Source organism: Triticum aestivum, chromosome 3A (assembly GCF_018294505.1).
Source record: "Triticum aestivum cultivar Chinese Spring chromosome 3A, IWGSC CS RefSeq v2.1, whole genome shotgun sequence".
Taxonomy (NCBI): Eukaryota; Viridiplantae; Streptophyta; class Magnoliopsida; order Poales; family Poaceae; genus Triticum; species Triticum aestivum.
The window spans coordinates 407,673,618-407,745,496 of NC_057800.1; the positions used below are offsets into that span (position 1 = coordinate 407,673,618).

The window sequence follows — 71,879 nt, forward strand, 5'->3', positions numbered from 1 at the left end:
TGGGTATTCCAGGACTTGCCTGTTTTCTTTTGGACCGCCACCCAGGCTCAAAGGGATCATGAGACTATTCATACTAGAAACTTCCGTGTGCAGCCACAAGCTATTATGGGCTCTAGCATAGTTGACTAAGTCGTGTGAACTCTTACAGTGGTAGACTAGCAGATGTAGGGGATGTAGGTGGTACGGTCTACCCGATTGTAAGGTGCTAGCGCTTCTGAAAGACTATGTCTCGGTCATCCGTCTTCTCAAACACCCTGTAGTGTGAGAAACCAAACGGAGGCGATCGAGTCTTGTGGGGAAAAGTGCGCAAACCTCTGCAGAGTGTAATAAACTAATCATGGTTAGCCGTGTCCCCGGTTATGGACATCTTGAGTATCTAGTACCTGGATTATCATGTGAATCTCAACATGTTACTCTAAATTAATTTTGTTGGGTTATGTTCTAATGACGATACTTAATTGGGATTGAGAATGTTGTCAACCATTCTCGATGTTTAACAACCACCTTGATAGTTAAATAAATTTTATTCCTTTGAAGTAGGGAAAAATTTGCTTTATGCAAAAATGTAACCATAGAGCTTTCCACCAGCCAAATATGCATATAGTATAGTTGTTTCATCCCATTACTCTCTATGTGTTACCTTGCCAGCATATTCCATGTGCTGACCCGTTTTCGGGCTGCAACGTTAATGTTGCAGACTTTTCAGACGACGATTAAGGAGTTTTAGGTCGTGGTTCTATACTCAGTGATGCCGTTGGAGTTGATGGACTCACTTATCTTCCAAGCCTTCTGCTGTTATCGTTATTAGATGGCCTTAAGCCATATTTATTGTAATAAGTTCTCTTTTGAGACACTCGATGTAATAAGTGTGTGATTTCTACTCTGCTATAAATCCTCCGAGTACTGTGTGGTGTCAGCATTACTGATCCAGGGATGACACCGGAGCACAGAGATCAGACTGTTTGAGGTCTGGTCGCTACATCGGGGAGGGCACCCTACAACCGTGCTCTTCCAAGGGGAAGGAGCCCATCTGCGACAACATGGAGCGCATCCAGGGTCCGTGCTCTTCCCATGGGAATAAGCCCATCTGTGACAAGTGAGGAAACCCATGATTTGTTTTTCCATGCCTCTTCACAGGGGGAAACCCATGATTTTTTTTGTCGAGTCCCTTTTGTAGTGTAGTGAGAATATGTCCAGTTTTAATTGCTATATTTGGTTGTTTGCAGTATGCCTTGTTTATTTCAGTTGTTCACAATGTGATGCTCTATATGTGCAATTATTTATTGTGCAGTACGTTTCATCAATCTAGTTTTAAACATACCGATAGGAATGCATATATGTGCTTGCTGTTAAGGTTGTTATAGCTAGAACATGCCTCTTTTAAAGTTTTTTGATTGTTCGGTTGTTTGTAGTTAGCATATGTCCAGTTTCAAATGCTATCTTTGGTTGTTCGTAGTATGCCTTGTTTATTTCAGTTATTCACAATGTGATGTTCTATATGTGCAAGTATGAACTGTGCAGTTCAATTTCATCAGTACTAGTTTCAACAATGCCACTATGAATGACTACATTTGGTTGCTGCATCTTGTAGTTAACACGCCTTTCCATTTTTATTTAACAATAACCAGTGTACTTAGACCGGCACAATACCAGTTTGAATGACTATGTTTGCTTGTTGTTAAATGTTAGGCATGTTGCAGTTAACACACATTTCCACTTGTTTTGCTTTACTAGCATGCTTAAACCTGCACACCGAAGCTATCTTTTGGAGATTATTTTGTCTGCCATGGATAATTTTGGTTGATGTTTAGCCTGTCGTGCTTAACATGCCTCTCGATGTACCTACACAGGACAATTATGGGAACGACTATTGTTTTCCATCATGGTTAGTTTCATCCCATGGCTTATATATACTCACTGTTCAAGATATCGGTAGCTGGTACCATATAGGTCGGGGGCTGATAAGGGACTAATTGGTGAATCGGGCTTTTAACTGAATATATATGTAACCCATTTATTGTTAGGTTAACTAGGGCCATATGTAATATATCTGAGGCTACATAGCAACATGCACTGTACTTAATGTCTAAATATGCAATCCTAGGCTATGTAGCAACAAGAACAACAACCCTGTTTGGATACTCAACTTAGCTAGAGGTTAGAGTTTGTTTCTTGCTCATGACTAACCCTGAACTAACTCCATCCAAAGAGGTGTTTGGATAACAGGGTTAGATTGGCAATAAATGCACTAGGAGAACTAGCTCCAATTAGCACCTCTTGGGTTGGATGGTTTTTTGGGTGGGTTAGATGCAACTAGCTCAAACTAGCCCTCATGTTTGGATATACTTTAGGGCTATTTGAGCCCAAACTAGCTCAAACTAACTCTAACCCATGGATACAGCAGCAGTTAATTAGCCGATAATTTGTAAGAATGCAATAAACTCCTTCCGGCCCATAATATAAGATGTTAATTCATCTAATATGTGAGTATATTGGATGTTATAAGATATTATAAAAGAGTGTTGTATTACATCATTGTGCAATTGTTGTTTAGCTTCTAATGTTAACTTGGTGCTTTTAGGTACATATGTCATTGGTAAAGATCCGTGCTTCAACCCTTTATGCATATGGGGCAATGAGATATCGATGAACCAGCATCAAGTGAGGAAGCTGATAAAGATTGTTAGTAAAATTGGTCAAAAGATGGCAATTAAACTATTTGTTTACACTTTATCCAAGACAATAGCAAACTGCAAGATGGTAAGTAAGAACTTTGCAGCCTTCTTTTTACTTCCCATAATGAGTTATGTTAGATGACAATGTCTGAATATTTTTCTTTGCAGTGGTTGCCAAAGCAGTTTACTCAAGATTACCTCTCAAACTACATGATTGGTGGGCATGCAAAGGTTAAAGTATTTCTACCAGAACACGATGATTATCCAGATGTTTTCATGAAGACCGTGAAGGATGGGTGGTCGGCCATCACAAGGGGTTGGACTAGAGTCGTGCGTGCCTTCTGCGTGGAGAAGGGCACAATATGGGCATTCCGCTTCACCTTGTTCAGCAATCAGAATGTATTTCGCCTCTTTCTTTACTGTCTTTAATAGTACAAGTATACAATTGTGGTTCATCATTATTTATTTGGTTCTTATGTAATTCTTGAACATATGTACCTATGAATCGAATAATGCATTGGTTGTTTGAACCTGATATGAATGAAGTTATAGCAAATATTCAAAATCAAATTCAAATTCAGTACAATTTGAAATAGCAGCAATTAAATTACGATGAAATTACACTCTCCAGGTCGTTATGACACACACGGTTGGTAAAACACAAAACGTTTGCGATATACACCATAATCCGACACGGTTCACAAAGAGGAAACATGTGCAAGCATGCACACAATTGCCGTTTACAAAGCGTGTGCGATGTCAGACAATATCACAAATGGTGCGGGCAAACTAAACATTTGTGATAGTTGCCTTATCGTACACGATTCGCAACCATGAACTGTTTCTAATGAAGTATGCATCATAAACGTTGCACCACAGAATAGCGTGTGTGATACTTGTCGTGTACGACGATGTTACGGCGGCCCGACATTTCGTAATCATGTCCGACACTTGTACGATGATTAGTTAATCTTCTTAATTAGTTTGCATATGTTTTGGGAAAATCAAATGTGTGTGATTGTATGCTTTTTTGATTTAAAAGGAAACTTTATTCATTTGAAGTAACCAGTGCATCATTTGTGAGGATCATTACAATTTCACTTGGAGATTCCTCAAACCAGTCGGAAGTCGAAGAAAATCTAGCTAATCTAGCAAGTTCATGAGCTACTTTATTTGCCTCTCTATTACAATGTTCGAATCTAGTTGTGACAAAATCCTCGAAAACTGCTGCCGCTGCCCCCGCTGATTGTCCTCCTTCCTGCATGGTCTCAACCACCTCCATGTTGTCTGAGTTGATGATTAGGCGGTTACACCCCGCCCTTTGCGCCATTGTTAGGCCAAACTTGAGAGCTAAAGCTTCAGCCATCAAAACATCCGCACAATAGTCAATCTTTCCATTTCCTCCTGCAATGAACCTACATTTGTGGTCTCTTAAAATTGCCCCCATTGTACCATTCAACATATCATGATCAAAAGACGCGTCAACATTAAGTTTCACAAAACCCCTAGGAGGACAGTACCAACCCCCCTTTTTCATCGTCGCCTTTGGAGATGATGCATTTACAAAGTTGGATATGAGATCTATGATCCCATTGCTATCTGATTTGTTTTCTGAGTTAATTCCTTATGCACTAACTTTCGTCTTCCCATCATAGGTACCAAGCTGAAATAGCTATCATTTCACGTACATTTAGGTACCCCATAATACTCAAGTCTTGGTCTGGAAGAAGTAGAAGGTATTCCAATATTGCCTCCCCAGCAAGATCAACCTCACAAGCTTTATCAATAATCACATCCATCCCTAGTCTCTTCCAAACCTCCTTTGCTTTACTACAGAGGAAAAGAATGTGTTTCGTATCTTCAAAACCCCGAGAGCAAGTCGGGCAAGAGGGTGAGACCTTCATGTGTCTATTAGCGAGTGTTACCCGGCATGGGAGACTGGCATGTAATGTATGCCATATAAAAAATTTACTTTTGCTGGGCAGGATAACTTCCATATCTGACACCAAATAGGGTTTGGTATGCTTCGCCCCATCCCATTAGAATATTTGAGTCTACTCACATACTGATAATTCCATTCCACCGAGTAAGCAGACCTTACCGAGAACATACCATTTTTGTGTAACTCCAGGCAATGAACTCTGTCATATCATATTGCAAAAGTGGGATTGAAAGAATTCGTTGTGCGTCAATGGGCCACATAGTTTATCTAATCAGTTCCTCGTCCCAATTGTTGGAAGCAGGGTCAATCAGGTGTAACGCCCCGAGACCGATGCTCCAGATGCCTTCCAGTAATTTCGTTGCCGCCGTGTGTTTATTTTGCTTGCTCCTTTTATTTTTGCATAGCATCATGTCATCATGCCATTTCATTTTTTTAAATATACTAAATAAAATGCACAGATCTTTGATCTATTTAAATTGAGGGAACTTACATGGTGATTTCTCTATATAACATATCCTCCCAACATATTAGGGAGCTATAGTAAATATTCTAACACACTTGCAAAATAATTCCATGTATTTTATACTTCAAGTTTGGTCCCCAAACTTTGCCCATAATTTCTTTCATCGCTTTCTCGATCTCCACAAAAATTCCGAACATTTTTTGACTCTCCAAACATGTTTTCCTAATTCAAACTTATTTGAACCACATTCAAATGTGTTCGAATGCAATCCTTCCAAGCGGTGCCAAATGTATTTTTTTGGATCAAGCTCCTTTTTGTGAGTCCGAGAAAATAATCCCTTTCCCAACCTCTTTAACCTTTTCTGCACTCCTTTTCTTTCTTTGCATTTTTTCCTATTTTGGAAAATAAGTGAGAGGGAGAGAGAGAGGCTCTTGCCAGCCTCTTAGACCAACCTAGGCCATCCCTGCCAAGGCCCATGTCCTCCCAGGACCATCTAACCCCTAACCCTAGCCCGACTCCTCCCTCGATACCTCTCCCCTTCCCTCGTTCCCTTCCGTCCAACGCCGCCAGGAGCCTCGCTCCCCATCTCCCTCTGTGCCCGATCCCCTCCTGCACCGTGCCCCGATCGATGGCGCCTCCCGAGCATGCCCGGCCTCCACCAGCAGCCTCTCCATCGAGCCCGCTCTCCTCCTACCCCACGACCAAGCCGCCGGCCTGGAGCTTCTCCGCAGCCAGCGCCCTTCTCCAGCGCCCCAAGTCTCGTAGGCGCCTGCTCCTGTATCGAGCAGGGGAGCAAGGAGGACGAAGCCCAGCTCTGCTGCCTAGGCAATTCGTCCGCGCCGCGCCTCCCCTTCCTCTACTCCCTTTTCGTCCTCCTCCCCGTCGCTGCCATTGCCACAAGCAAAGGCTTGGCTCGCCACTCCAGCGACCTATTCCTCCGACGACCTCGACTTCTAGCCTGCTGCTCTACCTCGCCTCTCACCCGACCGCCCCCGCGTCGTCTGCGCAGCCGCCTGCATCGCGCCCGAGCACCCGCTTCCTTCGTCCATGGCATCGCTGCTGTTCCTGGCCTCGCCCATAGCCCCGCCACGTTCCGGTGCCGCCGGATGACCTCGTCTTCCTCCTACCCTACTGCTGCCTTCAAGCACAATCGATGCATCTATATGTGGAACCTGCAAGTACCCCGACGTTCATCACCATGCACAACTACAATGACAAGGGTTCCACTACCGTCGACCCGGGGACGCCAAGTTCCTCTACTACCCGTGTGAGGCTACATCCGGAGATGCGTCAAGCTCAACTTCCTTCATGGGAACAACTACCTCTCGCGGGCGTGTATCGTCGCCTTGTACCATTTCGGTTCTTCAAGGCCACCAAGTTCCGCTACGAGATGTACACGTACCATCGCCGAAGACCCGTGTAACACAAGCGTCAAGTTCTACTACCGTCGCAAAAATGAGACGGCGGGAGTCCGAAGACCCCAAGTACCATGACAATTGACACAGAGTACCACTACCATCGCCGATATAGCGAGTACCTCTACCGTCGTCGTGTACCACTACTTCCACTACCCTCGACAGAACGACTACTTCCCACGACGACCCCGTGAACAATTACTTCCCCTTCGACATGTGTACTTCTACCGCCGAACTCGATCCGCTCCTAAAATGCATGCTTCAAAGGTATAACGCCGAGACGACCACCCGTGGACCATACGCATGTGATGTGTGTGTATGAGATGGTTGCATGTATCTGTTGCTTGCCGCGCATGATGTATCGCTTGCGCGTTACCCGTTCCCAAGCCATCAACACGTGGGAACCCGGTTACCAGGAGCACCCCACCTTTTCATTGCATGACACTCTCCCGTTACTTCTTCTTTTGCACCGACATCTCAATCGAGTTTCCAGAACCGATATGTTGCCGTGGCTTCATTTTCGGATTCCTTGTCGTGGCACCCCTTTCTTTCCGCCATGACGACAAAATGTTCCTTATCATCTTCATGTCATCTTTTCATAAAATTGCATGAAACTTGCAAATGTCATCCGCATCATGATAACAACCTTTAAAATGTGTTGCATTAAATTGCTAATGCACATGAGGATTTACCGGAATTGTTGTTTGATGTTTCCGACCTCCTAACTGTGTATTTTACTCATGTTTCACCTCCTGCCATGTTAAGAACATTTAATTTTGTTGGGTACATAACCGGGAGTGAACTAAATAATCGAATGTGGTGTTTCATCAATATGCAACTTGTTACATATTGAGCTCTACTTAACTTGTAGTTTTGTTTGTGCACTTTGCCATGCCTCTTTAACCGGACATGCATCATACTTGCTTGCGCATCATGCCATGGTTATGCTTGTGTGTTTACCATGTTGTTTGCTCCTTTCTGGTGTTGCTTCTTCTTGTTAGTTCCGGTAACGTCGCGTTTGTGAGGATTCGTTCGACTACGTCCATTTGTCTTTTTCATGGACTCGTTCTTCTTCCTTGTGGGATCTCAGGCAAGATGACCATACCCTCGAAATCACTTCTATCTTTGATTGCTAGTTGTTCGTTCTATCGCTATGTCGCTCTACCTACCACTTGTTATATCATGCCTCCCATATTGGCATGTCAAGCCTCTAACCCACCTTTCCTAGCAAACTGTTGTTTGGCTAAGTTACCGCTTTGCTCAGCCCCTCTTATAGCGTTGTTAGTTGCAGGTGAAGCTGAAGTTTGTTCCATGTTGGAACACGAATATGTTGGGATACCACATTATCTCTTATTTTAATTAATGCATCTATATACTTCGTAAAGGGTGGAAGACTCGGCCTTATGCCTGGTGTTTTGTTCCACTCTTGCCTCCCTAGTTTCATCATACCGGTGTTATGTTCCTTGATTTTGCGTTCCTTACGCGGTTGGGTGTTATGGGAACCCCTTGACAGTTCGCTTTGAAAATAAAACTCCTCCTGCAAGGCCCAACCTTGGTTTTACCATTTGCCTAACAACCTATCACCTTCCCTTGGGTTCTGCAGACCCGAGGGTCATATTTATTTCACCCCCCCCCATGGGCCAGTTCTTCTCTAAGTGTTGATCCGAACCAAGCCGCCTGCGGGGCCACCTAGGGGAAACTCGAGGGTTGGTTTTACTTGTAGCATGTCTCATCCGGTGTTGCCCTGAGAATGAGATACGTGCGACTCCTATCGGGATTGTCGGCACATTGGGCGGCTTTGCTGGTCTTGATTTACCATTGTCGAAATATCTTGTAACCGGGATTCTGAGAATGATCGGGTGTTTCCGGGAGAAGGAATATCCTTCGTTGACCGTGAGAGCTTGTGATGGGCTAAGTTGGGACACCCCTACATGGTATAAACTTTCGAGAGCCGTGCCCGCGGTTATGTGGCAGATGGGAATTTGTTAATGTCCGGTTGTAGAGAACTTGACACTTGACTTATTTAAATGCATCAACTGCGTGTGTAGCTGTTATGGTCTCTTTCCGGCGGAGTCCGGAAAGTGAACACGGTCTTGTGTTATGCTTGAACGTAAGTAGTTTCAGGATCACTTCTTGATCACTTCTAGATTCTCGCCCGTTGCGTTGCTTCTATTCTCGCTCTTATTTGCGTATGTTAGCCACCATATATGCTTTGTGCTTGCTGCAGCTCCACCTCATTATCTTACCCTACCATAAACTTAAATAGTCTTGATCTTGTGGGTGTGAGATTACCGAGTCCTCGTGACTCACGGATACTTCCAAACAGTTGCAGGTGCCTATGATACCACTGCAGTTGACGCAACCGAGCTCAAGTGGGAGCTCGATGAAGACCTTTGTCATTACTATGTGTCGTTTCCTGTTGATCAGTAGTGGTGCCCAGTTGGGACGATCGGGGATCTAGCATTTAGGGTTGTCTTCTTTTATTTTGGTTCCGTAGTCAGACCTTGATTGTACTCTGGATGATGTATGTTTAACTTGTTATTTGTGTGAAGTGGCGATTGTTAGCCAACTCTTTATCGCTTTCTTATTCAGTACATGGGATTGTGTGAAGATTACCCCTCTTGCGACAAAACCACCATGCGATTATGCCTCTAAGTCGTGCCTCGACACATGGGAGATATAGCCGAATTGTGGGTGTTACAAGTTGGTAATCAGAGCCATCCCCGACTTAGGAGACCCCTGCTTGATCGAATCGCTGACGTTGTCGAGTCTAGAACAAAATGTTTTGAGTCTTAGGATTATATATATCGGAGAGTAGGATTCTTTTTACTCCTCGGTCCCTTCGTCGCTCTGGTGAGGCCTCCTGGCATAGAAGTTTTGACTTTCCTTTCCTCAAATTTCACGAAAAAAATTTAGGATCACGCGGGTATCTTGGAATCGTTCCGATAGTCTTGTGATGAGAACATTGTTCTTGGTTCCTCCTGACATTTAGGGGTTGTGGCAGTGTCCCGGGGAGTTGAGCTCCAAGGTGTTGTCATAACAATTTTATTGTTGCAGTTCTGGAATACCTGAGCTCCCGACATCGAAAATCTCTTTTATGCGTTTGTTGGTGAGATAACCTCGATGCCACCCAGTACTAGGGCGGGAGTTTGGGAGTATTGCCATAACTCGTATAATGGATGCTTTTCGAAGGTTGAGGTACATGATTTTCGAAGGTTTCTTGGTGATGTGTTGAAGGATGGATACAGCTGGATGTAGGGATTGTTAGTTTGGGTGAGATATTATGCTTCCCCTGTATCCCCAACACTAGATTGCATAACCATAAAGTTTTGGGAGTTTATAAGTGGTAATTCAACTATCTCGTAGGATATCTTTCCAACAGACACATGATACGACATGGGATCTATCATATGTTTGTTTCCGGCTTATTTTGCAAGCCAAATCCTTTGCTTGTTTTGAGTTGTGGTATTCAAGTTGCTTCGAAGTCAAGTGTTGATTCCATACCTTTCCTAAACAGTGTTCTCATATTTCTATGTGAATGCTAATCCTTCTTGATCATCAAGGTTGTCTTTTCAATTCTATCCCAACGTTGTTCGTTTCATCCGTTCCCAAGTTTGCCTTTGTTTTCCCCGCCCTCCCACCCTTTTTTTCAAGGACTTGGATTTCTTAATCAACTATCCTTTTCATTCATGTGAAGTCTCTTCAGTCTTTTCTTTCAATGTTCTTATCCGGTGATTCTCAGGAAGATGCTCAGTAAGCTTCAAGTTCATCATTCATCATTCTTGTAATCTTCTCCGGTGGATTCAATTCAAGCTTTCAGTGTTGATCATATCCTTTCCTCGTTTCAAATGCTTTCTCATGCCATTGCACCCCCCTGATCATTCACCTCTCGCTATTCATTTGTTCCGGAGTGCTGAAGATATCTCAAAAGATTCAAGTCTCCATTCTCAATTCGCTCAAGTTCTTTTGAGGATGTTATCTCATTCAAGCCATTTAAATCAATCGGTGCAATCTCCTTTCAAGTAATCATTCAATGGTGTATCTTTTGAGTGGGGCCTAACCCACATGTCTTTTCCCATGATCTTACCTGACTCTTCTAATTTTCCCGGAGTTACTCTCAAATTCTTCTCCAAGTTTGATGTAAGAATGAATTATCATCAGTCATGTGTCTTTCTCTAAGATCTCTCAAATTCTTTTCATCGTTGGCTCAACCTCTTCGCTTTTGATTCTCCCGGAGTGTCTAAACAATTCTTGGTGGTGTTTCTCGTCGTCATTCTCGGATCTTGAAGACCAAATAAGAGTTTCTCTTAAATCTTGCTCCGTTCTCTTGAAGATGTGTAGTTCAAGATTGATGCCATCCTCTCATAATTGTTTTCGATTGTGAGAATTCTTTTCAACCATTCGGAGCAATTCATGAGTCTTTTCAGTTTGATTCTCCGGAGGCCATCATTTCAGAAGATTTATTCGTTCTCAACATTCAGCTCTCATTCCCCAATTCTACCGGCGGGTGCATCGTTCAAATATCCTCTAATCAGTTCATGATCTCCTCGTTCTCAGGTATCTAAATCCCCTCAAGTATCTTCGTTCATTTTCTAATTCTTCCAGTGTTTCTTTATCTTTTCTTCGTTCATTTTCAATTCTTACAGTGGTTCATTCAAGATTTCTCTTCCTTCGTTATCATACCAATTCTTTCATTGTTTCCAAATCCCGCCGGTGGTTCCATCAATACCTTCTCAAGTTTGCGCAAAATCTCTCTTAATCCTTTTTATGAGAATAAGTAGTATGCCAAATCCGTTGCTTGTCATTAATTTAAATTGGTGAAGGATACGCATAACGTAATTCTTATTATTGTTTTATCCAAGTGTTCTAGTTTCTTCTTTCCAGAGTTCTTCATCATGTCACATTTCTCGATTTGAGATGCTTCATCTCTTCTTTTCCAGAGTTCCAAGTTTATTTTCCGCTTTATCTCGTCGTGAAGCTCCATCCAATCATTGCAAGGCTTCAATCTTATTCTTTTCATCCTTCACTTCTTTTTGATCATTCTTTCATTACCGGAGTTCTTCATGGAGGTTGTACATGGTAGTTCGTCAAGGATTCCTTTCATTCTTCAATTGTTCTTCAAGATTTCTCTCGAAGTTAAGTTCCGCCAAGCTATACTCTAAAATAAACATGGTGTTCGACACATGTCTTGTTTTGAGGAGTTCAAGCATTCTTCATCTTGCACTCCGAAGTGCAATTCTTTCTCTCTTATCTTTTGAGGTGGTGTTATGTCACTCTTGACAATTTCGCTTCGTGTTCTATGATTCACAAGTTGTCCGGAATGACATATTTTAAACCCATCATTTTCAATTCGTTCATGAGATCCTTTGCAACCCATCAATCTCTTCATTGGAGTTATCTTGGGTAATATTTCACCTAAAGCTTTCCCTAAGGATTGTTGCTATTTATGATGCTTATAAATGACCCAAGTTCTTCATTTATCATCCCGGTGAAATAAGTTTTCATCTCTTCGTTGATCTCAATCAATCTTTGTTTCCGTTAGTGGCAGAATTTCACCTCAAGTTTTGGGGTGTTTTCCATAAGCCCACAACAAGTTTATTCTTTTCATTGTTCATTTCCCAACAACTCCATCCAATACTCTATGGAAGGATGCTTTCAAATTCATTTGAGGTAGAAGATGTTGCTTTTCTTCTTCGTTACTTTCAGTCGGTTCTATCTTTTGTTCTGGAGGCATTGTGATGTTGCACGCTTCGACCCATCATCCCATTTTTGTCAAAGATCTTGTTCTTTCCTTTGCTTATTCATTCAATCGGAGTGTCGTGCTCTCTTTTCAAGTTATTCCCATTTTGTCAAGTTTTACCGCCCTTCTCAACCGGAGTGCTGTCTGAAATCTTTCTTACCCATTGTGCCATTCTTTCAATAGTTCTGGAGGCAGTGTGTTGTTGATTTCGTCAAGTATCATCCAATCTTCCCAAGTTCATGTTCAATTCCTTCCATTTACAGTCGGAGTGTTGTTCAAATTATATCATTCTTATTCCTTCTCTATCTTGTTTTAACTAGAGTGTTGTCACAATTGATCTTTATCGTTCCTTGTACATCTCGTTTCAACCGGAGTGCTTGCATGTACTTCTTGTCCATTGTAACCCTTTTCTTATGTCTTCCAACCTACAAGGTTCCCATAATGTTCCTTGTTCCTCTTTTCCAACGGAGTGTTTTTCAACTTTGTTCATCTTCGTTGCATTCTTTCTTTCAATTTGTTCAATCTCTCAAGGTTCTTTGGTTTCACTCATTTATCAAAGAAGCAACTTAGTTTACCTCTCCTCTTCCTTTTCTGCTTCTCTCCGGTGCCATCCTAGATCTCGGGACGATATCCTCTTGTAGTGGTGGAGTGTTGTAACGCCCTGAGACCGACGCTCCAGATGCCTTCCAGTAATTTCGTTGCCGACGTGTGTTTATTTTGCTTGCTCCTTTTATTTTTGCATTGCGTCATGTCATCATGCCATTTCATTTTTTTAATCTACTAAATAAAATGCATAGATCTTTGATCTATTTAAATTGAGGGAACTCACATGGTGATTTTTCTATATGACATATCCTTCCAATATATGAGGGAGCTATAGTAAATATTCTAACACACTTGCAAAATAATTCCATGTATTTTCTACTTCAAGTTTGGTCCCCAAACTTTGCCCATAATTTCTTTCGATCTCCACAAAAATTCTAAACATTTTTGGACTCTCCAAAAATGTTTTCCTAATTCAAACTTATTTGAATCACATTCAAATGTGTTCGAATGCAATCCTTCCAAGCGGTGCCAAATGTATTTTTTGGATCAAGCTCCTTTTTGTGAGTCCGAGAAAATAATCCCTTGCCCAACGTCTTTAACCTTTTCTGCACTCCTTTTCTTTCTTTGCATTTTTCCCAGTTTTGGAAAATAAGTGAGAGGGAGAGAGAGGCTCTAGCCGGCCTCTTAGACCCACCTAGGCCATCCCTGCCAATGCCCATGTCCTCCCAGGCCCATCCAACCCCTAATCCTAACCCTAGCCCGACTCCTCCCTCGATACCTCTCCCCTTCCCCCGTTCCCTTCCATCCAGCGCCGCCAGGAGCCTCGCTCCCCATCTCCCTCCGCGCCCGATCTCCTCCTGCACCGTGCCCCGATCGATGGCGCCTCCTGAGCATGCCCGATCTCCACCAGCAGCCTCTCCATCGACCCCGCTCTCCTCCTACCCTACGACCAAGCCGCCGCCCTGGAGCTTCTCCGCCGCCGGCGCCCTTCTCCAGCGCCCCAAGTCTCGTCGGCGCCTGCTCCTGTATCGAGCAGGGGAGCAAGGAGGACGAAGCCCAGCTCTGCCGCCTAGGCAATTCGTCTGTGCCGCGCCTCCCCTTCCTCTGCTCCCTTTTCGACCTCCTCCTCGTCGTTGCCATTGCCACAAGCAGAGGCTTGCCTCGCCTCCTCCGACAACCTCAACTTCCAGCCCGCTGCTCTGCCTCGCCTCTCACCCGGCCGCCCCCGCGTCGTCTGCGCAGCCGCCTGCATCACGCCCGAGCTCCCGCTTCCTTCGTCCATGGCGTCGCTGCCGTTCCTGGCCTCGCCCACAGCTCCTCCATGTTCTGGTGTCGCCGACTGACCTCGTCTTCCTCCTACCCTGCTGTTGTCATCGAGCACCATTGATGCATCTATGTGTGGAACCTGCAAGTACCCCGACGTTCATCACCATGCACAACTACAGCGACAAGGGTACCACTACCGTCGACCTAGGGACGCCAAGTTCCTCTACTACCCGTGTGTGGCTACATCCGGAGATGCGTCAAGTTCAACTTCCTTCATGGGAACGACTACCTCTCGCGGGCGTGTATCGTCGCCTTGTACCATTTTGGTTCTTCAAGGCCACCAAGTTCCGCTACGAGATGTACCCGTACCATCGCCGAAGACCCGTGTAATACAAGCGTCAAGTTCTACTACCGTCACAAAAACAAGATGGCGGAAGTCCGAAGACCCAAGTACCATGACAATTGACACAGAGTACCACTACCCTCATCATGTACAACTACCGTCGACCCCAAGTTACTCGGATTCGTCAAGTTCCTATCCGAAACAAACCGTGTACGACTACCGTCGCTGATATAGTGAGTACCTCTACCATCGTCATGTACCACTTCTTCCACTACCCTCGCGAGAACGACTACTTCCCACGACGACCCCGTGAACAACTACTTCCCCTTCGACACGTGTACTTATACCGTTGAACTCGATCCGCTCCTAAAATGCACGCTTCAAAGGTATAATGCCGAGACGACCACCCGTGGACCGTATGCATGTGATGTGTGTGTATGAGATGGTTGCATGTATCTGTTGCTTGCCGCGCATGATGTATCGCTTGCGGGTTACCCGTTTCCGAGCCATCGACACGTGGGAACCCGGTTACCAGGAGCACCCCACCTTTTCATCACATGACACTCTCCCGTCACTTCTTATTTTGCACTGGCATCTTAATCGAGTTTCCGGAACCGATATGTTGTCGTGGCTTCATTTTCGGATTCCATGTCGTGGCACCCCTTTCTTTCCGCCATGGCGACAAAATGCTCCTTATCATCTTCATGTCAACTTTTCATAAAATTGCATGAAACTTGCAAATGTCATCCGCATCATGATAACAACCTTTAAAATGTTTAAAATTATTGTTGCATTAAATTGCTAATGCACATGAGGATTTACAGGAATTGTTGTTTGATGTTTCCGACCTCATTTAAAATGCCTAACTGTGTATTTTACTCATGTTTCACCTCTTGCCATGTTAAGAACATTTAATTTTGTTGGGTACATAACCGGGAATGAACTAAATAATCGAATGTGGTGTTTCGTCAATATGCAACTTGTTGCATATTGAGCTCCACTTAACTTGTAGTTTTGTTTGTGCACTTTGCCATGCCTCTTCAACCGAACATGCATCATACTTGCTTGTGCATCATGCCATGGTTATCCTTGTGTGTTTACCATGTTGTTTGCTCCTTTCTGGTGTTTCTTTTTCTTGTTAGTTCAGGTAACGTCGCATTTGTGAGGATTCGTTCGACTACGTCCGTTTGTCTTCTTCATGGACTCGTTCTTCTTCCTTGTGGGATCTCAGGCAAGACGACCATACCCTCGAAATCACTTCTATCTTTGCTTGCTAGTTGTTCGTTCTATCGCTATGTCGCTCTACCTACCACTTGTTATATCATGCCTCCCATATTGGCATGTCAAGCCTATAACCCACCTTTCCTAGCAAACTGTTGTTTGGCTAAGTTACCGCTTTGCTCAGCCCCTCTTATAGATTTGTTAGTTGCAGGTGAAGCTCAAGTTTGTTCCATGTTGGAACATGGATATGTTGGGATATCACATTATCTCTTATTTTAATTAATGCATGTATATACTTCGTAAAGGGTGGAAGGCTCGGCCTTATGCCTGGTGTTTTGTTCCACTCTTGCCGCCCTAGTTTCCGTCATATCGGTGTTGTGTTCCTTGATTTTGCGTTCCTTACGCGGTTGGGTGTTATGGGAACCCCTTGACAGTTTGCTTTGAATAAAAATCCTCCAGCAAGGCCCAACCTTGGTTTTACCATTTGCCTAACAACATATCACCTTCCCTTGGGTTCTGCAGACCCGAGAGTCATCTTTATTTTAACCCCCCCCCCCCCTGGACAGTGCTTATCTAAGTGTTGGTCCGAACCGAGCCGCCTGTGGGGCCACCTCGGGGAAACTCGAGGGCTGGTTTTACTCGTAGCCTGTCTCATCCGGTGTTGCCTGAGAATGAGATACGTGCGACTCCTATCGGGATTATCGGCACATCGGGCGGCTTTGCTGGCCTTATTTTACCATTGTTGAAATGTCTTGTAACTGGGATTCCGAGACTGATCGGGTCTTTTCGGGAGAAGGAATATCCTTCGTTGACTGTTAGAGCTTGTGATGCGCTAAGTTGGGGCACCCCTACAGGGTATAAACTTTGAGAGCCGTGCCCGCGGTTATGTGGCAGATGGGAATTTGTTAATGTCCGGTTGTAGAGAACTTGACACTTGACTTAATTAAAATGGATCAACCGCGTGTGTAGCCGTGATGGTCTCTTTCCGGCGGAGTCCGGGAAGTGAACACGGTCTTGTGTTATGCTTGAACGTAAGTAGTTTCAGGATCACTTCTTGATCACTTCTAGATTCTCGCCCGTTGCGTTCCTTCTTTTCTCGCTCTTATTTGCGTATGTTAGCCACCATATATGCTTAGTGCTTGCTGCAACTCCACCTCATTATCTTACCCTACCCATAAGCTTAAATAGTCTTGATCTCACGGGTGTGAGATTGCCGAGTCCTCGTGACTCACGGATACTTCCAAACAGTTGCAGGTGCCGATGATACCAGTGCAGTTGACGCAACCGAGCTCGAGTGGGAGCTTGATGAACATCTTTGCCGTTACTATGTGTCATTTCCTGTTGATCAGTAGTGGTGCCTGAAGAAAATATGCCCTACAGGCAATAATAAAGTTATTATTTATTTCCTTATATCATGATAAATGTTTATTATTCATGCTAGAATTGTATTAACTGGAAACATAATACTCGTGTGAATACATAGACAAACAAAGTGTCACTAGTATGTCTCTACTTGACTAGCTCGTTAATCAAAGATGGTTATGTTTCCTAACCATAGACATGAGTTTTCATTTGACTAACGGGATCACATCATTAGGAGAATGATGTGATTGACATGAGCCATTCCATTAGCTTAGCACCCGATCGTTTAGGTGTTGCTATTCCTTTCTTCATGACTTATACATGTTCCTATGACTATGAGATTATGCAACTCCCGTTTACCGGAGGAACACTTTGTGTGCTACCAAACGTCACAACGTAACTGGATGATTATAAAGGTGCTCTACAGGTGTCTCCAAAGGTACATGTTGGGTTGGCGTATTTCGAGATTAGGATTTGTCACTCCGATTGTCAGAGAGGTATCTCTGGGCCCTCTCGGTAATGCACATCACTTAAGCCTTGCAAGCAATGCAACTAATAAGTTAGTTGCAAGATGATGTATTACAGAACAAGTAAAGAGACTTGCCGGTAATGAGATTGAACTAGGTATTGAGATACCGATGATCAAATCTCGGGCAAGTAACATACCGATGACAAAGGGAACAAACGTATGTTGTTATGCGGTCTGACCGATAAAGATCTTCGTAGAATATGTAGGAGCCAATATGAGCATCCAGGTTCCGATATTGGTTATTGACCGGAGACGTGTCTCGGTCATGTCTACATTGTTCTCGAACCCGTAGGGTCCGCACGCTTAACGTTACAATGACAGTTTCATTATGAGTTTATATATTTTGATGTACCAAAGGTTGTTCGAAGTCCCGGATGTGATCACGGACTTGACGAGGAGTCTCGAAATGGTCGAGACATAAAGATCAATATATTGGACGACTATATCTGGACACCGGAAAGGTTCCGGGTGAGATTGGGACAATACCGGGTCACCGGGAGGTTATCGGAACCCCCCGGGAGGTATATGGGCCTTATTGGGCCTTAGTGGAAAGGAGGGGAAAGGAGCAAGGGAGGGGCGCCCCCCCCCCCCCCAAGCCCAATCCGAATTGGGAAGGGGGCCGCCCCCCCCCCTTTCCTTCCTCCCTCCTTCCTCTTCCTTCCCTCTCCTACTCCTAATAGGAAAAAGGGGAGTCCTACTCCCTGTGGGAGTTGGACTCCCCCCTAGGGCGCGCCACCCTCCTTGGCCGGCCCCCTCCTCCACTCCTTTATATACGGGGGCAGGGGGGCACCCCATAGACACAATAGTTGATCATTGATCTCTTAGCCGTGTGCGGTGCCCCCCTCCACCATAGTCCTCGATAATATTGTAGCGGTGCTTAGGCAAAGCCCTGCGACGGTAAAACATCAAGATCGTCACCACGCCGTCGTGCTGACGGAACTCATCCCCGACACTTTGCTGGATCGGAGTCCGGGGATCGTCATCGAGCTGAACGTGTGCTAGAACTCGGAGGTGCCGTAGTTTCGGTGCTTGATCGGTCGGACCGTGAAGACGTACGACTACATCAACCGCGTTGTGCTAATGCTTCCGCTTCCGGTCTATGAGGGTATGTAGACAACACTCTCCCCTCTCGTTGCTATGCATCACCATGATATTTGCGTGTGCGTAGGAATTTTTTTGAAATTACTACGTTACCCAATAGTGGCATCCGAGCCCAGGTTTTATGCGTTGATGTTATATGCACGAGTACAACACAAGTGAGTTGTGGGCGATATAAGTCATACTACTTACCAGCATGTCATACTTTGGTTCGGCGGTATTGTTGGATGAAGCGGCCCGGACCGACATTACACGTACGCTTACGCGAGACTGGTTCTACCGACGTGCTTTGCACACAGGTGGCTGGCGGGTGTCAGTTTCTCCAACTTTAGTTGAACCGAGTGTGGCTATACCTGGTCCTTGTGAAGGTTAAAACATCACCAACTTGACAAACTATCATTGTGGTTTTGATGCGTAGGTAAGAACGGTTTTTGCTAAGCCCGTAGCAGCCACGTAAAACTTGCAACAACAAAGTAGAGGACGTCTAACTTGTTTTTGCAGGGCATGTTGTGATGTGATATGGTCAAGACATGATGCTAAATTTTATTGTATGAGATGATCATGTTTTGTAACCAAGTTATCGGCAACTGGCAGGATCCATATGGTTGTCGCTTTATTGTATGCAATGCAATCGCGCTGTAATGCTTTACTTTATTACTAAACGGTAGCGATAGTCGTGGAAGCATAAGATTGGCGAGACGACAACGATGCTACGATGTAGATCAAGGTGTCGCGCCGGTGACGATGGTGATCATGATGATGCTTCGGAGATGGAGATCACAAGCACAATATGATGATGGCCATATCATATCACTTATATTAATTGCATGTGATGTTTATCTTTTATGCATCTTATCTTGCTTTGATTGACGGTAGCATTATAAGATGATCTCTCACTAAATTTCAAGATAAAAGTGTTCTCCCTGAGTATGCACCGTTGCCAAAGTTCGTCGTGCCCAGACACCACGTGATGATCGGGTGTGATAAGCTCTACGTCCATCTACAACGGGTGCAAGCCAGTTTTGCACACGCAGAATACTCAGGTTAAACTTGACGAGCCTAGCATATGCAGATATGGCCTCGGAACACTGAGACCGAAAGGTCGAGCATGAATCATATAGTAGATATGATCAACATAGTGATGTTAACCATTGAAAACTACTCCATTTCAGGTGATGATCGGTTATGGTTTAGTTGATTTGGACCACGTGATCACTTAGAAGATTAGAGGGATGTCTTTCTAAGTGGGAGTTCTTAAGTAATATGATTAATTGAACTTAAATTTATCATGAACTTAGTACCTGATAGTATCTTGCTTGTTTATGTTTGATTATAGATAGATGGCCCGTGTTGTTGTTCCATTGAATTTTAATGCGTTCCTTGAGAAAGCAAAATTGAAAGATGATGGTAGCAATTATACGGACTGGGTCCGTAACTTGAGGATTATCCTCATTGCTGCACAGAAGAATTACGTCCTGGAAGCACCGCTGGGTGACAGGCCTGCTGCTGGAGCAACACCAAATGTTATGAACGTCTGGCAGAGCAAAGCTGATGACTACTCGATAGTTCAGTGTGCCATGCTTTACGGCTTAGAATCGGGACTTCAACGACGTTTTGAACGTCATGGAGCATATGAGATGTTCCAGGAGTTGAAGTTAATATTTCAAGCAAATGCCCGGATTGAGAGATATGAAGTCTCCAATAAGTTCTATAGCTACAAGATGGAGGAGAACAGTTCTGTCAGTGAGCATATACTCAAAATGTCTGGGTATAATAATCACTTAATTCAACTAGGAGTTAATCTTCCGGATGATTGCGTCATTGACAGAATTCTCCAATCACTTCCACCTAGCTACAAGAGCTTCATGATGAACTATAATATGCAAGGGGTGGATAAGACAATTCTCGAGCTCTTCGCAATGCTAAAAGCTGCGGAGGTAGAAATCAAGAAGGAGCATCAAGTGTTGATGGTCAACAAGACCACTAGTTTCAAGAAAAAGGGCAAGGGGAAGAAGAAGGGGAACTTCAAGAAGAACGGCAAGCAAGTTGCTGCTCAAGAGAAGAAACCCAAGTCTGGACCTAAGCCTGAAACTGAGTGCTTCTACTACAAGCAGACTGGTCACTGGAAGCGGAACTGCCCCAAGTATTTGGCGGATAAGAAGGATGGCAAAGTGAACAAATGTATATGTGATATACATGTTATTGATGTGTACCTTACTAGAGCTCGCAGTAGCACCTGGGTATTTGATACTGGTTCTGTTGCTAATATTTGCAACTCGAAACAGGGACTACGGATTAAGCGAACACCGGCGAAGGACGAGGTGACGATGCGCGTGGGAAATGGTTCCAAAGTCGATCTGATCGCAGTCGGCACGCTACCTCTACATCTACCATCGGGATTAGTATTAGACCTAAATAATTGTTATTTGGTGCCAGCGTTAAGCATGAACATTATATCTGGATCTTGTTTGATGCGAGATGGTTATTCATTTAAATCAGAGAATAATGGTTGTTCTATTTATATGAGTAATATCTTTTATGGTCATGCACCCTTGAAGAGTGGTCTATTTTTGATGAATCTCGATAGTAGTGATACACATATTCATAATTTTGAAGCCAAAAGATGCAGAGTTGATAATGATAGTGCAACTTATTTGTGGCACTGCCGTTTAGGTCATATCGGTGTAAAGCGCATGAAGAAACTCCATACTGATGGACTTTTGGAACCACTTGATTATGAATCACTTGGTACTTGCGGACCGTGTCTCATGGGCAAGATGACTAAAACACCGTTCTCCGGTACTATGGAGAGAGCAACAGATTTGTTGGAAATCATACATACAGATGTATGTGGTCCAATGAATGTTGAAGCTCGTGGCGGATATCGTTATTTTCTCACCTTCAGAGATGATTTAAGCAGATATGGGTATATCTACTTAATGAAATATAAGTCTGAAACATTTGAAAAGTTCAAAGAATTCCAGAGTGAAGTTGAAAATCATCGTAACAAGAAAATAAAGTTTCTATGATCTGATCGTGGAGGAGAATATTTGAGTTACGAGTTTGGTTTACACTTGAAACAATGCGGAATAGTTTCGCAACTCACGCCACCCGGAACACCACAGCGTAATGGTGTGTCCGAACATCGTAATCGTACTTTACTTGATATGGTGCGATCTATGATGTCTCTTAGAGATTTACCGCTATCATTTTGGGGTTATGCTTTAGAGACGACCGCATTCACGTTAAATAGGGCACCATCAAAATCCATTGAGATGACGCCTTATGAACTATGGTTTGGCAAGAAACCAAAGTTGTCGTTTCTGAAAGTTTGGGGCTGCGATGCTTACATGAAAAAGCTTCAACCTGATAAGCTCGAACCCAAATCAGAGAAATGTGTCTTCATAGGATACCCGAAGGAGACTGTTGGGTACACCTTCTATCACAAGATCCGAAGGCAAGACATTTGTTGCTAAGAATGGATCCTTTCTAGAGAAGGAGTTTCTCTCGAAAGAAGTGAGTGGGAGGAAAGTAGAACTTGATGAGGTAACTGTACCTGCTCCCTTATTGGAAAATAGTACATCACAGAAACCGGTTTCTATGACACCTACACCAATTAGTGAGGAAGCTAATGATAATGATCATGAAACTTCAGAACAAGTTACTACTGAACCTCGTAGATCAAGCAGAGTAAGATCCGCACCAGAGTGGTACGGTAATCCTGTTCTAGAAGTCATGCTACTAGATCATGATAAACCTACGAACTATGAAGAAGCGATGATGAGCCCAGATTCTGCAAAATGGCTTGAAGCCATGAAATCCGAGATGGGATCCATGTATGAGAACAAAGTATGGACTTTGGATGACTTTCCCAATGATCGGCAAGCAATTGAGAATAAATGGATCTTCAAGAAGAAGACTGACACTGACGGTATTGTTACTATCTACAAAGCTCAACTTGTCGCAGAAGGTTTTCGACAAGTTCAAGGGATTGACTACGATGAGACCTTCTCACCCGTAGCGATGCTTAAGTCTGTCCGAATCATGTTAGCAATTGCCACATTTTATGATTATGAAATTTGGCAGATGGATGTAAAAACTGCATTCCTGAATGGATTTCTGGAAGAAGAGTTGTATATGATGCAGCCGGAAGGTTTTGTCGATCCAAAGGGAGCTAACAAAGTGTGCAAGCTCCAGCGATCCATTTATGGACTGGTGCAAGCATCTCGGAGTTGGAATAAATGCTTTGATAGTGTGATCAAAGCATTTGGTTATATACAGACTTTTGGAGAAGCCTGTATTTACAAGAAAGTGAGTGGGAGCTCTGTAGCATTTCTGATATTATATGTGGATGACATATTACTAATCGGAAATGATATAGAATTTCTGGATAGCATAAAGGGATACTTGAATAAGAGTTTTGCAATGAAAGACCTCGGTGAAGCTGCTTACATACTGGGCATTAAGATCTATAGAGATAGATCAAGACGCTTAATTGGACTTTCACAAAGCACATACCTTGACAAAATTTTGAAGAAGTTCAAAATGGATCAAGCAAAGAAAGGATTCTTGCCTGTGTTGCAAGGTGTGAAGTTGAGTAAGACTCAACGCCCGACCACTGCAGAAGATAGAGAGAAAATGAAAGATGTTCCCTATGCTTCAACCATAGGCTCTATCATGTATGCAATGCTGTGTACCAGACCTGATGTGTGCCTTGCTATAAGTCTAGCAGGGAGGTACCAAAGTAATCCAGGAGTGGATCACTGGACAGCGGTTAAGAATATCCTGAAATACCTGAAAAGGACTAAGGATATGTTTCTCGTATATGGAGGTGACAAAGAGCTCATCGTAAATGGTTACATTGATGCAAGCTTTGACACTGATCCGGACGATTCTAAATCGCAAACCGGATACGTATTTACATTAAATGGTGGAGCTGTCAGTTGGTGCGGTTCTAAACAAAGCGTCGTGGCGGGATTTACATGTGAAGTGGAGTACATAGCTGCTTCGGAAGCAGCAAACGAAAGAGTCTGGATGAAGGAGTTCATATCCGATCTAGGTGTCATACCTAGTGCATCGGGTCCAATGAAAATCTTTTGTGACAATACTGGTGCAATTGCCTTAGCAAAGGAATCCAGATTTCACAAGAGAACCAAGCACATCAAGAGACGCTTCAATTCCATCCAGGATCTAGTCCAGGTGGGAGACATAGAGATTTGCAAGATACATACGGATCTGAATATAGCAGACCCATTGACTAAGCCTCTTCCACGAGCAAAACATGATCAGCACCAAGGCTCCATGGGTGTTAGAATCATTACTGTGTAATCTAGATTATTGACTCTAGTGCAAGTGGGAGACTGAAGGAAATATGCCCTAGAGGCAATAATAAAGTTATTATTTATTTCCTTATATCATGATAAATGTTTATTATTCATACTAGAATTGTATTAACCGGAAACATAATACTTGTGTGAATACATAGACAAACAAAGTGTCACTAGTACGCCTCTACTTGACTAGCTCGTTAATCAAAGATGGTTATGTTTCCTAACCATAGACATGAGTTGTCATTTGACTAACGGGATCACATCATTAGGAGAATGATGTGATTGACATGACCCATTCCATTAGCTTAGCACCCGATCGTTTAGTTTGTTGCTATTGCTTTCTTCATGACTTATACATGTTCCTATGACTATGAGATTATGCAACTCCCGTTTACCGGAGGAACACTTTGTGTGCTACCAAACGTCACAACGTAATTGGGTGATTATAAAGGTGCTCTACAGGTGTCTCCAAAGGTACATGTTGGGTTGGCGTATTTCGAGATTAGGATTTGTCACTCCGATTGTCGGAGAGGTATCTCTGGGCCCTCTCGGTAATGCACATCACTTAAGCCTTGCAAGCAATGCAAGTAATAAGTTAGTTGCAAGATGATGTATCACAGAACGAGTAAAGAGACTTGCCGGTAACCAGATTGAACTAGGTATTGAGATACCAACGATCAAATCTCGGGCAAGTAACATACCGATGACAAAGGGAACAAACGTATGTTGTTATGCGGTCTGACCGATAAAGATCTTCATAGAATATGTAGGAGCCAATATGAGCATCCAGGTTCCGCTATTGGTTATTGACCGGAGACGTGTCTCGGTCATGTCTACATTGTTCTCGAACCCATAGGGTCCGCACGCTTAACATTACGATGACAGTTTCATTATGAGTTTATATATTTTGATGTACCCAAGGTTGTTCGGAGTCCCGGATGTGATCACGGACTTGACGAGGAGTCTCGAAATGGTTGAGACATAAAGATCGATATATTGGACGACTATATTTGGACACCGGAAAGGTTCCGGGTGAGATTAGGACAATACCGGATCACCGGGAGGTTATCGAAACCCCCCGGGAGGTATATGGGCCTTATTGGGCCTTAGTGGAAAGGAGGGGAAAGGAGCAAGGGAGGGGCCCCCCCCAAGCCCAATCCGAATTGGGAAGGGGGCCGCCCCCCCCCCTTTCCTTCCTCCCTCCTTCCTCTTCCTTCCCTCTCCTACTCCTAATAGGAAAAAGGGGAGTCCTACTCCCTGTGGAAGTTGGACTCCCCCCTAGGGCGCGCCACCCTCCTTGGCCGGTCCCCTCCTCCACTCCTTTATATACGGGGGCAGGGGGGCACCCCATAGACACAACAGTTGATCATTGATCTCTTAGCCGTGTGCGGTGCCCCCCTCCACCATAGTCCTCGATAATATTGTAGCGGTGCTTAGGCAAAGCCCTGCGACGGTAAAACATCAAGATCGTCACCACGCCGTCGTGCTGACGGAACCCACCCCCGACACTTTGCTGGATCGGAGTCCGGGGATCGTCATCGAGCTGAACGTGCTATAGAACTCGGAGGTGCCGTAGTTTCGGTGCTTGATCGGTCGGGCCGTGAAGACGTACGACTACATCAACCGCGTTGTGCTAACGCTTCCGCTTCCGGTCTACGAGGGTACGTAGACAACACTCTCCCCTCTCGTTGCTATGCATCACCATGATCTTGCGTGTGCGTAGAATTTTTTTTGAAATTACGACATTACCCAACAGTGCCCAGTTGGGACGATCGGGGATCTAGCATTTGGGGTTGTCTTCTTTTATTTTGGTTCTGTAGTCGGACCTTGATTGTACTCTGGATGATGTATGTTTAACTTGTTATTTGTGTGAAGTGGTGATTGTTAGCCAACTCTTTATCCCTTTCTTATTTAGTACATGGGATTGTGTGAAGATTACCCCTCTTGCAACAAAACTATCATGCGGTTATGCCTCTAAGTCGTGCCTCGACATGTGGAAGATATAGCCGCATCGTGGGTGTTACATCAGGTCACTCACTTTTGATAGCAAATGTCTCCCCCTAGGGATCACAATCTTCCTAGTGACACAATTTGGGATCCAAGCATCTTCTCAGATATTGTGTGTGATTGTATGCTTATCATACATGTTCTATAATAGTGAACCGTTCATGATGGGCCGCGCATCATAAACGTAGCACCACAGAATACCGACTGCAATGGCAATGTGAGCACAAACGAGTAGGAGTACTTTATATGCATCTTGGCTCCCTATCCCCGATGGTTTCTGGGTCATGTGGGAAGGACCCCCCTATCGCTCGCACTCACTTGACGATGGTTTAAAATGCCGTCGTGGAAAGGGGTTAAAAACCATTTGTATAGCACTGACGCGTACCAGTGATGCATTCAGTCTGGAGCCAAAGTCACCTTTGGCACCGGTGGTGGCACCTGCTGGCCCGTCTGTCAGTGTCGCCGGAGGCGACAGGCCCCGGGTTGGGGAAATGGCACGGGTCCTTCGACCGGTACGTGACTTCGGTGGTTCCCATGTGTGTGGCATGCCTACACCTCATGCAGACCCTTCTGGTTGCTGGCACTTCGTCATGAGGCCCTGCCCACCACCTTCCATGTTCCTCTGTTGTCATGCTTTCATCGCGCGGCCTACTCCCCCAAGGTGGTTGCAGGATCGTTTGCTTCTGATGCTTCTTTATAGGGCATCGCGCCCGGGAGTGTAGGGACACAATCTGGTGGACGAGTTGCCTTCAATTCGGGCATATCGCTCATTTCCGTCATGTAGAGCCCTACGACGACTAGACTATGGCACCTTGGGGAGCTACTCCACCTCCTACCCCCACCACATGCATCCACCGATGATGCTACATTGAATGACGTGCCTTTGCAGCATGTGTGCATGGTGAGGGCCGAGTTGCTTCGCATTGAGCTTCGCGACTGCCTTACCCGTGCTAGGAGTGTTTTTGTGAGAGCGGAGGCCGCTCTTGGCAAGCTCTAGGTTGTGCTCGTTGTGCCTTTGCTTCAGGTTGTTTTTGTTTCTACGGATGAAGGGGAAGTATTCCACTATGGAGGTTTCTCCCCACGTGCTAGATCTTACTCGTTGTCGTTGCCTGTGGTGACTTCTGTTTATGAGAGTGCAGTCATCGTGAAGGTCGTAGCTCAAGTGCTACAGATTATGCCTGAGCTGCGGGTGCTATGTGAGAAGCCTACTTGCCTCTATTAATGGTGATTCCTAAGGAGATGGGCTCTCTAAGGGCCCTCACAGTGCCCACGATGCACCCACCATCGTCGTTGGATCCTAGCCAGCTATCGGTGTCTGCGAATGATGGGGCAATTGAGGCATGTGTGTTGGCACCTAATTCTGATGCTCTCTTTACGAAAGAGCTTTGTGATTTGCTCGAGCAAAAGCAAGAAGAATGATGCCAAGAAGGTGTTGGCGGAGCAAAAGGAAGAAAAATGATGCCAAGAAGGTGTTAATGGATGCTTCTTAGTCTTCTAGATTTTCTTCCTGGTTTGGCTTGACTTTCTCTATGTGTTTGTTGTCTTCAATCAATCAGATGTATTTGTTGGTGTTCGTGAGATGTTTTTGTTGAGCATGGGAGTTTGTGAGAGTGTGATCATTGCGTGTTGGGAATAGTTGCTAGTCGGCCGTGTCGGCGTGTAGTTTGCATGTGGGATGTTCACATTGGTTTTCACATGGCTCTTTAATTGGCAATTATTTTCTTCTCAATTAATCAATGAGACAAATCTTTTACTTTCATTTCAAAAACTATTTGAACAGATGCGACTATGGAAAAAAATGACAATAAAATGAACATTTATTTTTGCCTTTGTTTAAGAAAAAAAAGTTAAGTTAGATACGTCTTTTGAGGAAATGAGATCATGCTCTTTTAGGCTGGTCATAATGGGGAGTAACATATACTAGTATCATGCATATGATACTAATGTATGATACTACATCCATAGTATATAGTATCATAAAGTAGTATCATAGATGGTCTCATTTATTGCCATGCATGACACATAGTAGCATAACATTTATTATGTTACGGTATCTACCTATATTACTATGACCTTCTCTCTTCTTTAATTTCCTGCCACATAAGCATGTTTGCGAATCCCAAGTATATGATACTTTCTCCGTCCGGAAAAAGTTGTCCAGCGCTTAGTTCATTTTCAAATTTACAAAAAAAAACCTTTCATCTTCAAATCTCTTGCTAATCAGCCCCCGGTTGCTTCTTCCTCCTTTCTCCGTCCGCCGCCCAAGCCACCGTCGGCACCCGTCGTAGGGTTGAGCGTGTGACGACGTACGTCGCCGCTGTGAACCACCGCTGCCCGTGCCCACCTACGCCACCCGAGGCGAGCCGCACCACCGCTGTGAACCAACGCCGCCCGCGCCCACCTGCGCCGCCCGAGGCGAGCTGCGCCGTCCACCTGCTCCTCCGCGGCGACCACCTTGACGGGCGGCGGCTCCACGGCTTAATGGCGCTGCACCGCCGCCATCCTCTCCCGCCGTCACCCCTTCCGCCGCCCAGGGCTGCGCCGCTATCCCCTCCCGCCAGCCAGGGCCTGCGCCGCCGCCAGGACCTGCGCGCGCCTGGGTCTCAAGCGCCTAGACCTAGAGCTCCCGGCGGGCCTGGAATGGAAGCTCATCCTCAACCTCGAGGCCCCTGTCGTCTCCCCCACTCCTCTCCTCGACCTGCTGCTCGTCTGCAAGTTGCTGCTGCTCCCAGGCGGCCCTGCTCGTGCTGCTGCCCGGAGCTACCCTACTTGTGCTGCTGCCGCTGAGAAGAAGCTCCAATTTCTGATCCTTGCATTTGTTCATTAATTTCAAACACAATTGATCATGCTGCCGGTGAGAGTACTCTGCAGAAATGTTGCAAAAAGGATTCAGTTAACACAGAAGTTAACTGAATGTGTCCCTCAATGTCCAAAGTTCATCAGTTAACTGAATATTAACAAAAGTTAACTGAATCTTTGGATAATTTCTGAACCTCACCTAGAGTAGAAGCAATTTCTGATCTACTGTTCCTGTCAATTTCCTCAAGATAAAAGAACATTATTCAGGAATTTAATATGTCATCACTTTTTTTTTGAGCTGTCAGAGCACCCACAGGAGGAAAAGCTTTCAAAATGGTGGGCATTCATTTGTAGTTTTTCTTCATGCAGATAGGCCTTCCAACTTTCCAAGATTCTTACTCTGGGTTAATTAATTACACAACATACAGAAGTAGAGTCATGTTGCTGGTCTATTGAGCATAAAAATAAACTATGTATAAAAGCAGGGTTGTTAAGCCTATTCTCTACAAGATTACCTTCGTAGAACTATTACACACGATCGAATGTGAGCACATAAAGTGAACTTTCCAAGATTAAGTTAACTTGTGAGAGATACTACTAGCATCTTCTCTGCATCTTCAGTAAATTGTCATTTGGCAGTTTAAAAAAACTCATAAAGTGGAGTAGGAGCATAAAAAATTCAGGGGAGTATATGTTCAGTACTGTCATGGTCACTACTGTTATGGTCTCTACTGCCATGGTCTCTACTGCCATATTGTACAAAGAAATAAAATAAAATAACAATGCTTGCAAATTTTGCAAGCACTAGTTTGGAAAATGAAAACATACACTCATGTTTCAGTTGACAGTGACAAATTTTGCAAGCACTAACTTGGAAAATCCTACTGCAGTTTACTAAAATTTCCTTGATGTTCATGGAATGTGCTTCCATCAACTAAATTTCCTTGTTTCTAAATTGTAGCATTAAAATGATCATGGTCTAAAATGAGAGAAGGAAAACATCTCTGAAAACATTCCCAAATCCTTCCTGACAGAAAGACAGAGAAAAGACAACACAATAAGATTACAAAGTGGCTTACATGATGAGCGCAGGGTGAAGGTCTTCACATGCAAACCTGCATCACATAGCTTTTGTTTTCAGTTAACCAAAATAACAAAATGTGGATGTCTTAACAGTTTGCTGTCAATTTTCGACTGAGTTTACTGAACTTGTTAATTTTACTGAGCAAAATCCATCACTAGTGACTGAATTTTTATTTTATTGAATTTATTTGGAATAATGTCAACAGGGATACTACAAGGACTAACAAGAAGTTGCTCCTGTAGAATAAAGATCAGGAGCAAATCTGCTCCTACAGAGAGGAAAACAAAAATAAGCATCAATAATTGGCATGTTCTGTATTGATCTTAGCTTATTTGAATTAGTTAACATTACGAATTGCATATACTAAAGCAAACTTGTGACTAAATTTTTGTATAGTCACTTTTGACTAACTTTATTTGAGTTTATTTGGAATTATTCTTCTTCTACTCTTACTACTACTGTCAACATTCAATTTTGACCTGGAAACAGGGGGACTAGGTGAAAAAAAATTCTACTGAATTAAATTGATTAAGTTGGAATCTCTCTTTTCTATAGGAGTTAACTGAATTTTGTACTGAACCCAATCTACAGGAGTTGATTGAAATAGTGAATGCATCCATGGATGATGCTACCTAAAACATGTAAGCAGAGATCTACTCCAATTCATGAACAGTAAACTGTCCCAGTGATGCACACAATTGAGCACACAGTAAACTGAATTCATAGACTGAATTTTACTGAACTTGGTAATTTTACTAAGCACACAATTGAAGTGCTTGTGCATTTAATCTCCACTTCTTTTCTTTTGATAGTGAAATTCAATCTGAATTTTGTAAGCAGAGAAGCAATGTAGTGACTGTACTCCAAGTTAAATTCTGGCAATGTGTACACAAAGTAGTGACTTTGTCACCAACTGAACTCAATTATCACCAATACTGTTTATACTGAATTTATAATGTATGTTTATCTACTGTATGTTCACCAATACTGGAAGCATGCAAAGTGCAAGGCTAACTGAATCTATACTGTATGTTCATCTACTGTACTCCATCTCCATGGCTAACTGAAATTTGTCAGTACTATACTCGTACTCCATATACATGGCTCACCTGCACCAAAAGAAGCAGCATCCATTCCTCTGCAATACTCCATTCCTCCTCCAATCTCTGCACAAACCAATCGCTGCAAAAAATCAGCTCACCTGCTTGCTTCAACAGACAGACATCACCTGTAAATTCAGAAGACAGACTTGCGCTGTGGGCGAGCGGGGAGCAGAAGCAGAAGCGGCAGCGGCGGCGCTGGTGGAGCCAAGAGTGCAGGTCCTCCATCATCAGCCCACCAGCTCGAGGAGCAAGATGAGCTGCTGGAGCAAGTCTTCGTCTTCCCCATGCCCTGGTCGTCTTTCCCATGCCACCGCCGCCGGAGCTCGAGGTCTGGAGGAGGTGCTCGAGGACGAGGAGCGGGCCATCGAGCGCCGCCGCCGGAGCTCGAGGTCTGGAGGGGGTGCTCGAGAACGAGGAGCGGGTCATCGAGCGCCGCCGACGCAGCCGGCAAGGCACGAGCTTTACAGAAAAGGAGATCCTTCCCTCTTGATCTCCTAGTGCGGACGCAGAGAAGCAGCGAGACGAGGGGGAGAAGGCGGCCGACATGCGGCGAGGCGACGGAGCAGGCGGCCAGGCGACGGAGCAGGCGGCCGGCGCGTGGCGAGGCGACGGAGCAGAGAAGCAGACGGAGGGAGGGCTGCGTAGTTTGTCGGGAGAAAGAGGAGGTGATTTTCGCAAAATGTCGTCAGGGACAACTTTTCCCGAACGGAGGGAGTACTAGTTATGTTACCCCGCTATGGCCAGCCTTATATAGCTTTGCTACGAGGATCCTGGGCCGACATGTCAGTGGACCAATGGCACCTAGAGTACGTCAAGGGATCTGTGTCCATATGAGTCCTCGGACCCTACCATTGTTAGAAAGAAATCTTTTGCACTTGCATCTCTACCCCTCTTCTTAAACTACTCTACAGTTCAGTTCATAATAAGAGTATACCAAATCCGGTAATGAGTCATGACCGCTAAATCAATACCATAATCATAGCGCAGACTAACACATGATTTTGATTGGTTCATACGTCTCCGTACATGGAATGCGTACGCAGTCAAATGAAGCCGCCGAGGGAGAGGCTGAGGGTGGCCTGAAGGTCGAGCCGCCAGAGGTAGCCACCAGCGTCTAGCCGCCACACGTCGCACGGGGCCACGAGGGAACCTCGGCGAGGGCATGCGTACGGGACGCGCACCCGACAGGTGAAACCGGCACAGGAGCCCCACGCCGGCACGGGGGCGCCATCCTTGGCGGCGAGCACCACCCGCACCTCGGAAGCGGCCGCCGACGGGGCCATGGCTGCGTCTACGTCCTCCCTACCGGACACTGCCCGGTTGAAAGCCACGTTTGTCCACGTGACGCGGCCGCACTGGTCGGACACGAACGTTGGGGCCTCGTCGCCGCCGCAGGCCGCAGCGTACGGCGCCTCGCCGTCGCGCCAGATGCCTGTGACGTCCTCAACCGTCACCCAGGACACCGCTTGCCGCAGCGCCTGCGGCGGCAGGACCAGTCCGGCAACGTGGGCAGGCGCCAGATTCGCCACCGGCGCCGCCCCACCGAACCCCTCCTCTGCCGGCAGCACAGGCATGAGCGGCAGGGGTGGAGGAGGCGACGAGTCGACGGACGTCATCCCCGACGAGGAGGAGGACGGCGAGGACAAAGGCTTGTCCTGCACGTAGTCCAACTTTTGCGTCGTCGGTGCAGCCACCGTGGCCTGCTTCTTGGGCTTCCGTCCCCTCCTCCCGGTACCCCCTGGCCCTGCAACCGCCTTCCGTCTCCCCTTCCCCTTCCCAGCGGGCACGGCCGGCATCGGCGCAGGCGCCATCACCGCCGGCTTTGGCGCGATGGGCCTAAACTTCAGCATGGCCCTTCCCATGTGCCACCCCTGGCCTGCCTGGGCCCCGGCTGCGTACCTCGGCGCCAAGCAGCACCCTCCCTTCCTCTCCATCATACACCAGACGCCTCGGCGGAAGCAGAAGAGAACGGCAGCGACTAGTCTCAGTTACGCTGAGTGCTACTTTCTCGGCGCGGTGCGAGTAGACCACGGCGGCAAGCAGGTTGGTTTTATACAAGGACGCGCAAGGGACACGCGTCAGGGAGCACAGGTGTCGCGAGTGGGAGCGGGATATGATTGGTCTCGCGACACCACCTGGCCCCCGACGGGCAGCGGCAGCACGTGAAAGGCCGCGACCCCATTGGGCGCGCTCGCCATGGCTGCCGTGGCACGCAAACGGATTAAATATCTGCTAGGAGTACCAGACTAGCCAGTAAGAGAAGAGATTTGTACTGGCGCTAGCGCGACGTGTCCCTTGCTTGCTGCCCCATCCGTAGAACGCAAGAGAGCGCAAAAGGCGTGATTCGCTTCGGCCACAAGTACAAGCACGCGCACCTCACTGAGACGTGGGCCCGACCGAGCTATGAGGTCCACATGTCTGTAGGACGAAGTTTGAGGTTTTGCGTGTGTTGTTGCTGCGGGTAAAGGTGGCGGTGGTCGGGTGGGTAGAGTGGGGGTGAGGATTTTGGACCAATGGGAGTGCGTCCAGTGTGCAGCGCTTTATTGGTGGGGAGGGAACACGTAGAGCGGTCAGAGGGACCGTCTGGAAGATCGATGGCTCGTGGCCCCATCGATGCTGCTTTTTCTTAGGGAAAGGCATGGGGCACCAAAACTACTAGCCCCACACAACATGGTCCAAGTCTCTAGACTAGTGAAAGTGAAGTTGTTGTACCGTGCGTGCGTTAGGCATACTCTCCAGTTGATGCATCGGCCTACCCTAGGTCGGCGCAAGCATTGCGACTTCCTACTTGTCAGCAAAATCAAAGCTACCTTGCTCTCGACCCATACGTTGCGGCCTATCACGCAACACTTCGACAGCCTGGCCTATCACGCAACACTTCGACAGCCTTAATTTTTACTCGGTTTTTCTTAATCGATACAGGGCTTCAGGACGGTGACTTCCAAAAGGGCATACATGAGACGGCAAGGGTAGTTCTGTAACTTTTAATCAGCACAAAGTCCTCATTGTAACAGCAGGCAAACAGCCCATTCTATAACGAGTTACAAACATGAGAAGCAGCATACAAGATACAACTAAGACAACCACAAATCGCAAACCTGCCTTTTGTTAGATAGTACCTCCTTGTCATGTGGTTATCTGAACCATCCTGTTCTCTATAAAATCTAGCAACAGAATGTAAAAGTCGACAAACAACAGTCACTATTTTACAAGTCATTTCCAGAGCTTGACAAGCCTGTCATGACTAACTGAGGCAACCTTGCCTGTTGCGCTCGATGCTGCTAGGGCTGCAATTAAACCGTCATGAGCATTGTTCAAGGTCATGGCATTCTTCTCCCTGATGTCCCAAAGTTCCAAGGACTGCACCGCAGAGTATAGCAACACACACTATCAGCATGCTCACAAAATGGAATTTCTTCACTTAAGCTCAAATGCACCCTCATGAACAGTCAAGTTGAAAAAGCATTTCTACTGCGCTAGGTGAAAAAAACAAAATTGATGCTCCAAAAGGACTATTTTTTAAAGCATTTTAGAGTGCTATTTTGTTATTTTTGCCCAGACCTCCACGAATGTGACTTCATCACCAAAATGTGCATGAAGGAAGAAGACTAAGATCAAGCCCAAATTCAATTAATTTTCTATTTATTTTTTTCCTGTTCATAGAGGGGCATTTGGGCTCAGGATTCAAAGGGCACTTTCGAAACTTACCTCATAACAACCAATGACTAGCAAAGAAGGGTGAGCTGGATGGAAAACACATGTTTGAAACTTGTTCCCACTGCAGTTCAACTCATTCACAAATTCACCATCCTGCCCAGAAGTAAATGACCATATTCTGACAGCATCTTCACTAACAGAAGCAAGATAGTCACCCGCAGAGTCCCAACAAACTGACTGAATGTCCTTTGTATGACCCTGCATACATGAACAGAACTTCCCACTCAAAAATCCACCACCACTGGACCACAAGATACTTGCAACTTCTTTTTTGAGATGGAAGAAACATACGACTTAACATAATTAAGGTTCATAAAATCCCTAGAAGAAATACCATTTGAATCATAATCTTTGATGCCTTTGATATATACTCCCTCCGTTCAGACTTGTCGCGGAAATGGATGTATCTAGACGTATTTTAATCCTAGATACATCCATATTCGAGACAAGTAATTCCGAACGGAGGGAGTATAGGAGATGATTATTAGCAAAGAGGAACTTATTCTGGGTGCACTGGTCTGATCATGCAGTGTCTACCTAATGGACACTACCATGCTCCGTTTGTTACCTAGCAGGTCAAATGGAAACTCTTGGACCAAGGAACACAATTCTACAGAAAGGTGTAAACATATTTCGGTTTCGTCAAATCTACTGATTAAAGCCTCCTAGTGCCAAGAGCATATAGTGAACCTTCTTTGTCCACTGCTATCTTAGACAATTGGTATGCTTTTACTACTGCAGAAACTAAAGACATGGCACAGCATAACTTGCACAGTAATGAGTTCTACAACAGCTGATGAAAAACAGCCAGTGCCCAAACAACTGCCGTTTGGGGCACTTTGGGCCAAAGAACCAGCTCCAGCAGATGATGTATCTCTATTTGATGATGCAAAAAATTGTGGGCAGCCCAAAACTTCAGCCCCAAGTGCTGCCCAAAAACCTCTACCGGCTGTCCAATACCAAAACACTGCAGCGGGAACCTAACTGCCACGCTGAAACTTCCCCGTCGCCTGACCATCGCCCGGTTCCGACATATTCTCGCCGCCAGTCCCGCAACGGAGTCCCAGCCCCAGAGGCACCCCACCGCTCATTCTCGTCGGCCAAGATAACCGCCACGACCCCAGCCGCTGCCACCGATTCTGACCATTCCTCCCGCCACCTCCACCACCGGAGATTGTCACCGTCGCTCCACCATTGGCCGCCGAGGTCGATTAGCAGCCGGGCGACCTCCAATCAAGCGGCCAGACCACCGCCAAGCTGCCAGACCCTTTCGAAGCTTTCGGCGCGCCAACGCCGGAGTTGGCCGCTCCCCCCGGCTCCTGGTGCCTCCCGTCTCCTGTCCTAGGCGGCCCGGCGACCATCTCGGCCCCGGCAACCTCCGCCGGTCGAAGTCAAGCTCGGCTCCCGGCAGCCGTCAGCTCCGCCTCCCCACCATTGGATCTCATGTTTCATTTGCTTTCCAATTTTTTGTCATCTGGAAAAGCAACAACAGCCACGATGCCCAAAAACCTTCTCTCTCCTACCCTATAATCGTTTTTTGGAGATGCTCTTATGAGACAGATGTAAATGCGTTCTTAAATGCTCTCAGCAAATTTTGTAGCTGATCTTTTGGTAACAAACCTGTAAAGGGCTTCTACAAGCATGCTGTGTCTCCCCATCAAGTATGTAGATAGCCTTCTCTGATGCAGCTGCTAGATATTTTCCTTTGCGGGGTTGAAATCTCATCTGAGTGGCACCTCCCTGCGAAGATAACAATATGAGAGAAAACCATCAAAAAAATAATTGTTTGAGCAGAAAATTGTGCGGTATGTGAAAATCAGAACTGAATAGACAAATACCTTAAAAACCTTGACACAGGTCAGGCAGCTACCATTGTTAATGCTCCAACTGCGGACTTCCCCATCACTATCACAGGAGCAAATAATATCTTCTTTATTGGGGTGAAAATCAAGTGACATCACAGATGCTGAATGACCCGTGAAAGTACGGAGCGAATAGTCAGTCTGCACAGTCAAATCAGTTAGTCACAACAAACTAAGATTGCAGCAGTTTCTAATGCAATATCTTCATACGACAAATACATTGAAAGGAGGAAACAAATGCTAAGGAGTATACAAAGGAGGAAACAGATGCTAAGGAGTATACATTGTCAGCATCCCAAACCCGTACGGTTTTGTCAAAGGAAGATGTAGCAAGGCGGGACATGCTTGGGCTAAATCGAACATCGGTTATCAAAAATGAATGCTCTTCTAACGAGGATTTAGGCTTCAGGGGATCTGTACACCATAAAAGAACCTGCAGAGGAGCAGGTGTGTGATTGAAGGTTTTCTGACAACGGTAGAATATAGCTACTTCTGCATCAACAGCCACACCTTTTTATCATGACCACCAGTAGCAAGCAATTTGCCATCGGATGAGAAGTGGCAACAAACAACTTTACTTGCACTTGCACGTGCTTTTGCAACCTCAGCAAAGCCAAACCCTGCAACAAACAGATCTTGAGAAGATTGCAGCAGTTGGACGCCTTAAGAATTTATGATACTTCTACTTTTGACACCTTTTTTCCTACTTTTAAACTAATATTGATGAAGCCACGTGGCAAGTAGGAACAGTTTCGAGTTTCTGGTCTGTTTTCTTTTGAGAATCAGACCTCTAATGGGTTTTTGCTACCAGGAGAAGGGAATGGCCATGTCGATGGGGTCTATCTAAATAGAGAGGAACCTACAGGGCTGATTACTCAATCACTCCATTGTGATAACAATCACACCCATATTCTTTATCATTTCTAAATACAGATAACTGTCATCTGCCGGTATAATAAGGAATGGCCCTAACAACAGCCCCTTTAAATACTACGAAACGTTTTAAATCAGACTGGACTGAACGAAGAAGGATCTTTCCACACAAGAGTGGAAGGGATCCTTTATAAATAGATCATAGCTCCAATCAAGCTTGCTCTGTTGTCTAGGATCGTTAGTGCTATAGTGGAGACACTTATCTCAAATAAGAATGGTAGGCACATTCCCTTTCTGGTGGTAGTCATTGAGGATCTCAAAAACAGGGACCGCAAAAACGTGTCAATGACAACGCTGGGTGAGAAGGCTGAAGAAGAAAAACCGGTAGATTTGAATGTCACTTCCTTTGCTAAGATAGCTAGATTTGAATGTCCATAAAGTATAGGTGCAAGCAAGCAGGAGCTCCCTTACATGGAACAAGGCATAAATTTGATGTCAAGACATTTCTTACGGAGAGGATTTGCATATAGTTCCCTAAAGTGGTATGATCATATCACAGGTCCCTATCCTGCACACCTTTGCATGTTATATCACAATCGCATTTAATTTCAAGATTAGACGACAGCTTGAGGATCTAACTAGTGTGAAGCCTGCGCTTTGCTGCGGACAAGTTTATTTTAAAATGCGTGTATATGAAATTTGAATATATTTTTAAGCATACTCACAAATTTCAATCATTGTTTAAGTGCATAAACAAATGAAAATGTTAAACTTTGGCACAGCTAAGGCAATTTCAGTGGTAGCATCATTCGTGAAGTTACAACCTGAATTTTGTGACGTGTTAATCCAACAATCGTTCTGCTTCTTTTGATTCTTTCCTAATGTCTTTCCACGAAGAGGTATCATTTCACCAAGAGAAACGCCTCTCCACGAAGGGACATCTTTTCATCAATGGTCGTGTCCCATGAGTAGATATATTTTAAACAAGGGACATCTTCACCAACAAATGTGTCTTTTAATCAAAGGACATGTTGTTCGTAGGCCCCAACCCATAAGATCTAACTGACTTGATTAATTCTCGATATAATCCGACGACTGTTCTTTTTAAAGTGGTGATGTGGCTTAACGCGGATGCTGCATTAGGAGTCAGTTTTAGAATAAAGAGATGCCAAAAATACTCTCCCCCTTCCCATATGGAACCAAGGCCCCATGACTTTATCAATGGTGACATTGTTGAGAAGTAGCCACGGGGCACAACTACTTCTGTGCACCGCACACCTTGGACCTTGATGCCTACCACTTGGGAGGAGGAGGGGGGGAGGGGGAGGGGTCGACGTTAGTATATCTTGTACTTCAGTGGTAGCGAACTAGCAAGATGGTCAACAGTAGCAGGAGATCACATGATCAAGGACATGCAACAGCAAGCAAACCAAAAGAGGGGTGCTTTTAGGAAACAGTAATGTATTATGAAGCTCAGGATTAATAAAGGAATCTAGATTATTAGGAGCCCATATTGTTTATGGGAGGAAAAGGGCCTTAGCATCCAACTATATAAGGATGCCATGTATCTATGTTTGAGGCAAGCAAGAACAAGCAATTTAAACTCTGCCAGTTATTCTCTCGACTCAACCTATGTCTACACAATACCTAGCAGCCACGACATCTGGCTATCTTTAGCACTGTGGTTCTTAGAATAAGGATTGTGGACAATGTACCGAAAATAGGTATGCGATCAGCAATGAGGGCTATTTATCAAGCTACATTACCTCGGTCACAAGTAACAGAATACACAGATTGAGCTTGACAAGGACCAGTTATCAGCAGGACTAAAAAGCATACCTTTACTGGCATCCATGCAGCGTCCCAAGGTATCCCTGGGATCCATGTCATCCTGTGACAGAAAAGATTCAACATTTTCATCCAATCCTTCTTCCAGCAAACGGTCCACATCACCCTGTAATGAAGCATTTTTATTATTATACTGCCAAAAAGAAAGAAAAAATCGATCAAACATATGAATACCAGTGGGTTTGCGGTAGATGTCAAGCTTCCAGTGCCATCAGAGCCAAACATTGCCAAGGGTTTTGCTGAAACACCATTCTGCTGAAGTTGTGGTACTGGCATCGGATCTCCTGGTGTATGAGTGGAAGGTGTCGAGGGTGCAGAACCTGGAGACGGGCCAGCAGTATTTCCAGTTCCTGAACTATTAGCTCTACCCGAGGAAGAGCCAGGCTTCTTTCTTTTCTTCGTTGACTGAACAACAAATAGTATTGTTTGTGTAAATGAACTGAGAACTAGTGTATCGGTCACTTCACTAATCTAAAGCAGTGGGAGGCAAAAATGAAACAACGATTTTTTAAAGTTGACCGGGGAGAGACCGGTAGCCTATAACCAAGAGGTTACCGAAAGTCTCCTATGATCCATTTCAGTTTGCTATGTTTTCTTTACACATTTGCTTGTCGAAGTACTGTATTTCTCTGGTGTTATATGAACACTAATATCATGTTACATCTTTACTAGTCTGAAAGCACCACTTTCCGGACTGATATACTTTTACAGTATTCTTTGCTCTGCACTACATCTTTACTAGTCTGAAAGCACCACTTTCTGGACTGATATAATTTTACCAGTCTGATGAGGTCTAGCTGGTTGGTCATATTTTTGTCACTGCTGGGAAGTAGATCTAAAACCATCAACAACGACAAAAAATGGAAGATCAAGAGTAACAGTAAGGGAAACAAGGAGCAGTAACAGCTCAGTTGATTTAGTGCTATAGATAAATGAACTGTAGTGCAGAGCAAAGAATACAATTGTATGTTTTTATAAACCCTAGAAGATGGATCATGGAGCTAGACACAGTGGTGTAGGCATGGCCAGATCATGTACCACAGCAAACTTAGCTCAGTTATTACTAATATTATATTGTGTGAAAATACATTATTTGGCAGGAAGATTTGAAAGAAAGTTATCAGCACATTCAGAACTTATGTATACTATAAACAGGAGGACTTTAGGTTTAATGATTAATGCAAAATAATCATAAAAGGCATTTGTGTGCTGCAAAAGTTTACTTGATCGGTGGCCCCAAAAGAATTCGGCATGCCCCCATCAACAGGCATATTTCCAGTTCCTGGCTTTTCTTGTTGGAGAAGCTGATTTGAGCTTTGAGACTGCTGACTAGAGACAGCCTGATGGTGCTGCTGTTGGCTATTGCTTTGTTGTTGTAATAGTTGTTGCTGTTGCTGCTGGTGGTGGTGTGCATTAGCAATTTTCTTCTACTAAACAGAAAATTCTACATAAGAACATGGCAGCAGAAAAAAAAAGGCTAGAAGAATAACCCAAAGGCATATCTACAAGTTGAATCATCAAAGACAAATGTAACATAAAATTAGGTCATCTTATATCAAAAGGGAAGCATAACACATATGAGTGGAATAAAACAGACTTGGAAGATAGAGAACCGCAAAATCAATACCATAAAAGTAAAAATCCAGGAGCTAGAAAAAATTATGAACATTATGAGTTGTCTTTGCACTATTAAAATATTGGCCTTACCATGCCAAACACCTTATGGGGAATTAGATGTTTAGGCAATCAGGTAAAATGGCGAATATAAAATAACTCACACTCATTGTTTTGTCATTGCAGAAAATGCCAAAATATGATATCAGGCAACAAAAATACGTTATGAACAGATTGAGATGATGACATTTTGCCATGATGTTCTATCTTCTATGATCAAACCCCCCATCTATCATGGAACAGGAGTTGCCTTACCTCATACAATAAGCACTCGACACGATTAAAAATTAAAGATAAAATTTCACCGAGGAGAAAAATTAAACCTGTTAGTGGAGAAAATACAAGAAAATGAACACTCGGTTAAAAATGAAAAGGTCTACCTTTATTAGCATGTCTATATCACCACCACTTTGACTAGGAGAGCCAATATTTGGAATGATATCTCCACCGCTTGTGGTCTGCCCATCCCGCCCAAGAACTACATTCCTGTTGTTAAACATCATCCTCAATCTTCTGCTGTCAACATCACTAGATGTTGGGGAAGCCATATTTTGCTGCGCCTGCAACGCAAGCTGCTGCTGTTGTTGTGGAGTCAGAAATTGGATCTGTTGTTGCAATTGATGTTGATTCTGCATGAATGACTTCTGCTGTAGAATTCCAGACCGAAGTTGCTCAAGTCCCTGCTGAAATAAACAAAGCAGAATGCATGTCAAAACAAGGTTAAAATTTAGCATCCTTACTAGCAGATGTCAAATCACATATTTGCTATTTGACATTATATTGGAAAAGAAATACTCCCTCCGTTCCATAATGTAGTGCGATATAGATTTTTTGAAAAGTCAAACTTTCCAAGCTTTGACCAAGTTTATAGAGAAACTATTTATATCTACAATACCAAATGTATAAAATATGAAACTACATCGTATGATGAATCTAATGGTATATGTTTGGCATTCTAGATGTAAATGTTTTTCACCACAAACTTGGTCAAAATTTGTGAGGTTTGACTTTCTGAAAAAACTATATGCCCAACATTATAAAACAGAAAATATATATGCCCAACATTATGAAACAGAGGGAGTACAAAACTAGCCTTTGTTCCACAAATTGCTTGCAATGACATTGTCTGTGATACCACTATATTTTAACTGTACGTAAACCACACAAAATTACTTAAGAGAGGGGTCAGAGAGAGCCATAGACAAGGTCCGGGATATGATAGCATAAAGGTGAGATCCGCTAGGGCAATATCAAATTGTGCAAATCAACAGAAGAAAGAACAGACATGGTCATAATGTACCAGGTAAACACAAAACAGATCAACGCAAATTTAGATGCTTCCCTTGGTCAGTTAAGTACTACAAAAAATACTATGCTATTACCAACTATGGCAAGTGTGTGTCCCATAAAATAATCGTCAGGTTTCATCAACGTAGGGGAATTCAGTCTAAGCTGAATCAATACTGAATAGAAGGACATTAATCATAAGTGGAGTGTACGTAACTACTCCCTCCGTTCGGAATTACTTGTCGCAGAAATGGATGTATCTAGACGTATTTTAGTTCTAGATACACCCATTTCCGAGACAAGTAATTCCGAACGGAGGGAGTAGGATTCAAGTTGGGGCCCTTGCAGTTTTTGACTGGTTACTGTCGTAACTGGAAAAAAATCCGTTTCAATTTTAAAAAAGATTTAGGCCTGAAATTAAATTCAGACACTTTATACAGAAAACCCTTAGGCCTGAAATCTCCCGCAACAAATTTGAACCCTGAATACAACACTGATGAAGAAGCACAAAATAGTAAAATTTTGTCATAAACTAAACCCTTACTGTGAGTGGCCATCCTTTGAGAGTCAAATTATTGGCAGCTTGATTAGATCCTGTTAAGAATGCATCTAAATTAGCCTCACAAAACTGGTCACCCAACTAAGAAAAATACAAAATTGGAAATAAGAATAGTGGGAAAAATGAAAAAATAAATGACGTGAGTAGTGGAGAATAGTAATTCATTGGAGCAGAATAATAATATTACCTTGTAGACCCATGAATGACCCCTCAGGACCAGCAGCTCTAGGTGTCAAAATGGGATTTATCTCTGTCTTGATACTCTGCTAAAAGAACACATAAATAGTTTTTTCTTGTTTTCACAGCTGAGTATAGTTAGGGCTGACAGATAATAGATAAATCAGGAAGACACAAGGGACTAACCTGAGCATGCCCTGGAAGTTGGGGGCTTCTACCCTGAATTTGTTGCATAGTGCCCGACAAACCACCAATGGAACCATGCAAAATTTGCCTATATAGGGGGCAAATGTTAACATATTAAAAAAAATACGGAATAAAATATATCATTTGGTCTGACTAATAAAGAAACAGTATGTGCTTCCATATAGGGATGAAAACGGAACAGAAACGGACGGAACTGGGTGCTACCACATTTGTTTTCGGTTTTTTTTTTTTTTTTGCGGAAGCGGAAACGGATACAGAAACCCCAGAAATGAATATGGAAACAGTTACTAGCGGGAACAAATGCGGAGTGGACACGGCAACAAAAGCAGGTGTTGATTGGAACTTAAACACGCTTTAACCATAAATTGATCAATTGTTAACATGGCTACAAAGTAATATAGGGTGTGTTTGCTTTACAACCAACAACAACCACACCAAAATATTGGCGTGCCCGTATGATTTGGCTAACGTTTGGATTGATGCCAAAACTTTGGCTTGCCCAGCACGCCCTGGGTCTTCCCATGTTATTCTCGCCAATTCGTTGGCGCGCCGTCGGCGCAGAAAACGCTCGCCAAAAAATTGGCGACTTCGGTGCCCTCTCTTTCATACTTCATGAGTACGCTTTGTTCGATTGGCAGGCGTATTATCCGGACAGATAAATGCTAACTGAATCATGCGCCATCGCATAACTACCTGATTATATTGGGTGTTTGCCTCCGTAATTATCTGCGGCACTTTTTTCTGTGTGAGATTCGATCCACGCGCGCCGTGCATGCCCGTCCCGCCTCCGTAATCCAAAGCAGCCCTCACCTCTTACTAATTACAGCAATTTGTTTCCTAATTGTGTTTCCTTTTTTCTTGTTATCCCGGGTATACTTGCGTTTGCAATGTCGTGGAGTTTAGTCCCGTTGGCCCTATTAATACTTTTTGTTTTTTCCTTCTTTTTTTTCTTATTACGGGAAGGCCATGTAGTGTTTTATGTGTCTCACTGTTTTATTAGCTGAAGATTGAAAGTAAACTAGAATCAAACTAAGGACTAACCCAGCACATGTTGCCATGCACTAACCCAGTTGGCTCCAAACCAAACGAAAGTCTAGCAATTTTGCCAAAAAATTAGCATGTAACAATGGCTATAAACCAAACAACAACACCTTACCAAAATTTTGGTCATGCCCTTGCTTTGGTCATGCCAATATTTTGGTGGGGCTAGCTGAGGCACAAACCAAACACACCCATAATTAGGTTAGTGAATTAGCATAGTATTGTAGTAGTACTGGAAAATTGCGTATAGGGTCTATTTGAGTACGTGTGTGGTAGTAGAAGTTGAGCCATTCTGCTCACTGTGTCATTGTGTGTTGTTTGGTGGCTGAGCTACAAAACAGCCATAGGCCCATAGTAAGAACGGAAATTCTATATTCACGGAAACAGAGAGTTCCGTTTCCATGTCTGTTCCGTCGGAAAATGCCCTTCTGTTTTTGTTTCCGTTTCCGCATAAAAAATTATGTTCCCGTTTCCGTTTTGCAAATTTCCATTTCCAAATTTCCTCTCCTTCTCAGATTTTCCCCCGGAAACTACTTTCATAGGGCGTACGCATCTACACTCCATACACATTGAAAACCTTACAATTGATGCACGTCCAGGATTATTAACATCTAGGCTCTAAGGAGAAGGCAGCAAGGATAGCCAGCCACACCAGCAAGTCTAAGTGTGGCATCTAAATGATGATTTTGTAACTTTTAACAAGAATGCTAAAATGTCATCAGCTACTTCTGTATGCAGAACATTTTTTGTTAAAGCACTTAATAATTTACAAGTTCAGCGAGTACCCTGAGGATTGTCCACTTGCAGCTGCTTTCAGCAGTGATGTTTCATTCGGATCAAGTAGTTGCCCAGCATTTTCTCCATACCTTTGCTGCAACTGAAAGTTTCAATGTCATAACGAGTAATAACAAATGAACTTATTTTTCTTTTGAGGAAAACATAAATGAAAACCTTTTAGAGTCAACTAAAAGAATTTAGAACAATGGATGTAACTACAGTGATACCTTCATAGATGTGTCTTCCAAAGAGTCTCTCTGGGAAGGCAACTTTAACCTCTCCTCATACATTTTGGTCGCCATAACATTTGCGGTACTTTGGTTTTGTCGCATTAAAGGATTGTTTCCAGAAAGTCCACTTGAAGTACCATTAAGAAGATAAGAATCATCTCTACGCTGCTGCTGCTGCTGCTGTTGCTGCTGCTGCTGTTGCTGCTGCTGCTGCTGCTGTTGCTGCTGTTGGTGCTGCTGATGTTGGTGCTGCTGCTGCTGATGTTGCTGCTGCTGCTGTTGTGCGGCTCTTTGTAACAACATTTGTTGCATTTGTATATGCTGTGGTTGCTGCTGCCGCTGTTGAGGTAACTGCTGTTGTTGGTCCCGGGCTTTCATGAGCTGCGTCTGAAAAGAGAGCAGCACATTCTAGCTGAGTTAGAACTACCAATCCAGGACAAAAGATGCCTCAGAATCACAGCTATTGATGCAGCACAAATAAAATTGTGATTTTCTAATGCAATTAATTAGATCAATATGCAACAAAGTGGCCTTGACAAGCGAAAACATAGAAAACAACATTGTATTATTAATATGTAAAATAAAACATATGTGACGACGGCGGAATTTCCCAGCTATAGTGGATGTAACACATGTAACAAGAAGTTTAAGAACTAAGAACTTGTTTAGTTCGTCAGAAGTAATGGGAAGGTAAATGTGGTTGAAAAACAGTATCACACTGTTAATGTAAATGGAATGGAATGGAAGAAAGTTCAATCTTGTTTGGTTAGCATGAAATATGACGTTAACTAATTGCAAAGCTAGGTCTGTCTTCTTTAACCTGTAGGATGCAACTAGGAAGAACATCCACAAATGGAATTCAAACCACCAAACAACGAAGGATACAAATTGGTATTTTCAATCATTTACGTCCAGCACCAATTTACAAAAAATTCAATGATTAGAAGGGATTTCATCTGCGGAAAAAAAACAAAAATAGAACATGGGAGAAGAACAAAAATTGAATCAGCCCTCATAAGACATAGCAGATTAGAAAAAAATCGATCTAGAGCGCATCAATCAAAACCCAAAAGATCTCCTGAGTGGCAGCCCAGCCACGATTTCACGTCTCCCCCATGCCTCGACCAAAACTCTGGCGTCGCTAAGATCCAATTGCATGAGATGGGGGTCATGGAGAATGAATCAGGTCTGGCAGTTTGATGGAAGGGAAGAATGATGCGACCGGTTTGTGGCGACGTTGGCACCCTGTAGCCAGGGGAGATCGTGGAGAATACATCGTGGTCTCCTGGGGATAAACTCGTATGGGAGATTTTCCTTTTTTTCTTACAGGAGCTCAGATGCGATTAAACCGGATCTCGGGCGGAAACAGAATTCCACTAGGCCGGGAGCTGATACTGCGGCAACTGATTATGACCCAATCAAAACAAACACCGGTGTAAATGGATCACCTCCTAAGTGTTATTTAAAAGCAATAGAAAATGAACAAAACGAATTTTAGTAAACAAAAAGGGCCTCACAGGCCTTGCAGTAAAATTGGTTACTGACTCACGAACCAAACACTTCCTAAGTGTCATTTAGCTGTAACAGCAAACAAATTGTAGTGAACCAAAGGACCTCGCAGGCCCTGCAGACTAAAATTAGTGACATTTCACATCAGATTACAGGTCACATAGGATTTTTAGTTCATTTTAAGTTTCTTCAGTAGATCCCTCATAATAAGGATAATCAAATGCATAACTGTTTACCTCAATATATGACGCTGCAACATCTGAATGCTTCTCGTTTGTTCTTGCTATGAATATATCCCAAAAAACTGACCACCACTCAAAAAGAAACCCACCAGGTGCATCAATTGCTGCATGGAAACACAGCCTAAAAAGTGAGCAATAGTTTTCATGAACAAATGTTTAAAGGGAAAGGTTGCAAAAACCAGGACATAAGTAGTTAAACTTGCTGAGAAGCACATACCAACTGGATCTGAAGAAACCTTCCCTTCTGATTGGAAGGCCTTTGCAGTTGCCTGCAAATTTCTCTTCATAAAATAGTCGTATATGTAAACATCGAGCCTGTTTCAGCAAGCAGTTAAACATTAGTCCTTAGGGTGAAGGTTAAATGCACTAAGACATACTCCCTCTGTCCGGAATTACTTGTAGCAGAAATGGATGAAAACAGATGTATCTAGAACTAAAATACGTCTACATACATCCATTACTCCGACAAGTATTTCTGGACAGAGGGAATACAATTCTTCAACTACAAGTACAATACCATTCAAAAGACCCGCAACCAGTATGGTGAATAACCAGCTTGGGCATAAAACATTAAGACTTGAATGGCACATTTATGCTGCATCAATGTATATTCATTTTGTTTCTTCAACTTTTATTTTAACACTAGCACATCGTCACCTAGAGTGATCCTATGCACGACAAATGCTTAGGTTTGCTAGTGAACGTTTCCGTGAAACACTGAAAAATCATGAAAAGTATTAGTAGGTCTAGTTCCCAGAAGCAGAATGAGATATTTCACCTCCTTCCTCATACAAGAAATGTTGAAACTCAGATGTGAGTTCAAATCTAGTCATTGATGTGTAAGGAATCAACTTATTCGCTGGTACTTCCCTCCATACTATCTTCCTGAAGAAGATTACCGCAGCCCATGAACCAAATCGAACTCCCTTGTCTTATATCCATAATGGATAGGTCAACTATTACTACTGGTATTTCAAATCTGATGGACAAGTTATCCTGCTGTTCTCAAATCTCCAAATCAGTTCTCTGATATTTGAGAGATCATCACGACAGATTATCACTGAAGAGCTATATAGTCAAAACAGTAGGTCCTTCAACTGGTAAAACAAAGCTCAAACCAAACCCGCAAAAAAAAAACTCCTGAAACCCTAGCGGCCAAACGCGCCACCACCGCACCACGGGTCTCCTCTCGTCTACTTCAGTTCAAACTTCGTAGCCCCTCCCGTGATTTTTGCTCAAATAATCGCCACCCAGATTAAGCAACAACAACGTCGCCCAGCCAAAACATGCCTCGAATAACAGAATGAATACGAAAAGAAACAAAATCCTCACATCTTGTCAGCCTCCCAGTTCGTCTGCGACATGGCCACCGCAGCTCGCCGACCGGCCTCCCTTCCCCCGAAGCGCCGCCCACGAGAAAAGTTAGCTCTGGCTACGCCTGGGCCGCCGCGGCCACCGACGTCTACGCAGCCGCTGGGCAGCGGGTGGACGGGCGAGTTGCTCGAGACGAGGAGAGGCGGAAGGGAGGAACCCGAGGCGAAACCCTAGAGGCAGCTTTGGGAGGGAAGGTGAGGCGAGGCGGCGGCGAGAGATGTGAGAACAGATTGGAGTTTGCAGTTGCAGAGGCGCGAGGAGGGTGTGCAGGGGAGAACTGGAGAGGAAGGGGAGAAGAAAAGAGAAGGTATAGAAACGCAACGGGACCCACGGATTTCCCACCTTCTTTTTCTATAAAATAAATATAATTGTAATGTATAAATTTTAAGATGGCTTACCACATATGCCATGTGATGTTTGTACACTTTTGCTATGTATATATAATTCTTTTTCAAATGACCCAGGGATGCTTGGGGGACTAGAACACGGCAATGCTTAATGGACCATGCCTGTTTAGAAATTGGACAATGATCTTGATGGAATATGACGGTTTCATGAACCCTAGATCGGTGTCTTTGGGGAAAAAATGTTGTATGGCAAGAGTATTAAAGTTGCCAGATAATTATTTGAATGAAGCGGTGATCAAGGAAACGTGTAGAAAGATGGGAAAGATCCTGAAAGTGCAAAATCAGCTTCAGACAAGTTATGTTGGACCCTTTGTTCATGTGAAAGTAAATCTGGATGTAAATAAAAAATTGGAAAGATTTGTTTCGACTACTAGGGCTAGGAAAAAGGACTGGTACCAAGTAAAATAGGAGAAGCTACCAATTTTTTGCAACCAGTATGGACTTATAGGTCATTGATATAAGGAATGTGGAACAGGGATAATGCGTTCTGTCCAAGTTTGAATAAGGGGAATTTATTCTAGCTGGTGAATGAAGAAATCGGGATGGTGGTCGTGGTTCTGGAAGGGGTAACAGAAGAGGAAGGAGAGGTGCTCCTTTTGGCAGGGGTTTTTGGAAGAGGAGGTGTTCTAGATCGGAATCGGAGTAGTAACGGAGAAGAGGATATAACCTATGATGGTCAAGGTAGCTGGAGATGGAATGCAGAATTTGGATACAAAGAACCTCAAAATCTTTTGACGGGACATGGGAAAAAAGAATGACCATCATGAGGATATTAACATGACTGGTATGGTTCCTTCAGCAAAGAAAAGGTTGGCTATGAACTCTAACTCGAGGGTCAGAGAATCACAAAGCTTGGCTGGAGCTATAATCCTAGTGGATGTGTCATCAAAGGTCGCAAAAAAGTGGACTTATTTGGTGGGAATATGGATCGGAGTCCGCTTCAACTCCTCAAAAGGTGCAAAAGAAAAGAAACAAAAGGGGTATGATGGTCTGGCTCTTGATAGTATGGTTTCAAATATCAATGCTCCAGGATCGGTGATACCACGTGAAGGGGAGGTGAGGGAGAAAAAGAAAAAAAAGACCTTATATCGGCGGCCTTTGGGATGGCAGTTGCTCGGGAACAATGAAATTCCTAAGCTATAGTTGTCGGAGGCTTTCGAGGAACCCGGTTGTAAGTGCATTGTTGGATATTAAATGGATACAAGGCCCAGATATTGTGTTCTTGCCTGAAACTCATTTGGATGATTAAGCTACGGAAGTGATCGAAGACGTATGAAGATAGATCATGAGGAAGTGGTGTGTAGTGATGGCAGGAGTGGCAACTTGCTCTTGCTTTAGAATAATGAGGCTATGGTTACCCTTCGATAGAAAACAAACTTTCTATAGATGTGTATGTTGGAATAATGGTAGGTCGGTGAATGTAGCTCCCACTTGCACAGGGTCCGATGGGTCGGAATAATGTTTGGCGGATGATAGGTTTGCATGGAGAGACAAAATGGGAAAACAAACATGAAGCATGGGCTTGTCTTAGAGATCTACATGTAGTCAATAATCTTCCTTGGTTGGTAATTGGTGATATGAATGAATTTGTATTTACTTTGGAGAAAGGAGGAGGAAACCCGTGTCTACATCAATACATGCAAGCTTTTATGGTGGCGATAGCAGATTGAGAACTATTAGATTTTGAGTACACTTGATACAAGTTCACATGGCATAGAGATCTTATTAAGGGAGCGACTAGATCGAACACTAGTTAATGAGGAGTGGATGAATAAATTCCCAGAAGCAGCTCTCTCCCACTTGAGCTATGTAAACTCGGATAATAGGCCCTTACTTATGAATACAAAAGCCCAAATAGCCCAAGAAGGATGCAAACCAAGGGTATTGAGGTTCAAGGCTAAATGGCCAAAGGAAACCCGGTTCAAGAAAATGGTCCAAGGGCTTGGGGTAGCAAGAAATAGAGTTCAAAGCAATAATTTGGCAGGCAATTTGGTTGTGGTTCACAAACAGTTACATCAGTGAGACATAAGGGTCATGAGAAGCACAAAAAGCAGATTAAGAGGAGCTTGGCGAAGATTAGAAGTTGTCGTGACGGCCACTAAATGATTCATATCTTGCAAAGCAAAGAGGGGCGGTAGAGGAGATTGAGAAACTATTGCAGTAGGAGGAGATGTACCATCTCCAAAGAAGTTGTGTGGACTGGATGAAGTTTGGTGACAGGAATACTTCTTTTTCCATCAATTTGTCACAACAAGAAAATAGAGAGAAAAAAGGCTTAGGATAATCTGGGTAACTTGCATGAAGGTAATGCATATTTGAACCCACTTGTTTCAGAGCTGCTAAAATTGATGAGATAAATCATGCATTATTGGACAAAGTGGTGCCATGAGTGAATGAACATATGAATGGGTCTTTGTCAAAACCTTTGGCTGAAGAGTTAAGAAAAGCCTTATTTTCTATATGAGACGTGGAAGCTCTGTGGGTTGATGGTTTGCATGTTATATTTATCAAAAAATGTTGGCACATCCTAGGTGATTCAATCACAGGAGAGGTTCTTGATGTTGTGAATAATAAATTGATTCCTATGGGGTGGAACATATAGTTATTGAGCTCATTCCAGAAGTTGTGAATCCAGAATGTATCACACAATATAGGCCAATCAGCCTATGTACAGTCCTTTACAAAGATAATTTCAAAGATGATCACCCTTAGATTGAAGCATGTCCTTGATGATATAGTTTCCCATGTGCAAAGTGTTTTTGTTACAGGCAAGTTAATTACTAATAGTATCGTGTTAGCCTATGAATATATCCATACATTAAAGCATAACAAGTCGGGGAAATCGTACAATGAAACTAGACATGCATAAGGCGTGTGATAGAGTTGAATGCGGGTTCCTAGAAAAAATGATGTTGGGATTGGGTTTTCATGATGACTTTGCTGGTATGATCATGGCATGTAATACTTTGGTAAAGTATAAAGTTCGCTTCAATGACCAAGAACACAAACGATTTCATGCCTAAAAGCGGGCTCCGGCAGGGGGACCCCTTATCACCTTATTTATTTTATCTGCGCACAGGAGATTTTTCAAGTTTATTGGCTCATAGAGGGAAGGTCGGTAGGATTGTGAGAGTTAAGGTGTGCACAAATGCATCATCGGCATCACACTTACTTTTTGTTGATGATTCGTTAATTCTTGTGAAGGATGACTCGAATAATGTAACCTAATTGAGACAGATTTTTTATGGATACTATGCAAACTCGAGACAATTGGTAAGCGAAGCAAAGTGTAGCATATTTTTTTAGTCTAGATATGAAGGTGAAAGACAGAGATTTCTTCATAATTGAATATTATTGTTAGAATAAATCCGAGGCATACCGTTGATCATCCGAGGACCAAGCAATCACACGAGCACGACACCGAGATTTGTTAACGAGGTTCACCGATATGGCTACATCCCGGGGCTTGACTACGGGCGCTCCTCCCCGTGACACCGCTACAATACCGCACCCGGTCGTCCTGGACACCGGCACATGCCGCCGGCTTCCCCTGCGTTCCAGTGCCATTATGTTGGCATATATTACATCGTGTGTCTACCCCCGCTATATATGAGAGGCTTAGGATACAAGTGTCCTATTAGGACACGACTCCACATCCTATGTAAATACAATACAACTCATAGTCCAACTGTAACCTACTTGTACATTATATTCGACACAACTCTAACAAACTCCACCTTGGCGAATATTCTCCACCATCTTGAATTTGTCAATGCGTCAAACTTCCATGTACATTGGACTTGAGCTTATCCCATGAGTACCGCTGCTACTCCAAAGACTCCATAAGACTCCACCTGCAACTTGTAGTCCCTTCTTTTCTTGAGTATAGTCAACACTCGAGCAAAATCAAGTTCCACATTACTCTAGTTTGCGCTCCCAACTTCCAGAGTATCAGTCCAACGTCATCACACATTGATCACTAGCCTGCGTGAAAGTGAACAACTCACATATTGGGAGTCACACATAAGAGTTACCTGAACTCAACATCATCGCTCCTTTCTTGACCATCTGTCTGAAACTTGAAGGAATTTCACCATTGCTTGTAATCATCCCGAGTCAAACTCGCAGTTGTCTCATCACATGTATGACCACCAGAGCCCTGGCCCGTCTCCATGCCCTATGCATACCGCACGCCTCGCCGCTATTACCGCCTCGAGCCTCCGTTGTCAGGGTCGAGTCTCAAGGGTCGCGAACCCACACCACTCAACCTCCACTGCAGAGTACCACCGATCATCGCCGGGCGGTGATGAGTTTCATGCTTTGAAAGGACATGCGGTGCCCCCATGTGTGGTTTTGGTAGTTGATGACATTCTCTCTGGACTAATGGTTGCATTGAGTTATATTTGAAGAATTTGTCCATAGGCATTTCTTGAAGTCCATGTGTTGGTTTCAAGGAGTTTATGTGTTGACCAAGGTGCTATTAAGGAATTATCCAAAGATTGGTCATGTGAGTGTTGAGCTTATTGCAAGCATGTCTTGAAGAAGAAGATTGTGTGATCATTCATGTTTACCTTCATGACATCATCCAAACGAAGAGAGTTGGAAATATTCAAGGTTGATCAAGACTGTCAAGAGTGAATCAAGTTGCTCAACTCACAAAGCGTAAAAGATGTACCGAGAGGGATCAAGTGATCCCATGGTATAGTAAGCATTGTCCATTGCACTTTGTGTACTAACCCATGGTCTATGTGAGAGTTCTATGTGGGGTTAGGTACGTGTCCATGGGCTTGCGTTAAGAGGAAGACATCATACAACCCATGGAAAGGATGACATCAAGTGGTGATCGTCATCAAGATTGCCATGTGCAAGTTCAGGTGGAGCACCACGAAGAGATCAAGTTATTGAAGCTTGCCATCCACTGTGGTGTCAATGGACTTGTGAAGATGTGCCTAAGAGTGGCTCACCCATAGTGGAGTAAGGGGGAGCAATCATCTAGTCTTCATCGAGCCAACGCAATCAAGAAAGGTGGTCCAACTTGAGGGATTCAAGATCGTCATCATCTAGCTCAAGTGGACCATGTGCAAGGCAAAGGTTTGCCCTTGATAGGCTTTCTATTTTACCGGTCTCGTGGTGGTAGTTGGGAGACCGGATTATAGGATCGTTTGTCGTACTATCAAGGGGGGCTCTCAAGTTGGTCGCTTGATCGTATCGTTAGTAGAGAGCTCAAACCATTGCATCCTTGCATCATGTTTCTTGGTTCTTGTTTGGTTCTCTTTGTGAGTCTTAGAGCTTATGGTCATCTTGATGACAAGCTTGAGTTCATCGAAAACGGAGTTTGCATGCGTCTTCTATGATGTTTTCGGTGTTGGAGGTTTTACCGGTCTTATACGAGGAAGGGTTGTCACCATTTTCTTTTGGGCCTTTTCTCATTTGCCCTTATTGGTATTTCTATCAAGATTGTGTTAGCCCTTGTCGCTAGCTTTCCAACAAACTTGGTTTCATCGAATCCGGAGTCCGTTTGCAAAAGTTGTTGTAGTTTTGGTGTTCTGAAAAGGCCGCAGCGGTACTACGGCGAATTGGAGTGGATGTAATTTTTTACTACCGCTCCAGAGCGGTAATACCGCGGCTCCTACGGCGGTAGTAACGCTCCGGACCAAAAACTCGTCCCAAGTCCAGCGGTGGTAGGCACGGATGTAATTTTTTAGTACCGCTCGCAAGCAGTAGTACCGCTACCCCTAGTGGTAGTACCGTGATGTCAAGCGGTACTACCGCTCCAACGGTTCTTCTGGCTTTTTTGCCTCCTCGCTGTTGCGTTTCAAAGGGCTACTACCGCCCTAGCGGTAGTACTGCTCGTTGGAGCGGTAGTACCGCTCGGTGCGGGCTGTGAGCATAACGGTTGGATTTTTCCCCACCTATAAAAGGGGGTCTTCTTCCCCATTGAACCTGATCCTTTGAGCTCGTGTTCTTCCCCCATTGTTGACCTTCTTCGAGCTTGCTAACTCTCAATCCCTCCATGGATTCTTGCTAGTTTTTGAGGAAAAAGAAAGAGGAGATCTAGATCCACATTTCCACCAATCACTTTCTCCTCTATGTGAGGGGAACCCCTTGGATCTAGATCTTGGAGTTCTTGGTGCTCTCTTTCTTGTTCTTCCTCTCATTTTCCTCTCTAGCATTAGTTTCTTCGATGGGATTTGAGAGAGAAGGACTTGGGCACTCCGTGTGCCCTTGCCATTGCATTTGGTGCATCGGTTTGAGTTCTTCACGTGATACGTGGAAGTTACAAGTTGAGAAGCTTATTACTCTTGGGTGCTTGGTACCCTTGAGCTTGTTCCTCTTGGGTGCTTGGGCGCCCTAGACGGTTGTTGGTGTTCGGAGCTCAATCATTGTGGTGCAAAGCTCCGGGCAAGCGTTGGGGTCTCCAATTAGGTTGTGGAGATCGCCCCGAGCAATTTGACGGGTACCAGTGACCGCCCCCAAGGGTTGCCAAAGTGTACGGGTTTGGTGACCGCCCCCAAGGGTTGCCATTTGTACGGGTTCGGTGACCGCCCTCAAGGGTCCCTTAGTGGAATCACGGCATCTTGCATTGTGCGAGGGCGTGAGGAGATTACGGTGGCCCTAGTGGCTTCTTGGGGAGCATTGTGCCTCCACACCGCTCCAAACGGAGATTAGCATCCGCAAGGGTGTGAACTTCGGGATACATCGTCGTCTCCGCGTGCACTTTACTTTGTGATAGCCATTTTGTTCTTCGTCATATATCTTGCTATCTCATAGTTGCTTATCTTGCTTAGCATTAGTTGTTAGTGTACATAGGTGAGCCTGGTTGATTTAGGTTTTGTGCTTGACAAATTAACCGCTAGGTTTATTCCATATTTGTTCAAGCCTAAACCGTAATTATTTTAAAACGCCTATTCACCCCCCCCTCTAGGCGACATCCACGATCTTTCAATTGGTATCAGAGCCTCGTCTCTATTTATTAGGCTTAACCACCTAGAGAGTAAATATGTCGACTAGGGGATTAGGATTCTCTGACACTCTTAGTTTCGATGGCACAAATTTTGATGTTTGGGTAATTCGCATGCTTAATCTCTTAAGGGTCATGGACCCAAATTTAGAGCGAATTGTAGATATGGGGTTTTCTCCTCCAAAGGATCCCCTAAGATTATCTTTAGAGGATGAGAAAAACTCTTATCTCAATGCTCAAGCTTCTAATGTGCTTTTCGATGCTTTGAGCAATGTAGTTATATTTCAACTCATGTCGTTCCGGGATGCTCATGAGTTGTGGACAAAGCTTCAAGATAAATATGGCGTGTCCAAGTTTTGTGGGGATGATTGTTCTCCCTCCACCTCCGGCCGTGTTGTGTTCTCAACTTCTTCTACTTCACCTACGTGTGGTTTGCCACAAGGTAATGACATGGTGAGTAGTGGTGTTCATTGCAATGATGATAGTGGGCTCATTGTTGATAATCCTTCATCACTTTCTTATTGCAATGCTTCATCTTTGGACTTTAGCACTTCGAGCACTCCAAATGTTTCACATGCTTGTGTTGATAGTTCTTGCATATCATGTAGAAATTGCTTGACTAAATCTCATGATGATATGCTTGCTATATCTTGTTGCCATGATGAAAATGCATGTATTTCCTCGAGTTGTTGTGCTAACAATGTAGAGGAAACCCAACACTCCATGGAACAAGATGTGGTCTTGGATGGTGCTTCAAGGGATCCTAAATCATCATCTATTGCATTTTGCCTTATGGCCTAGGCTTCAAAGGTATCTACCACTTTGAATCCCAATATATCTTGTGATGATATTGATGATGTCAAGAGTGATGATGATGTTGATTATGATGAAGAGAATGATGATGTTGTCTCCTTAAAAATTAAGGGGGAAATAATTTTTAAAGCTCTTCTTAAGAATAAAATTGCTTGTTCCAACTTCATGGAAATCATGTCTATTGCTACTGAGGGCAAGAAATGTATTGATGAGTTGGAATCTCGTCTTGAGGAGCATGAGGTCACCATTGTTAAAATGGAAGGTCATGAGCGTGATTACGCTAATGAGATTGCGGACCTCTCTCAAGCTCTTGAACTTGAACAAACCACCAAGGAATCTCTTGAGGAGACTTTTGCTCTAGAATTATCTAGAGTGAGGAAATCTCGTGATAGAGCTCTTGTGGTGGCCAATGATTTTGAAACTAACAATGCTAAGCTTGAAGTTTCTCGTGCTAGACTCCTTGAGGATTTTGAGCACCTCAAAAATGGCTCGAGGGTCATTGAGGGTGAGCTTATCAAACTCACTGAGTCTCATGCTCTTGAAGCTTCTTATTTAAAAGAGCTTTCCAAGTTGTCCTCTCCTCTTGTTATTAATGATGATGCTTGTGCTACTAACTCTATTACTTGTGAAGCATCCATTTTGAAGGAGAATGTTGAGCTACGGGCTCAACTTGAGTTGCTATCTAGCAATTATGGGAAATTGGAAAAAAAGTCATGAAAAGCTCTCAAGCTCTCATGATGATCTTCTAGTATCCCATAATGTGCTAAAGATAGCTCATGAGGCCATGATTACTAAGGTAACATCTAGTGAGCCTCATGTGGATACTAGCACTACTTCTAGTCAAAATGCTATGTTGCCATGTGCTAGTCCTTGTAATTCATCTACTCACAATGTTGGTACATCTTGTGATGAATTGCTTTCCTTTCCTTGTTGCTCTAACAATGAAGCTTATACTTCCTCTAGTACTTGTGTTGAGACTAACCATGTAGAGGAAATCAAAGAGCTCAAGGCCCAAGTCACTTCTTTGAAGAAAGACTTGGAAAAGAGTCATGAAGGGAAAAAGGAAATTCACACTCAACAATATCTTGAGTGTGCAAAAATCCCCCAATGACAAAGGTGGACTTGGATTCAACTCCAAGAAGAAGAAGTCCAAGATAAACAAAAAGAAGGGCCAAGAACAAGTCAAGAATTCAGCCAAGATTGTTTGCTTCAAGTGCAAAGTAGAAGGGCATCATGTTAGATCTTGCCCATTGAAGAAGAAGGCCATTAGTGTCAAGCAACAAGGGAAGCGGACACAAGTTCGATCTCATGCTCAACCACAAGTTGAAGTAAGTCCTCTTCCCAAGAATCCTCAAGCTAATGCTTCTCAAGTTGAGAAATCAAGTGAGAAGAAAGTGAAGAGTAGACGTTGCTACTTATGTCGTGAGAAAGGTCACCTCGCCTCTTCATGCACTAGTGGTAACTTATCCACCCCAATTATTATTGATGATATCTATTCTCTTGGGAAGGATAAGGTTGGCAATGTGTTTGCCAAAGTTGTTGGTACTCAAAGTGGTGTCAAGAAGAGAACCATTTGGGTAGCCAAGCCTATTGTGACTAACCTCTTAGGACCTAACTTGGTTGGGGACCAAAAAGCTCACACTTGATCAATAGGTGTTGTTGGAGGGCATTGGAGACTTGGCTACTTTATGAAGAATTAAGGGGACTTCATCATTCTAATTGTCTCAAGCCAAGTTATTCGAATTATATCAAGTTTCTATCTTATATCCAATGTTTCTTCATGCGGTAACTCGTGCTTAAAGTGTTTACATTGATAGTTACTTACCCCTTTGCATGTTTGGTTTTGTGCCTTGCATGTGTTTGTATATGTTGTGCTTCCAACTTGATTATCTTGAGCAATCAAGTATGTGTGTGTTGGTTTGCACATCATGTACGTGTGTGTCATGCATTGAGCCTTTTGCATCTTGTTCTTTTCTTAGTTGGCTCTTGTGAGAGATTAATGGAATATCCCATTATGGGGGAGTGATGTGCTTTGTGCACCTCACAATCCTATATATGTGTGTACACGAGTAATACCATCTAGTATTGATATTTCAAGATTATCTAGTCGTTATGTGGTATGTCTTCTCATGATAAATTCAAATTCTATATTGTCCATTAATTATCTCGTGTTGGATAGTTATTTTGCCTCTTGTTTATCTTTAATTGGTATCATATTATGGGGGAGTAATATGCTATGTGTATATTACTAGCCTATAAAATGTGTACATTTGAGATATTGTCACCTAGAATTGATATTGTAAATTATCTTGTTCCTAGGTGGCATGTTAGCTCTACAAGTTGCAATTTTATTTTTGTTTGGTGTGAAGATGATGTCGGATATCCTTGTTATCTACCACTGGGAATTATTTCCAAATACTTCTTGTCTTTTGACAATTGGTACTCACTTATGTGTGGTAGAAATTATTGATCATCTTTACATTGGCCTTTGCTTTTATTTGCTTTATATCTTGCCTAGGATTGTGTCAACTCCCATTGTATTCCATACCACTTGTGGATCTTGTTAATTTCTTGACCTTGTCTAGTGTTTTCTAGATATAGTGAAAGTGGTGATCCCACCTCGTGCATTTTGTATTCAAATGCAAATTCTCTACAATGCACTAGTCTTGGGGGAGCTATCATATTCTCTATAAAACACTCATCTTGTGATCCTTATAAAGTGTGTGTTTGTGGAAGGCAAGCTGTTTCTTTTTGGTGCTTTGTGCCATCATGAAACTTTGTAGAGGGCTTGGTTTGTTTGGAACCATTCTCTCTTTTGGGAGTTTGACATCTTTCTTTTTGAGTGTATCAATGGATATCTCATTCCTTGATGTATCTTTTATGGATATCCTCCAAGTGATGATTTATTCATTTGGTATCTTTTCTTCGCTTGGTATTTCTTTGTCTTTTGGTCTCGGTTCTTGAAAGTCTTGAGCATGCATATTTACTTCTTGTAGTTTCTTTGGCATGTTTTCTTTCTTTGACCCAATATATAGGGGGAACTCCACCAAGTCTCAAATTGGATGAGATGTGCATGAAATTCATGTTCATATCTATATGCACATATTTATGTGGAGTTTGTCCTATGTGTTGTTGGTTCTCTAACTCTTTGGTCCCAATGAGTTTGGGTACCATTTTGTTTGTGTTGTTGTTGTAGGAACAAGTGGAGATGCATTGGATGCTCGGCTCACTCACAAAGAAGGTGTTGTCACCATGTGCTTATTGGAGTCAAGCTAGGATGATCAATGAACTACTTTGTACCTTCAATTGGTATCTACTACATCCTTCCAATGTTATCTCGGTAACAAGTATCTTCATATACTTCATGCACACATTTCTTGCATCAACCTTGTGTAGGTTGTATCATGGCATGTTATCCATTCTTTCTTGTGATACTTGTTTCCTTTCTCAAAGCATCCCAACAATGATGTCTTGTTGCTAGTTGTGATGTCTTTGATGTTCGTGTGGTTGGAATGCATTTATATACAATAAGACCATATCTAGCCATGTGCTATGCTCTCAAGCAAATATCTTATTGGTATATGTATGACTTCCTTTTGGATATCTTGTTCCTTCGTGTTGTAACTATTTCGGGTGTACATCCTTCTTTGTAGATACATACATATATATATATCATGATTTCGTCTACCTAGAATCTTATACACTTGAGAGAAGTTTCATATCTAGATGATATCCTTTCTTTCACGTCCACCTTGTCTTTCTTATGTTATTTCTTTGGTGGCTTCGTGAAAGCTTTTGCCTTGAGTGCGTGTCTTCTATCGTTGCATCTTGATGCGCTCTTGTGTGGTGAAGATTATTTTCCTTGTGCTTATCTTTACGAGGTTTTTGCCATCTTAATTGGCATCCTTCATCTTCTATCTTCACCGCGGGTTGTCACAAGCATAGGTTCTCTATATGCTTATTAGTAAGCTTGTGAACCCATTTGCTAGTTGTGTGTGGGAATGATAGGCCTTGCACCATGTGCCTCATTCTTTGAAGATTTTATTGATGCTTAATGCTCTTCTGTACATTAGTCTTCTCAAGTGCATTGCCTTGACTCACACAAATCTTTTTGGTTGAGCCCACTCTTAAGTTGCCTCTCTTACTTGTTGCTCAACCATGTGTTTGTTGCAAGTATTAGGATTAGTTTCCTATATGCTCTCTTGCACTTGTTGTTAATTTCTATTGATTTTGGGGGAGCTATGATCCTATTTTGTGCACTTTGTATCCAAATACAAAAATTCTTGATGTGCACAAATCATGGGGATCTTCTCTAGTTTGTTTAGAACACTGCTCCACTCTTATCATAATATCCTTTATTCATGTGGCTCGTAGGATCATTGGCCTAGTTGGTTCAATTGGTATCTTTTGATAGTTTGCTTCAATTGGTATCTTTTGATTGCTTGATTGCTTGTTTCTCTCTTTGATTATGTCTTTGTGGCATATCTTCCTTTTGCAATCTTTGGGCCTCAATATAGTTTCTCTTCCTCCAAGTATTTACCGTTGGATATGTGTATTGCATTCCACTCTCTTGTTGAGAAATACACAATTTATGGAGGAACACGTTTTATATTGGCCTTCTAAGCTTTTAGCCCATTTTGGCAATCGATGCCAATGGGGGAGAAGTTTTAGAGAGTTTTATGGAGAAGTTTAGAGAGTTGTCTCTTCTGGCTTTGGTTTGTTCCTAAGCATACGCATCTCCTACGCATGCATTATTGGTTGTTGTATAGCATGGTGATGCATAATTCTTTATATAAACTCTCTTCAAAGTGATTGTCATCAATTACCAAAATGGGGGAGATTGAAAGGACATGCGGTGCCCCCATGTGTGGTTTTGGTAGTTGATGACATTTTCTATGGACTAATGGTTGCATTGAGTTATATTTGAAGGATTTGTCCATAGGCATTTCTTGAAGTCCATGTGTTGGTTTCAAGGAGTTTATGTGTTGACCAAGGTGCTATTAAGGAATTATCCAAAGATTGGTCATGTGAGTGTTGAGCTTATTGCAAGCATGTCTTGAAGAAGAAGATTGTGTGATCATTCATGTTTACCTTCATGACATCATCCAAACGAAGAGAGTTGGAAATATTCAAGGTTGATCAAGACTGTCAAGAGTGAATCAAGTTGATCAACTCACAAAGCGTAAAAGATGTACCGAGAGGGATCAAGTGATCCCATGGTATAGTAAGCATTGTCCATTGCACTTTGTGTACTAACCCATTGTCTATGTGAGAGTTCTATGTGGGGTTAGGTACGTGTCCATGGGCTTGCGTCAAGAGGAAGATATCATACAACCCATGGAAAGGATGACATCAAGTGGTGATCGTCATCAAGATTGCCGTGTGCAAGTTCAGGTGGAGCACCACGAAGAGATCAAGTTATTGAAGCTTGCCATCCATTGTGGTGTCAATGGACTTGTGAAGATGTGCCGAAGAGTGGCTCACCCATAGTGAAGTATGGGGGAGCAATCATCTAGTCTTCATCGAGCCAACGCAATCAAGAAAGGTGGTCCAACTTGAGGGAGTCAAGATCGTCATCATCTAGCTCAAGTGGACCATGTGCAAGGCAAAGGTTTGCCCTTGATAGGCTTTCTATTTTACCGGTCTCGTGGTGGTAGTTGGGAGACCGGATTATAGGATCGTTTGCCGTACTATCAAGGGGGGCTCTCAAGTTGGTCGCTTGATCGTATCGTTAGTAGAGAGCTCAAACCATTCATCCTTGCATCATGTTTCTTGGTTCTTGTTTGGTTCTCTTTGTGAGTCTTAGAGCTTATGGTCATATTGATGACAAGCTTGAGTTCATCGAAAACGGAGTTTGCATGCGTCTTCTATGATGTTTTCGGTGTTGGAGGTTTTACCGGTCTTATACGAGGAAGGGTTGTCACCATTTTCTTTTGGGACTTTTCTCATTTGCTCCTTATTGGTATTTCTATCAAGATTGTGTTAGCCCTTGTCGCTAGCTTTCCAACAAACTTGGTTTCATCGAATTCGGAGTCCGTTTGCAAAAGTTGTTGTAGTTTTGGTGTTCTGAAAAGGCCGCAGCGGTACTACGGCGAATTGGAGTGGATGTAATTTTTTACTACCGCTCCAGAGCGGTAATACCGCGGCTCCTACAGCGATAGTAACGCTCCGGACCAAAAACTCGTCCCAAGTCCAGCGGTGGTAGGCACGGATGTAATTTTTTAGTACCGCTCGCAAGCAGTAGTACCGCTACCCTTAGCAGTAGTACCGCTGCCCCTAGCGGTAGTACCGTGATGTCAAGCGGTACTACCCCTCCAACGGTTCTTCTGGCTTTTTTGCCTCCTCGCTGTTGCGTTTCAAAGGGCTACTACCGCCCTAGCGGTAGTACCGCTCGTTGGAGCGGTAGTACCGCTCGGTGCGGGCTGTGAGCATAACGGTTGGATTTTTCCCCACCTATAAAAGGGGGTCTTCTTTCCCATTGAACCTAATCCTTTGAGCTCGTGTTCTTCCCCCATTGTTGACCTTCTTCGAGCTTGCTAACTCTCAGTCCCTCCATGGATTCTTGCTAGTTTTTGAGGGAAAAGAAAGAGGAGATCTAGATCCACATTTCCACCAATCACTTTCTCCTCTATGTGAGGGGAACCCCTTGGATCTAGATCTTGGGGTTCTTGGTGCTCTCTTTCTTGTTCTTCTTCTCATTTTCCTCCCTAGCATTAGTTGCTTCAGTGGGATTTGAGAGAGAAGGACTTGGGCACTCCGTGTGCCCTTGCCATTGCATTTGGTGCATCGGTTTGAGTTCTCCACGTGATACGTGGAAGTTACGAGTTGAGAAGCTTATTACTCTTGGGTGCTTGGTACCCTTGAGCTTGTTCCTCTTGGGTGCTTGGGCGCCCTAGACGGTTGTTGGTGTTCGGAGCTCAATCATTGTGGTGCCAAGCTCCGGGCAAGCGTTGGGGTCTCCAATTAGGTTGTGGAGATCGCCCCGAGCAATTTGACGGGTACCGGTGACCGCCCCCAAGGGTTGCCAAAGTGTATGGGTTCGGTGACCGCCCCCAAGGGTTGCCATTTGTACGGGTTCGGTGACCGCCCTCAAGGGTCCCTTAGTGGAATCACGGCATCTTGCATTATGCGAGGGCGTGAGGAGATTACGGTGACCCTAGTGGCTTCTTGGGGAGCATTGTGCCTCCACACCGCTCCAAATGGAGATTAGCATCCGCAAGGGTGTGAATTTCCGGATACATCATCGTCTCCGCGTGCCTCGGTTATCTCTTACCCGAGCCCTTTACTTGAGCACTTTACTTTGTGATAGCCATTTTGTTCTTCGTCATATATCTTGCTATCTCATAGTTGCTTATCTTGCTTAGCATTAGTTGTTAGTGCACATAGGTGAGCCTAGTTGATTTAGGTTTTGTGCTTGACAAATTAACCGCTAGGTTTAAACCGCATTTGTTCAAGTCTAAACCGTAATTATTTTAAAACGCCTATTCACCCCCCCCTCTAGGCGACATCCACGATCTTTCACGCTTTCATCAGACCACTGGACTCCAGTCCGAACTGCATGTCACTCGCTTTTCCCGCTGAATAAGCTTCGACTCTCTGAGCTCTTACGCCGTAGCCCCTCAATCAACACCGAATGAAGTCTTCTAGACTCCAGCTCCACCTTCAACATGACTCCATGGTAGATGACCAGTCCATCCACGCACCCCATCAACTTCAAACTCCGTGTATACACCACCTTGAATCAACCCCGCGCCATAGTCTTGTCGAAGCTGCACAAGCCTCGGGCTTGTGCCACGTGTTTCCATGCCTCAGAAGTCGGTCACCATCAGCATCACGCACCTATGTCGCCGTCGCCGATTTCACCGTCGTCTTCTGTGTCAACCGACTTGTGTCGATCCGTCATTCTGCCTAGTCCGACCCAGCCGAACATGTCCAACTGCAATCATGCTTCACCCTGCATCACGATCGCTTGCACATCTGTGCATGTCTTGGATGCCCTGTGTTTGCACGATCATGTATGACACGCTCCAGACTCTCAAATCTTCTACAAATTCCCATTCATCACATGATACTTCCATCTTAGCACCTTGACATCATGCAACGCCTTCAAGCATCCTTGTTGTGCCAACAAATCTTTCACTCCGGTCTGCCATAACCCAAGGTTTTTAGTTTCGTGAACTTCTCCACCTCAAACCTGATACTCGTTGGCACCATGGTTCTTCGTATGACTAACCGTGAAAAATTATCCGAGCTTCTTTCTGTGATCCCCAAATACATGCGTGCCACTACAAATCGAAAAGAGTTGCTTTGGTCTTCACGTGATTGCTCCCTGGCACCAATTCCAATGTTGGCTTGCTTTGCCAAAGCTTTTGCTATTCTAATGATGCATATCGCTTGATGGATTTTTCGCTCAAAAATCATCTGCTGCCTTGCGTCGTACATGAGGACTCGGTCCTCTTCTTTTTTTCAACAAATCCTCACGATGCCACGGCTTCTGGCTGAGCCCTCTATACAGCTCGGTGCCACCATCGAACGAGTCAGCCGCACGCGCCGTCCTACCCACACAGGAATAAATCCCGCGACATGGGCCTACAAGCACGCCGCGTCTCGGCGCGTGCACTTCCAGCCTGGTCCGTCTCGCATAGAGCACCTACCTCCGGATCAATCCGATCGACCGAATTGATCTGTACGCAGCCGCCGTCGCCGCCCTTGATCGCTACTGCCGCAAAATCGTCAGCCGATCTATCACCTCGTCCGTGGAACCCGTGGCATGATCGCCCTGCTGTTCCGACAGCTGCTCCTGTGATTTTCTCGACAATTTCTTCCGGCTCTTCCTCTAGATCAAGCATCCAAAACTCTGAACAACCTAGCTCATGATACTACTTATTAGAATAAATCTGAGGCATACCGTTGATCATCTGAGGACCAAGCAATCACACGAGCACGACACCGAGATTTGTTAACGAGGTTCACCGATATGGCTGCAGCCCCGGGGCTTGACTACGGGCGCTCCTCCCCGTGATACCGCTACAATATCGCACCCGGTCGTCCTGGACACCGGCACATGCCGCCGGCTTCCCCTGCGTTCCGGTGCTATTATGTTGGCATATATTACATCGTGTGTCTACCCCCGCTATATATGAGAGGCATAGGATACAAGTGTCCTATTAGGACACGACTCCACATCCTATGTAAACACAATACAACTCATAGTCCAACTGTAACCTACCTTGTACATTATATTCGACACAACTCTAACAAATATGCAAGAATCCTTATCATATAAATACATTGGTTTACTACAAATGGTTGGTGCAGATAGATCTAATAGCTTCATACATTTGCTTGAAAGGGTGGTGGCTAGATTAAAAGCATGGAAGGAAAAATGTTAGCAATGGGAGGAAGAAATCTTGCTAAAAGCGGTCATTCAATCAATTCCGGTGTTTACTATGGCCGTGTTCAAGATTCCATAGAAAGTAATAAGGCTAACACATATGATATGTCTGCCTTTTGGTGGGGAGAAAAATGCAAATTGCATGTGTTGGTTCGCATGGTGATGCATGTGTATTTCTAAGCCGAAGGGGCTATGGGGTTATGTGATCTCACTATAAGAAAAAGACACATTCGTGATGTTATGCCCCAAACGAAAATATTTTCTGTCATGGAAGTGACACTTTCATGATGATAATTGTGACAAAAACATGTGTCATCTGGATGTGGTGGGCACCTACTTATATGACAAAAAAATATGATAGAAAATGGGTTATTGTCTTGGGCGGGACGAAGGGCGCATCACATGATGTTCTTTGGGCCTTCCATGATGTAAAAAATTTGTAGTAGAAGTGAGGGTGAGATTTTTCGAGGATTTATCGCTATACGGTGGGTTGTCGTGCCGCGGCGATGCAAGGGTGGTTTTTGCGCACGCATGTGCGTGCCTGCACTTACTAAACCTAAGCGAGCCCTTCTCTTACTAAACACGAGTGAGCCCTTTGCATTGTTGAACCTGAGGGATCCCTTCGCTTACTAAAACCCAAGCGATCCCTTCGTGCAACTGAACCTGAGTGATCCCTTCGTGCTACTGAACCCGAGCGATACTTCTCACCACTGAACCTGAGCAAGCCCTTTGCACTACTAAACCCAAGCGAGCCCTTCGCAGTATTGAACTCGAGCAGCCCCTCGCACTACCGACGAGTGAATTATGGGACACTCGAGTCATTGCGATCATGCGTAGTAGTGTACGAGGCCCTAGTTGATCGTGCACGCGATACGTGGAGTCGAGACTAGCCAGCTGGTTGTTGAATCGAGCCCCTTGCATGATACGTAGAGTTGACCTAGCCGGTTGGCTCGATGTCCAGTCCCCGCTGTTGCCACACGCGCGTATGCCCCAGCACATCCTATCGGGGTGGGATGACCACGACCCCGTGGCTGTGTTGGACGAACATGACCCCGAGGAGGTTGTTTCGTGGTGTGCCATACCCTAGCCGGTTGGGGGTGGATAAACAAGACCCTATTGTAGCTATAGATGGTTAGCGTTGGACGAACAAGATTCCATTTCATGGTACACCACAACCCAGTCGATTGGGGGTGGATGAACTAGACCCCGTTGCGACCATAGGCGGTTAGCGCTGGATGAACATGACCCTTCGAAGTCATTCCACGGGACGCCACGCCCTAGCCGGTGGGGTGGATGAACATGAATCCGTTTTGGCTGTCCCACCCCAGCCCACTGGTGATCATTGAACAACACCCCATTGTTGCATACCCCAACCATCCAACGCAGTCGTCTATTGCCTCTCGATGTACACGAACCCTAGCCGTATGCGCGAGTACGCGTTCGAGACCCTGGTCGCATGTACGTATGTGACCATATTTTTTGCAGCGTGGTTGTACATATGTGTACACGACTAGACGAGATTGCGTGTCTTGCTACGTGCGGGGCCAAATTTGCCAGTATGACACGTTTTGGTCATTACTCCACGGTACATCTTTGGAAAGAGACCTCGGTATGTACGTGCACGTTTCAGACAACGCTACACACGCTACAACCTGATGGGTCCAGCTGTCAGGGGGAATCATTTCTTGCGCGTAATAAGGAGGCACCTGCTTGTGTGTGGCCATGGACCTAGTGGGTCCCTACTGTCAGCCTTTCCACATATAGTCCTTTTTCGATGGTTGTTGTTTGTTGGCCACGTTGACAACCATACACCAAGTGCACCAGGCGGTGGACAACTACGAGGCCTTGGACAGAAATGACATGGAGCCAGGTAAGACGCGACAGTCGAATCCCATGTGGAAGGGAGTAAGAGGGTTGACTCGTTCGGGTACGGCGTGGGGCTTCCTTCGCCGAAGAATAACAAGTGTGGACGGTTGAATGGATGGCATGGCCTAGCCAGAGGAGGGGTGGCACTTGGCGGTGAGGCATGCGATGCAACACCGCTAGCTGTTGGAGACAGGAGCAGGTGGTTCTGCTGACGATGGAGGGAGAGGGCGAGAGATTGAAGAACAACGTCAGTCGTTGGATTTACATCCAACAGCTACAGATGCCAGGCTCATTTTTTGAGTATGTTGAGAATGCATTGCGTAGGCTTCAACCTCGTGGGCTCAAAACGCCAGCTTCTAAATCTGTGGCAGACATTATGCTCATTATGTTTTTTTAAGAATTAACAAACCATTTACATTTTTTAAATACACCCATTTGTTGGGCTAGGTGAAATAAGAATGTAGCGGACATGCAACCCATTTATTTTTTCTTAGAATTTACAACCCATTTGCTTTTTCTGAAATACGTGCATTTGTTGGGCTTCATGAAGAGATAATGTTGGACTGGACAAAGCAATTGTTACAAAAAAATAAAACCGAGATGGGCATTTCGTTTGTTGACCATGTTGTTCCATGTCGAGCACACCGAGGCTCACGTTTGTTGACCACTTGAGCCACGTCATGCCAAGTGCACCAAGACAGTGGACGATGACAATGTCGGTGCCAAATCCAGCATATCTTGAGGTAGGGGTCCTGAGCTAGGCGTCTTGGAACGATGGCAACATGGACATAGGATTTTACCCAGGTTCGGGCTCTCTCAAAGAGATAATACCTTACGCCATGTTTTCAATTGTATTGATATGGGGTATATTACAGAGTAAATGTATCTACCACGAGATTGTTGTATGAGATTCTAATGAATATGAGATCATCTATTGACTAGCGTAGCCTCGGTTTATATAATGCACCGGAGGCCTAGGGTTTAGAAGAGTCCCTGTTTGTGCGCCAAGTATTGTGGAATCTCCCTTGTATGCGCCAAGTGGCATGTTAATAAACCTCCATGGGGGTCCCTGGCCCGGACGTCTTGGCCGGGAGACAACATGGTGAGTACCCCTAATCCAGGACACCATCAGTAGCCCATGAACCGGCCTTCAAGTTGGGGACGCTCCTCGGTTCTTCCCAACTATTCTTCGTCTTCTATCGTCGGTCTTGAAAGCTGGTTCAACGAATCTTCTTATTTTTGATCTCGAGGATCATCGAGGTGTATCCGAATAGTTCACATGTCAGGCATCCGATGAGACCCTTTAAGTTATCGACCTTTATCAATGCCTTGTTATTGCCACACCTCGGGTTTGAAGTTTTCCCGAGCGGCGGTGTCCTCTTGCAGCCGAGCTCCAGCGTCAGGCTACATGTGAGGTGTCTTTTTTGCAACCAAGATCCAACGTCGGTCGGCATCCGAGATGACATAGATTACCCCAGTCTTGAAAAAGTTGAAGGAGTTCATCTGAGCTTCATGCCGAAAAATTCCCGAGTCGAGCCGGCCACTCGGATCCGAGATTTATGCCGAACTATTTTCCAAGGTGGTGCACCACCTTAGTCTTGGGCTGATTTTTTTAGATTGGTGCAATTTATTCTCTGCAAAGATGTATAACCAGTATTCCTCAAGGTGCGTGCCAACCTAAAATCCGAGATGCACCTAAAAGAGAAGATAAAGCCGTTGGTCCCAGTAGCCCTGAGAGTTAGGTTGATATGCAAAATCGGCATGAGGATCAAGTCCTTGCTTGGCAGCATACTTAGGAACAGAAACACAGTGCGTAGTAGCTCCTGACACTCAGGTTGGGTGCGGCAGACCAACCTAAGGATCATAATCTTCTCGGAAACTATTTTGCACTTTGATTTTTTTGCATTGAATTGCAATGCAGTAGCCCCCAAGACTTGGGTTGGGAAATATGGCCGACCCTAGGATCGTATCTTCCTGATGCTTAATTGCATTTATTCAGAAAAAGCACAAGCTCAATAGCCCTCGAGCCTTAGTTTGGGCACAAGTGGTCGAATTAAGGGTTGATTTATTTGACTAACTATTTTATTTCCTTGATGTAGGCATCTCGGCAAGAGAACAAAAATCTCTTGAAGGAGCTGGAGCTAGCCTTGTCGAGTACCAAAACAAAGTGGCGGACATCAAGGAATTCACCCGTGAGGCGCACGGTAAGTTTTATTCTTGACCACTATGACCAGAGGTATGTTTAAATGGCTAATTTCTATACTACTTACTAGTAGCAGAGACCATTGGTCAACTTAAAAAGGATCTGGAGCAGGCTCGAGAAGCCGCCCATTATGTCGAAGCATAGGAGGTTGTGGGTTGTCGGACCCATGCTTGGAAGATCGATGAATTTAATCAGCTCAAGGCGGAGAAGGATCAAGAGACACTGGGTATTGAAATGTTTAAGTATCCGTTGGCTGCCTCTGATGACCCACAAGTATAGGGATCTATCGTGGTCCTTCCGATAAGTAAGAGTGTCAAACCCAACGAGGAGCAGAAGGAAATGACAAGCGGTTTTCAGCAAGGTATTCTCTTCAAGCACTAAAATTATCGGTAACAGATAGTTGTGTGATAAGATAATTCGTAACAGGTAGCAAATAACAAAAGTAACTAAGGTGCAACAAGGTGGCCCAATCCTTTTTGTAGCAAAGTACAAGCCTAGACAAACTCCTATATAAAGCAAAGCGCTCCTGAGGACACATGGGAATTATTGTCAAGTTAGTTTTCATCATATGCTCATATGATTCGCGTTTGTTACTTTGATAATTTGATATGTGGGTGGACCGGTGCTTAGGTGCTGTCCTTACTTGGACAAGTCTCCCATTTATTATTAACCCCTCCCACAAGCATCCGCAACTACGAAAGAAGAATTAAGATAAATCTAGCCATGGCATGAAACATGTGGATCCAAATCAGCCCCTTACGAAGCAACGCATAAACTAGGGTTTAAGCTTCTGTCACTCTAGCGACCCATCATCTACTTATTACTTCCCAATTCCTTCCCCCTAGGACCAAATCATGGTGAAGTGTCATGTAGTAGACGTTCACATAACACCACTAGAGGAGAGACAACATACATCTCATCAAAATATCGAACGAATACCAAATTCACATGATTACTTATAACAAGACTTCTCCCATGTCCTCAGGAACAAATGTAACTACTCACAAAGCATATTCATGTCCATAATCAGAGGGGTATTAAATAGCATTAAGGATATGAACATATGATCTTCCACCAAATAAACTAACTAGCATCAATTACAAGGAGTAATCAACACCTACTAGCAAACCACAGGTACCAATCTGAGGTTTTGAGACAAAGATCGGATACAAGAGATGAACTAGGGTTTGATAGGAGATGGTGCTGGTGAAGATGTTGATGGAGATTGACCCCCTCTCGATGAGTGGATCGTTGGTGATGACGATGGCTTCGATTTCCCCCTCTGGGAGGGAAGTTTCCTCGGCAGAACAGCTCCGCCGGAGCCCTAGATTGGTTCTGCCCAAGTTCCGCCTCTAGACGGTGGCGTTTCGTCCTGAAAGCTCTCTCTTGATTTTTTTTCCAGGTCAAATCCCTCCATATAGCAAAAGATGAGCATCGGAGGCCTGCTAGGGGGCCCACAAGCCACAGGGCGCGCCTAGGGGGTAGGGCGCGCCCCCAGGCTTGTAGCCTCCTGGTAGGCCCCCTCTGGTATTTTCTTCGCCCCATATTTTTTTATATATTCCAAAATAATTCTCTGTAAATTTTTAGGACTTTTGGAGTTGTGCAGAATAGGTCTCTTAGATTTGCTCCTTTCCAGTCCAGAATTCCAGCTACCGGTATTCTCCCTCTTTGTGGAAACCTTGTAAAATAAGAGAGAAAAGGCATAAGTATTGTACCATAATGTGTAATAACAACCCATAATGCAATAAATATCAATTTAAAAGCATGATGCAAAATGGACATACCAACTCCCCCAAGCTTAGACCTCGCTTGTCCTCAAGCGAAAGCCAAATCGATAAATATCTCCACATGTTTAGAGGTAGAGGTGTCGATAAAATAAAATACGGACATGGGGGCATCATGATTATCTTTAGAACAACAACATATATTGTCATA

General features: G+C 44.1%; 3 protein-coding genes across 14 annotated transcripts; all 3 read right to left on the minus strand.

Moving 5' to 3' along the window:
* Positions 1-27,922: 27,922 nt before the first annotated feature.
* LOC123061440 (uncharacterized) lies at positions 27,923-31,469 on the minus strand. Of its 4 annotated transcripts, XR_006429000.1 has the most exons (5): positions 31,070-31,469; positions 30,930-30,986; positions 29,816-29,851; positions 28,936-29,136; positions 27,923-28,802 (listed from the first exon to the last, which is right to left on the minus strand). XR_006429000.1 is itself a non-coding variant. In XM_044484549.1 (4 exons), coding segments are annotated over exons 1-4 (495 nt in total). In that variant the 3' UTR covers positions 27,923-29,134. The 4 variants fall into 4 exon arrangements, 3 of the variants coding, with proteins under 3 accessions (XP_044340484.1, XP_044340485.1, XP_044340483.1); XM_044484549.1 differs by having other exon boundaries at positions 27,923-29,136; XM_044484550.1 differs by lacking the exon at positions 28,936-29,136 and having other exon boundaries at positions 31,070-31,335.
* Positions 31,470-31,869: 400 nt separating this feature from the next.
* On the minus strand, positions 31,870-32,940 carry LOC123061439 (uncharacterized). The gene has a single exon (XM_044484547.1). It carries the CDS (start codon positions 32,858-32,860, stop codon positions 31,967-31,969), a length of 894 nt encoding a protein of 297 aa, XP_044340482.1. The 5' UTR covers positions 32,861-32,940; the 3' UTR covers positions 31,870-31,966.
* Positions 32,941-33,879: 939 nt separating this feature from the next.
* Positions 33,880-48,585, minus strand: LOC123061441 (transcriptional corepressor LEUNIG). 9 transcript variants are annotated; one of them, XM_044484559.1, is made up of 18 exons: positions 48,259-48,585; positions 47,144-47,241; positions 46,921-47,030; positions 45,173-45,562; positions 44,954-45,039; positions 43,107-43,194; positions 42,931-43,006; positions 42,729-42,778; positions 41,278-41,577; positions 40,447-40,617; positions 39,398-39,628; positions 39,215-39,329; positions 37,013-37,122; positions 36,786-36,935; positions 36,479-36,643; positions 36,261-36,380; positions 34,632-34,838; positions 33,880-34,283 (listed from the first exon to the last, which is right to left on the minus strand). In XM_044484559.1, the coding sequence occupies exons 1-18, from the start codon at positions 48,288-48,290 to the stop codon at positions 34,137-34,139; spliced, it is 2,646 nt and encodes an 881-aa protein (XP_044340494.1). In that variant the 5' UTR covers positions 48,291-48,585; the 3' UTR covers positions 33,880-34,136. The 9 variants fall into 9 exon arrangements, with proteins under 9 accessions (XP_044340494.1, XP_044340492.1, XP_044340491.1 ...); XM_044484557.1 differs by having other exon boundaries at positions 40,447-40,650; positions 48,259-48,584; XM_044484556.1 differs by having other exon boundaries at positions 40,447-40,650; positions 41,278-41,580; positions 48,259-48,584.
* Positions 48,586-71,879: the final 23,294 nt, after the last annotated feature.

What these genes read in the sequence shown, in the direction of transcription:
- LOC123061440 (XM_044484548.1), bottom strand. Translation starts at nt 31,469, where the DNA reads ATGTCGGCCGCCTTCTCCCCCTCGTCTCGCTGCTTCTCTGCGTCCGCA. An exon ending in CCCGCTCGCCCACAGCGCAA is followed by an intron (nt 30,987 to 31,069) that starts GTCTGTCTTCTG and finishes TGGTTTGTGCAG; the next exon opens with AGATTGGAGGAGGAATGGAG. An exon ending in TGCTGCTTCTTTTGGTGCAG is followed by an intron (nt 29,852 to 30,929) that starts GTGAGCCATGTA and finishes TATGTGATGCAG; the next exon opens with GTTTGCATGTGAAGACCTTC.
- LOC123061439 (XM_044484547.1), bottom strand. Translation starts at nt 32,860, where the DNA reads ATGATGGAGAGGAAGGGAGGGTGCTGCTTGGCGCCGAGGTACGCAGCC.
- LOC123061441 (XM_044484551.1), bottom strand. Translation starts at nt 48,290, where the DNA reads ATGTCGCAGACGAACTGGGAGGCTGACAAGAT. An exon ending in TGGAAGACACATCTATGAAG is followed by an intron (nt 45,046 to 45,172) that starts GTATCACTGTAG and finishes TGAAACTTTCAG; the next exon opens with TTGCAGCAAAGGTATGGAGA. An exon ending in GTCATTCATGGGTCTACAAG is followed by an intron (nt 42,779 to 42,930) that starts GTAATATTATTA and finishes CATTCTTAACAG; the next exon opens with GATCTAATCAAGCTGCCAAT.